The sequence below is a fragment of the Plecotus auritus genome, assembly GCF_963455305.1.
Source record: "Plecotus auritus genome assembly, chromosome: 4".
Taxonomy (NCBI): domain Eukaryota; kingdom Metazoa; phylum Chordata; class Mammalia; order Chiroptera; family Vespertilionidae; genus Plecotus; species Plecotus auritus.
The window spans coordinates 90,270,945-90,341,694 of NC_137775.1; the positions used below are offsets into that span (position 1 = coordinate 90,270,945).

General features: G+C 52.5%; 1 protein-coding gene across 1 annotated transcript; it reads right to left on the reverse strand.

Moving 5' to 3' along the window:
* Window positions 1-17,419: 17,419 nt before the first annotated feature.
* VEGFA (vascular endothelial growth factor A) lies at window positions 17,420-33,286 on the reverse strand. Its single transcript, XM_080666880.1, has 8 exons — window positions 32,189-33,286; window positions 29,164-29,212; window positions 25,881-26,077; window positions 25,087-25,163; window positions 24,713-24,742; window positions 22,748-22,819; window positions 21,488-21,619; window positions 17,420-19,354 (listed from the first exon to the last, which is right to left on the reverse strand). The coding sequence occupies exons 1-8, from the start codon at window positions 32,252-32,254 to the stop codon at window positions 19,333-19,335; spliced, it is 645 nt and encodes a 214-aa protein (XP_080523006.1). The 5' UTR covers window positions 32,255-33,286; the 3' UTR covers window positions 17,420-19,332.
* Window positions 33,287-70,750: the final 37,464 nt, after the last annotated feature.

Genomic DNA, 70,750 nt, shown 5'->3' on the forward strand with positions numbered 1-70,750 from the left:
ACGTATGTGTGTATATGTGGATGTGGATGTGTGTGTATATGTGGATGTGTATATATGTGTATGTGTGTGTATATGTGTGTGTGCGTGTGTGTGTATATATATATATATGGATTGTGGATCTGTGTATGTGGATGTGTGGATATGTGGATTATGGATATGTGTGTGTGTGTGTGTGTGTGGATGTGTGTGTGTGTGTGGATGTGTGGATCTGTGTATGTGGATGTGTGGATCTGTGTATGTGGATGTATGAATGTGTGTAAATGTGGACGTGGATGTGTGTGTATATGTGGATGTATGGATGTGGATGTGTGTATATGTGGATGTGGATGTGGATGTGGATGTGTGTGTGTGTGTATGTGGATGTGTATATGTGGATGTGTGTATATGTGGATGTGTGGACGTGGATGTATGGATGTGTGTATATGTGGATTGTGGATCTGTGGATGTGGATGTGTGGATGTGTATATGTGGATGTGTGTATATGTGGATTGTGGATGTGGATGTATGGATGTGTGTATGTATATATGTATGTGTAACAGCCCTGGAATAGCACATCTCTTGCCCAGATTGGGGAATCACAGGAGCCTTGGAGTGACCAGTGAACACCCTCCCATCCTCTTCCTCATGAACCCCCCTTGATAGGCCTCTTCTTTGTTGCTGTCCTGCCTTCCTACTCTCCCTGGTCTCTGCCTCAGGTCCCTTCCATCCAGCTGACAATACTCACGATTGCCTACTCTGCAGACAGGTGCTGAGAGCACACCAGTGAACAGACAGACAAGGCCCCAGCCCTCACAGAGCTGTTATTCTGGGTAGGGAATCAGATTGTAACCAGGGAGGCGGATGGGTGAGTGGGGAGTAGGTGAGTAATAGAGGCAGAGAGAGAGAGAAAAAAAGAGCTTTCCAACAGGGATAGGTGCTAGTCACTCACTCAACAAATTGAGCACCTACTATGTGTTGGGTGCTGTTCCAGGGACTTCAGATACATTAGTGAACAAGCAGACAAAGAAATCTGCCCTTGTGGAACTTAATTCTAGTGAAGGGAGACAAACAATACACAATGCACATGCTGAATAAATAAATGCCTTTTAGAATGTGAGGATGTTAGAAAGGGATCGGTGTTTAGAAGAAAGAGCAGGGTGAGAGGGGTGAGAGTGGGGGAGAATATTGCCATTTTACGTAGGATGCTCAAGGCAGACCCCAGGAAGAAGTTGATGTCTGAGCAAAACTTGAAGGCGGCGAGGGAGTGAGTCGCAGACTTCTAGATAACATTCCAGGCAGAGGAGAAGGCTGTGAACAGTCCTGGGAGAGAGCAGGCCTGGTCTGTTTGAAAACCAGCAAGGAGGTCAGTGGGTTGCAGGAGGGGGAAGGAGAGGAGCTGCAAAGGATGTAAGAGAGGCAAGCAGACTGGGAAGGGGTGGTGTAGAACCCTGGAGGCCACTGTGAGGACTTGGGCCCTTTCACTCCGAGGAAAATGAGGAGCCAGTGCGGGGACCTGAGCCGAAAAGTGACTTGACCTGACTGGCCCTTTCCCCATGAAAGGGCATAATGGATAGAAAGTGACAGGGGAGGCGGTTGCTACTTTAGGCAGTGAGGTCAGGGGGGTCTTTGTTAGAAGGAGCGTCTTAGCCTTAGCTGGGCAGCGGCAGCTGATGGACGCCCCCCTTCTTCCCTCCTTTTCCTTACTCTGTCAACCAGGGGAAAGCCTGCTGCTGTCTGATGCCACCTCTCTCACCTTCCCCCACCTCTCCTCTCTGCCCCTCATCCTCTGTCCCTCCTTCCCTCTCTTCTCCCACCCCCTACTGACCCTCCTCGCTCCTCATCTCCCTCTTTCCCCGTCTCTTTTTGCCTCTAGCCTTACCCCATGGAGATGACAGCCGCTCCCCTCCAGGGTTCTTAGAAAACAGTTGTAAAAAGCAGAAGGAAACACCGCAGAGACCCGTGCAGGAGGGAGGGGGCGGATTACAGCGTCTGGTCCTGGCTGCTCAGCCTGTAATCAATGGGTGTTTCAGGTGGACAGGAGCCCTGGGCATGCCCTGCCAGGCGGACTTCCTCTCCTCAACCATCCCCACCGCAGGCACGGGGGAAAGAGAGCGGGCATCTTCCAGGCCTTCACGCTGGGAGAGAAGCTAAAAGGAACCCCCAAGCTGTCCAACACAACCCCTCGTAGTACAGAGGGCGGGACTGAGGCCCTGAGAGAAAGCAGTGCAGCTCCGGGTCACATGGGGAGATTCTAACCCAGGACACGGTCCACGCCCCAGGCTGTCTCACCCTCGGGCCCAGGCCTTGGAGCCAAGCAGCAGGTCAGTGCTTGGTCCTCTCGGCCTCGGGCAAAGAAGACCCGGCTGTCCGTGCTCAAACACTGGGCTCTGAGGGCAGGGGCAGGCCACCGTGCTGGTGGACGCTGGCTCCAAAAGGCCAGGTAGAACTCTTGCCCATGGAGAGTGACCCTAACCCACACCTCCCGGGGCGTGGAGAGGGCTCAGCCCAGCCCAGCGTTGCCCACTGAGTACCACTCAGCCAGCCCACGGGTCACGGCATGGGAGGGAAGGAACACTGGGAGGTCGGCGGCCTGGTCAGCCCACCCTGGGGCCCGGCTCCAAGGCTGTGACCAGGAGCCTCCTGTCTGCTGGGAAAGGAGACTCGCCGTGTCAGCCTCCTGGGTCACCTGTCTGTCCAGTAGTAACAGGCTCAGTTCTTGCCTGTCATGTGCCACTCGTGGCTGTGGCCTATAGCACCTGAGTCATCCGTGACTCATCGCCCTCTGCCCTTGGTCCCTGGAGGGCTGGGCCGTGGACTCCCCGTGGAGATGGAACGAGACCTGCTGGTATCCCTGAGACAGGCCTGCCCCTCCCCCTCTGCCCTGCACTGAGACAAAGAAACAGCCAGACCCCTTGCAGAGCACCCTCCTGTGACACACATCTGCTCAGAGGACCAGGGTGGCTTGTCCAGATCCCTCCCCCTTCACACACACACACACACACACACACACACGCCCCTCCTGATGCCTTCCCACTCACACGTGTGCAGGTGGCCCCACATCCCTGAGTCTCCATCTGGCCCAGAGCACGGCTCTGACCTCAGGAAGGATCCTCCCCTTTCTAGGCCTATTTCCTGCTCTGACCTGGGACGGCTGCCAGGCTGAGGGTCCCAGCACCTTCTGTCGGAGTGGCTGGGGAAGCAGATGAGCCCCTGAGGCTCTCCCTTAGGAGGGACCTGGCCTCAGGAATGGGAGGGGGTCAGGCCCACAGAGGCAGGGCAGGAAGCGAGGCCTCGGAGAGCGAAGAAGAGCCCCAGAGAGGGGGCTGCGGGTGGGCCCGGCGTCCATGAGGTGGAGCAGTAGCAGGACCTTTCCAGCCCCTAATCTAAGGACAGACGTGAGTGCGGTGATGGCAGGCCGGTGGTCAGTCCGTGAAGGGGCAGCTGGGACGGTGACGGTGGGCATGGCGGGAGTGGGGGGGGGGCCTCCTTCCTGGGATCTCCCACACTGCACCGAAGGCCACGGGCAACACCGCAGAGAAAAGGAAAGGATGGCACTGCCCGGCAGACTCTTCTCCAAACCCACGGCTCAGTCCTCCAGGGCCTCACGGCAGCTCCACCAATGCAAGGGAGGATCTCCACAGACTCCCCTCAGACCGGGGCTCCCTGAGGACAGGCTGTGTCCCCCTCAGACTGGGGCTCCCTGAGGACAGGGCTGTGTCCCCCTCAGACCGGGGCTCCCTGAGGACAGGCTGTGTCTCCCTCAGACTGAGAGCCTCACAGATCAAGAACTTTGGGTTCCAACATTTTATTTCAAACCAAAACCAAATGTTCCCCTCCCTGAGTGAGCCTGACCCAACTCTGGGCCAGCTTCCCTTTCTGCCTGTTTTTCTAGACGTGAGTTGGACCCCAGGATGCCGGCATCCACGGAGAGAGGCAGAAGGAAGCAGTGATGCAAGTCTAAATATTATCTACAGGTCTTTCCCGCCATCTACCTGCTTTAATCCCCAAATCCTCCTGGGAATACTGGGCACACCTGGATCTTATTTCCCAGAGGAAAGACGGGGCAGTGAGTCTGCGGTGTGTCAGGTGACACAGCAGAGCTTCCCCAGCCCTTGCCCTCTGTCTGTCACACCCACCCCACCCCCAGACCCACAGCCAGGAAGGGGTTAATGAGCAGGAGCCTGCAGGGTGGAGGGCAGTTGGGAAAGCAGGGAGGGAGCAGTGTTTCTCCACTTGGCCAGAGCTTCGGTTTCCCAATACACTGTTACTGCGGGGCAGAGCCGGGCAGCGGGCAGCGGGCAGACTGGGCGCTGCCAGGCTGAGGGTCCCAGCACCTTCTGTCGGAGTGGCCGGGGAAGCAGATGAGCCCCTGAGGCTCTCCCTTAGGAGGGACCTGGCCTCAGGAATGGGAGGGGGTCAGGCCCACAGAGGCAGGGCAGGAAGCGAGGTGTCAGAGAGCGAAGAAGAGCCCCAGAGAGGGGGCTGCGGGTGGGCCCGGCGTCCATGAGGTGGAGCAGTAGCAGATACCCTCTTCAGGGCCTTCAGCTGCCCCTCCACTCTTCTGTCACAGCTTCTAAGATACTGTCCTCCTGACTTTTTGGTTTACCATCACCCACTCGAACCCAAGTATCCTACCCTGTGACCCCTGCACACATATGCACATACACACACACACACACACACACCAAGAGTGTCAGGAAAGAACACTTCCCCTTGCTGCGTGCGGCCTCTCTGAATATTTCCTGCCCTGTTCCTTTTCACATTTAAGGAAAAGCTCAATGTCAGTTGTAAACCTCGAACCGAGGTCATGACCCACTGATAGCCCCTCATTTGCCGTTGGGAAAATACTGCTCCTAGATCAGCAGGCTAGATACTCTGCCATGGTACAGAGGGGCACACCGAGGCGCAGAGCAGTCACCGCCTGCCCACGGTCACCGTGACAGAGCTCAAGTGGCTTCCGAAATAATTGCCTGCAAAAACAAGGCTGGGGGAGATTACCACTGGCTGATGTAGAAAAGATGAGATGTACCCGGCCGGCTGGCTCAATGGTTGAGCATCGACCTATGAACCAGGAGGTCACGGTTTGATTCCCAGTCAGGGCACAAGCCCAGGTTCCAGGCTCGATCCCCAGTAGGGGTGTGCAGGTGGCAGCCGATCCATGATTCTCTCTCATCATTGATGTTTCTCTCTCTCTCCCTTCCTCTCTGAAATATATGTGTGTGTGTGTGTGTGTGTGTGTGTGTGTGTGTGTGTGTGTATAATTTTTTATGAGCTGGATGCCTGCTGCCCAGCAGGACCTTCCAGATCTCCTGGCTCTAAAAACCAAATCGAGCCCTAGCCAGTTTTACTCAGTGGTTAGAGCATCGGCCCTCAGACTGAAGAGTCACAGGTTTGATTCCCAATCAAGAGCATGTACCTCGCCCTGACTGGTTTGGCTCAGTGGATAGAGCATCGGCCTGTGGACTGAAGGGTCCCGGGTTCGATTCCGGTCAAGGGCATGTACCTTGGTTGCAGGCACATCCCCAGTGGGAGGTGTGTAGGAGGCAGCTGATCGGTGTTTCTCTCTCATCGATGTTTCTGACTCTCTATTCCTCCCCCTTCCTCTCTGTAAAAAATCAATAAAATATATATATATATATATATAAAAAGAGCATGTACCTCGGTTGCAGGCTCTGGTGCATGCGGGAGACAACCAATTGATGTGTCTCTCTCACATCCATGTTTCTCTCTGTGTGTGTTCTCCCCTCCCTTCCACTCTCTCTAGAAAAATCAATGGAAAAAAAATATCCTCTGGTGAGAATTAACAAAAATATTTTTCTTTAATATATCGAATCTATGGGAAAGGTCAGGCTTGAGGTCAGCATCCAAGTCCTCCTGAGAATGGTTCCCACAGCAAGGAGCGGAGAAAGGGGGGCTCCTGGTCTGAGGAGAGACCCCGCGGCTGCCCGCAGAGCACGCCTAATTCGCACCTTGGCTGCAGGCAGACACTGAGGACACAGCCAGAACAGGGGCCTATCACGATGGGACGCATGGTCAGAGCAGCGAGAAGCACCCGTGCCCCTGAAGGAATCACCTGAGAGGAAGGTGCAGCCACTCCCCCCGCGGATCGCCAGAGTAAGTACAAGATGCCCAGTTCAATGTGAGTTTCAGACGAGCGATGAAAATTCAACTGGGTGATCCTGTATTGTTATTTGCTATACCTGGCAACCCGGCTCCAGGACATGCCCTCCTCAGACCCAAGAAGGTCAGGCTGGCCGGGGGCCCAGAGGCCCATGCAGTGCTAACAGACAACCCAAGAAGCTCAGACCAGGTGCCAGGTACCCGTCAGGGGGGCGAGGGAGGGGTGGACATGAGAGCCCTGGGAGGCTCCAGAGGGCAGTCCCACAGATACCCTCAGCTTGGGCAGCCACCTCCTCGTCCCCCAGGAAGTCTGGCTGGGAGGGGGCAGGCCAGGAATAAATAGGCTTTGGAGTGGCATGTGGTGGTGATGGGCAGGGAAGGGGATGGCTTCCTGTGCCCCTTCTCGGCAGCCGAACCAGACCAGTCAAGATAAGACAACTTCAGGGACACTTCCTGTTAGGCAAACGCCAACGGCTGGGCCTGGCAAACCACCGGCATCTGGGGGCAGTTTCTCCGAAGTCTGGGGGAGGGTTTACCAGCACTGAGCTGCTCTCTTCCCCCACCCTCGTGTCTCTTCTGCCTCCTTCCTTCCTGAACCCCTCAACACATACCCACAGTTTTGGCTTTTAGTGTGACCGCTAGAGCCGGACAGTGCCAGGGGTGTGGCTGAGGTGGTTGTAACCAGAAGAAAAGTGGTGATCCCACTGGCCTCCCCAGGAGGGCATTCCCTGAGCTCTTACAGCTTTTGTGGGCGAACACGTTCGCTTCCCCAGGCTGAGGAGGGGGCGAAGTGCTGGGCCCTGGCCTTGCCCGCAGCTCCTTGCTAAGTGAAAAGGAAAGCTCTCTCCATCTAGCCTTGTGGGTTTCCAGACTGGCTCCTTCCACATTCCACACCGACCAAGGGAACAAACCATCCCAAATGCTGAGCCTTTTTTGGGTTCTGTAGATCCGTCTCCAGGAAACAAGCCCAGAGTTGCACCCCCATCCTCAGGGAGCACCCAGGCTGAGAGACAATCTGTCCCAGCCCTCGGGGACCCTGACAGAGGGATGTGACTAACGTTCACCCATTCGCTCAACAAGTGCTATATTTATTGAGCCCCTCCTAGATGGCAATCGCTTCATATTCGTGGCCTGGTTTAATCCACATTCATACCTGGGAGGTAGGTGTTATGATGCCCCTATTGCAGATCACGACCGTGAGGCCAAGAGAGGTCAAGCAACGTTCCCGGGGTCACAGAGCCAGAAAACTACTGACGTCGAATGTAGAGCCCAGCTCTGTCTGCTTCCAAGTCCCCTCTTCCTGCCACCCTGCGCCCAGTCACAACAGACACAATAGCTGACCTTCTGGGGGTACTTACTACATGCCAGTCACCACCCTAAGCCCAGCCACATGGGTCTGAGCCTCAGATACCTGTTTAACAGATGACAACTGAGGCTCAAACGGCTAATTTTGTCCTAAGACACAGTTTAGAAGCTGACTGGGTTGGGGCCTTGTTTTGGGTTCGGGTTTTGGACGTCAGGGACTCAGGATGAGCAGCTGAGATTTGAACTCGGGCAGTCAGGCTGGGCTGGGCCAGAAGTGACCCAGTATTAACAGTTCTGTGGCTGCCAGATAGGGGTTATATTAATAGCCATGAGGTGTTTATTGCTGAACAGTCAGCAGTTCCCAGAGGGCAGTTTGGGGTCATGGGACTGCAGCCAGGTCAGCCCCCCACCCCCAGTCCCATGGGGGCTTGTCCTGACAAGCCAGCTCCCTCCGCTGGGCCTCACAGCCCCCGCCCCAGGAACCCTTACCCAACCAGCGGCCGCCCTGTGACTGGGAGCCGTGACCCCTGTCACACTTGTGTGTGTGCGACCCTGTGTGGATGTGCTCGTGCAGATAAGGCCTGTGACCTGCCAGCCTGCTCCGCTGGGAGGATGCTTCCAGGGTGTCTGTCTCCCCCATAGTTCCCACCCCAGGGACCACCCTTTCTGTCTCAAGCCGGGTGGAGAGGAGCAAAGGAGGAGCCGCTGGGAGGGGAGTGCAGGGGGAGGAGCAGAGAGCCCTGGGTGGGAGTGGCGATTCCTCTGGAGCCAAAAGCGAACTGATACGCCAACAGCCTCCCTGCAGATTTATTTCTCCAGAAGCCATCCTCCTGCTGCTTCCCCGGAGATGGAGCTCCCAGGAAGGCCTTCCTCTCCCTGCCTCGTCTAGGGGTCCCGCCCATCCCTGTGCCACAAAGCTTTCCCCGTAAAATCCTGATCCCCAGGAGAGTAGTCCTGGGGGCTTCTGAGACAGACACTTAAATCCATGGCAGGCCCCCCAGATGTAAGCTGGACTAGGCTGGGGGCCGCGGGACAGGCAGCCCTGCCCCAGGCCTCAGGGTTTTCTGCCGGGAGCCCACATGTGTGTACAAGGGTGGACGAAGGCCTCCTCCTTCACACCGAGACTCCCAGTGTGTTTGGGGGCAGAGAGAGGAGACCAGCCTTGTGTTCTGGTCCTGATCATTTACTCATTCATTCCACCAATACTCATGGCAACCCCAGAGCCGCAGGGTGTCACCCCTGACCAGGAGGGGAGGGTCTCTCTACGCCCTTCTTCCCTTCTGTCCGGCCCCTCTGCCCCACTTCTGGCTCAGGGCTGAAGCTGCCCTGCCTTGCCTCACTCCTCAGTGGAAAAGTGAGGCTAGAGAATTGCAAAAGATGGATGTAAAACCCAATCATGGTATTTTAATATAAAAATGAAAAAATGAGGCCTGGCTGGTGTGGCTCAGTGGTTGAGCATCGACCTATGAACCAGGAGGTCACAGTTCCATTTCTGGCCAGAGCACATGCCTGGGTTGCAGGCTCAGTCCCCAATAGGGGGCATGCAGGAGGCAGCCAATTGATAATTCTATCTCTCTTCCTCTCTGAAATCAATTTTTTTTTAAGTTTTTTTAAATGAAAAAAAATGAAGTGGAAAAAACCCAGCCAGATTATACTAAAGTGGGAGCTCAGAGAAGAAAAAGGCTTGATGTGGGGACTAGAAATAACAGGGTAATTGTGAGGACTGTTTGTGAGCACACCCTGCATACCAGCCACTGTTCTAGGTACTTCCACATGTCATCCCTTCGACCCTTCAAGCTCACAATGCAGGGATGATTGTTCCTATTTCACAGATGGGAACACTGAGGCCTAGATAAGTAATTTGGCTAGTGGCAGACCCAGCATTCCAACCTGGATCTGTCAGAAGTCTTGGTGGGGCTTAGGGCGGCCCAGATTGGGCTGGGCAGAGGCACCCGGCAGGACGTTTTCAGAGAGGTCTCTGCAGACTGGGCCTTGCAGGCCATCTCCACACCACCTGGGGGGCTTCCAGTCAGTCCCAGGATGGCTGGATCGGCTGCAAAAAGGGTGGGGAGTCGGAACATGGTCTTCCTGCAGAGAGCCTGAGGAAGTGGCGAATGGGGCTGTGAATGCAGAGGACAGGCGGGGCCTCGGCATGTGCTGGCATCTGCCCCACTTGGGGCCAGACCCAGGGATCCTCAGGGGACATGTGGGGAAACATCAGGGCGCAGATTGGTGAGCCATGCTCGGCTCATAACAAATGGAAAGAGAAGCCTGTGGGGAACATGAATGCGTGCTGGGAGAAGACGGAAGGGTGAGGGTGCAGGTCCCAAAGGAGCTCAGCAGGACCAATATCCGGTGATTCCAAACATTACTATAGCCAAGTGAATGGCTTCCATCTGAATCAGCAAGGGAATGTCTGAGGGCAGGGGGCTGTCTCCTCTCTCAGACTAGAAACTCTGTGAGGGCAAGGGCCATGTCAGCCTCTCAGACTGGTGCTCCCAGAGGCCAGCACTTACAGTTCCTTCATTAATGGCCTAGTCCCCCTGAGAGGCAAATGCAACCTTATAAAATGTGTTTTAAAGCTCAGCCTTGGAGACCAGGCCCAGCCTTCCTCTGATAGGCACCAATGCCTGATGGGTCCTTTCCCTTTGGATCACTTTTCCCCTTTCTGAGTCACTCTGCCCCGCCTCTAACTCAGCCAGGCCCTATCTTTGCCTCGCATTTTCCCTTTCCAGGCAGATTGTAAATATTTGCTGATCCCTTTCCTGCCCTTCCCCATTCCCCAGGTCCTGATGGAGGACGTCCTATGGATGCAGCTGAATTGTCTTCCTCCCAACAACTCTGAATTCAACCTGGTGGGGCTTCGCCCGTCTCTAGGCTGGCATAGGCTAAAGCCAGCCCTAGTAACCAAGAGATTACTCTACACCAGGGCCTAGCATGTATGGCTGATATTCCATAAATACTAGAGAATCGGAGGGAGGGAGGGAGAGAGAGAGGCAAGGAGAGAGGGAAGGAGGGAGGGAGGGAGAGGAGGGATGATGAAAAAGTCTGTGGCTCAGTGATTGAGCATTGACCCAAGAACCAAGAGGTCAAGGGTTCCATTCCCGGTCAGGGCACATGCCCGGGTTGTGAGCTCAATCCCCAGGAGGGGGCATGCAGGAGGCAGCTGATCAATGATCGATGATGTTTCTCTCTCATCGATGTTTCTATCCCTCTGCCTTCTTCTGTCTCTCTAGAAATCAATAAAAATTTCTTTTTTAAAAGGGCCCATAGCCTTTTCCTCCAAATCTTGCATTTGTCTGCCAGTTCTTCTCATCCTCTAGCCTCTTCCCCTCATGCTGTAGGTCAGGCTAGTTTCTCTTGGTGAGACTTCAGTACAACTGAGTCACTCTCCTCTAGAAATTTGGACAATATTTTGTACTGCCTTAGCCCTTGCCCTGAGTCTTCCCACCCAGGCAGACCCCTGGTCTCTGATTCTTTTAGAAATATGTCCTACCATCCTTGAACCTCCCTCTACCCCCTGAGACCATCACACATACCAGTAAAACCTTATGAATGGGAAGGGACAAAGGTGCTAACCCCCAAGAAAAGTGACTCCTTAGTTGGATGGCTCAGGTATGATTGCTGTTACAACCAGCCCAAAACGTCATAGCTTGAAACAGTGATGGCCCACATACAGGGGGTCCCCAAAAAAAGTATATACACTTTGAATAATTAGAAAGGCAGTGTTTATTAAAATACGTTTCATTTTCATTTCATTTTATTTGCTCACAACTCTCTACACTTGGGCAAGGATAGCTTGTCTCTACTTTGTGTGCTCTTGGCTAACATGGCTCACCTGGGTTTGGAGAATCCAAAATGACCTCATTCGTGTGTCTAGTGCCTTTGCTTGGGCTGGTTGGAACAGCTGGGAGTTATTTCTGCCTTAGCTTCTCTTTCTTTTTTTCTTGTGTGTGTTTTTTTTTTCTTCTTTTTTTATTTTTATTTTATTTTTTAATTTAATAAATCTTTATTGTTCAGATTATTGCAATTGTTCCTCTTTTTCCCCCCATAGCTCCCCTCCACCTGGTTCCCACCCCACCCTCTGCCCTTACCTCCCCCTCACTGTCCTCATCCATAAGTGTACAATTTTTGTCCAGTCTCTTCCCGCACTCCCCACACCCCTTTAACCCTGAGAATTGTCAGTCCACTCCCTTTCTATGCCCCTGATTCTATTATATTCACCAGTTTATTCTGTTCATCAGATTTTTTATTCACTTGATTTTTAGATTCACTTGTTGATAGATATGTATTTGTAGTTCATAATTTTTATCTTTACCTTTTTCTTCTTCTTCCTCTTCTTAAAGAATACCTTTCAGCATTTCGTACAATACTGGTTTTGATGAACTCCTTTAGCTTTTTCTTATCTGTGAAGCTCTTTATCTGACCTTCAATTCTGAATGATAGCTTTGCTGGGTAGAGTAATCTTGGTTGTAGGTTCTTGCTATTCATCAGTTTGAATATTTCTTGCCACTCCCTTCCGGCCTCCAGAGTTTCTGTTAAGAAATCCGCTGACAGTCGTATGGATGCTCTCTTGTAGGTAACTATCTGTTTTTCTCTGGCTGCTTTTAATATTCTTTCTTTGTCTTTTGCCCTTGGCATTTTAATTATGATGTGTCTTGGTGTGGTCCTCTTTGGATTCCTTTTGTTTGGGGTTCTGTGCACTTCCTGGACTTGTAAGTCTATTTCTTTCACCAGGTGGGGGAAGTTTTCAGTCATTATTTCTTCAAATAGGTTTTCAATATCTTGCTCTCTCTCTTCTGGCACCCCCATAATTCTGATGTTGGTATGCTTGAAGTTGTCCCAGAGGCTCCTCACACTATCTTCAAATTTTTGGATTCTTTTTTCTTTTTGCTTTTCCGGTTGAGTGTTTTTTGCTTCTTTGTATTTCAAATCTTTGACTTGATTCTTGCATTCCTCTAGTCTGCTGTTAGGTCTCTGTATAATATTTTTTATTTCAGTCAGTGTATGTTTAATTTCTAGTTGGTCCTTTTTCATATCCTCGAGGGTCTCGCTAAATTTATCAGCCTTTTCTAGGAAATTCTTGAAAAACCTTATAAACGTGGTTTTGAACTCTATATCCAGTCATTTGCTTTCCTCCATTTCTTTCGTTTGTGATCTGTTTCTTTGTCTCCACATTTTTGCTGCTTCCCTGAGTTGGTGGAGTAGCTTTATGTGGTAGGTGTCCTATAGGGCACAGTGGCTCAGCCTCCCCAGTTACCTGAAGTGGACACTCTTGTGCACCCCTTTGTGGACTGTGTGCTCAGCCTTGTTGTAGTTAAGTCTTGATTGTTGTTGGTATCACTGGGAGGAATTGACCTCCATGCCAATTGGCTGAGAGGATCAGCTGTGTCTACGCCGGGAGAACTTCTGTGCTGGAGACAGCCTTATGAGACAAGACTTGCAAAATTGCAAAAGCCTCTGTGCTCAGCTTGGATAGGGCGGAATCTCAGGGCTGAGCAGACAGCCTTGGCTTCCTGTCAGCCCTGCCCTATGAGGCCCCTGGGTCTTAGTGTCCCTTGGTAATCGCTGCAAGCACCTCTGAGAGAAAGCCTCCCTCGAGTTTCGCCCGCTGCCAGACAGTCCAGTTTCTCCCCCAATGAATCTGGATTCCCAGATTCTCGCCCGGAACTGGAGTTCAGCGCAGTCGGGAGCTTCCACCTTCCTCCCGCTAGAGAAAGCCAGCGGCACACTCACCAGTCAGTCCTCTCTGCGCACACTTACGCGCACGCCTCCAGACTTCTGCCTTTTGCGGCTCCCCTGAGTTTCCGTGTGCTCCTCTTTTCCCGACAGTCCAGACTCCCCCCGTATGAGTCTGGGACCCCAGGGTCTCGCCCAGAACTGGGGTTCAGTGCAGTAGGGAGCTTCCGTCTCTCTCCCGCTAGAGGAAGCTAGCCAGGCATTCAGCTGCCCGTCCTCTCTGAGTGTCTCCGTACCTCAGCCTTTTGCAGCTCCTCTGAGTCTCCGTGTGCCCCTCTCTTTCCTTCTAGTTGTAGAATTTCCACTCAGCCAGCTTTCCTGTGTTTCTGGATGACATCCGTTCTGTCTTTTAGCTGTAGTTTTGAAATTGTTGTGCGAGGCAGCAGTTTAGGTGTTCACCTATGCCGCCATCTTGGTTTCTCCTCTGAGCCTCTCTCTTTCTCTCTAACCTGGTCTCTCTGCAGCAGGGTAGTTGGGCTTTCTTATAGCATGGCGGCTGCCTTCCAAGAGGGCAAAAATGAAAACGGCAACGTCCCTTAAGGCCTAGGCCTAAAAGCCCCAGAATCTCTTCTGCCACAATTCTTAGACAAAGCAAGTCACAAGGCCAGCCCAGATTCAAAGAAGGAAAAGTAGACTCTATTGGCTAGGAGGATCAGCAGGCAGGCACCGGGGTGAGGAGAACTGTTTGCAGCCATATCTGCACACAGGCCACCACAATGGTCCTAACACCCAAAATGGATCCAGAATCACCAAGGTCTGCATGGATCCCTCCAACCTACCTCCTTGCAGGAGGGAAGAGAGGAGTCTGGCAGGTTCTTTGGAGAAGCAAGTACCCAAAGGCCTTTGGGGCTATGACCAGGGTAGGTCACTCTAGGAAAAAGGGAAAGGGACTCGGGGTGGGCAGAGCAAGAATGAAGAGGAGCACTGTGGGTTGCCAAGGACAATGGTGGTCAGACCAGGGGGCATGATGTGAGTCCCACAGCGGGGGGATGAGCTGGGACAGCTTGGCAGACCCAGTGACAGAGAACAGAGGCACTGGGCCTTGCCTGGGTCTTCTCTGGGCCTTCGCGGTCCTCTGGGAAGGCTGCAGGGGTGTATGAGCAGGTCTTATACAATTGGGGAAAGCGCCATGTCCGTTTTCTCCTTCTTTTCTCCATAATCTATTTAAAGACCATTTCTTCCAAGGCTGCATGTTGCAATCTCTTTGGTACTAAGGTTTCGGATTTTCCACTGACGAGCCCCAACCCCTGGAGACAACTCTTGCCTCCTCTTGCCTTGCCTTACCACACTTGAGGAAGTCTGGATTTCAGCTCTGGGTTTGGCCTCCACCACATCCTCCCCCTGTTCCACTTTTCTTCTGCCTGTTTGTATTGAGTCTAGACTTTCCTTTTTATTTGTTGATGCTCTGCCCTAGCCTGGGGCAACTGTGGTGCGGTGGGAAGAGCACTGGAATTGGAGTCAGGAAAGCTGGGTTGATTCTGGCTTGGCCACTTACTGGCTGTGCCTAAATGTTCAGGCAAGTTATTTACCCTCTCTGAGCCTCCTGCTTCTCCTCTGCCACGCGAAGTAATGAGCCCCCTCATCAGGGTTGCTAAAACAAGGAGACAGTGCCTGGACTGACGAAGAGGCCTTTGTTCCTCAGACCTACCACAAGTCCCCTTCTCCCAAGCCCCGCTCAAATCCCCACCTTTCTGAAAGCCTAGAATCTCTCCTGTCACATCCCCTCCACCAACCATTCTCTCCAGTGCAGCCCTCATCCACCTCCACAGTCTTGGCACAAATCCCGCCGTTACCAGGTCTCAATTTAACAAATGTTTATTGAGCATGTACTATGTTCCAGGCACTGTTCTGGGAGCTGGAAACATAGCGATGAACAAAACAGACAAAAATCTCTGCCCGCCTGTTGCTTGCACCCTAGTGGGGGAGAGCGGTTGGGGGAGAAGCGGTAGACCAAGTGGGGAGTAAATCTTAGAGCTACACTATCCAAAATGGTAACCACTGGCCACCGTGTAGACTGAGCATTAGAAATGGGGCAACTCCCAATGAGATGTGGGTAAAAACAAAATGCACAATGATTCAAAGATTTAACTTTACAAGTATTCAGTCTCTCATTGGTTTTTATATTGATTAGGTGGTGGAATGATATTTTAGATATGGGGTTACATAAAATTTATTATCCCACTCAATTCTACCTGTTTCTTTTTACCTTTTAAAACCTGGCTCCTAGAAAACGTTACATACATGGCTCATGTTATGGTTCTATTGAGCAGCTCTGTTCTAGAATATGTTAGAAGGTTGTATGTGCTACGGGGGAAAGGGGTGCTAAACAGGAGCACCTGGAGTAGAGGGAGAGAGGAGTGTCGATGGTAAACGCAGTGGTCAAGGTGGCCTCACGGAGAAGGTAACCAGACTGAAGGTATGTCATGCCTGGGAAAGATGCTCCGGAAGCGGGAATGCCAGCACCAGGGCCCAAGGAGGGGCATGCCTGCTGTTTGAGGCACAGAGAAGCCAGCGTGGCTGGAGCCGAGTGACCAAGGAGGCAGAGTTGGGGAGGTAGAGGCAGCCTGGATGGTGCAGGCCTTTTAAGGCCATTGCACAGATTTTTGGCTTTTTCTGAGTAAAACAGAGTCTTGCTGGGTCTTAAGCCAACAGGTGACACAACTGGGCTCACATTCTAACAGGTTCACTCTGGCTGTTGTGTAGCAACTCAAGTGAGTCAAAAGGACAGTTCGGGGTTGAGAGGCTCAGGCCAATATGTCCTCGGGATGACCACAGCCCCACAGGGCAGTTGTGTGGATTCAGTGGGTGTGAGAGCAGCAGGTGGAAAGTACCTGGAAAATGAGCTCCAGCGTGGGCAGAGACCCTGCCTCTGGCCTCAGTGTAGCCAGGAGGCAGCGGGCACCCTCCCCAGCAGTCGTGGAAGTCACCACACCACCACCGTCCGGGCATCTCCCCATGCAGGACTGCAACCCCTGCCTCGCTGCTGGGATGCTCCGTGGAAAGCCCTTCAGCCGCTGCTCAGTGGCTCTGGGGGAGGCAGCATTGCAGGTTCCCCAAAAGCTAACCCTGCCTGTCTCTCGGGTCTCCACCCCTCACCCACTCCCTGTCTGAGTGCCCCTGCCAAGCCTTTGCTTACACTTTCCCTTCTGCCTGGAATGTCCGCTTCAACCCTTCCACCCTCCCCGCCCTGTTCGGTCTTCTTCTACCGGTTCCTTAAGGGGCAGCCTGGAGGTAATGCCATGAGAAGACCCCCAGACTCTGCTACCCCCAATGTATCCCCAGCCCCAAACTGGATCAGAGGACCCCATCCTATTTTATGAATTTTTCTCTTCGTGGATTTATAGTTCTGTGAGGGTTGAAATTGTGTCTTGGTCCTAACAGCATCCCTTGCCCTAGCCCAGTGGTCGGCAAACCGCGGCTCGCGAGCCACATGAGGCTCTTTGGCCCCTTGAGTGTGGCTCTTCCACAAAATACCACGGCCTGTGCGAGTCTATTTTGAAGAAGTGGCGTTAGAAGAAGTTTAAGTTTAAAAAATTTGACTCTCAAAAGAAATTTCAATCGTTGTACTGTTGATATTTGGCTCTGTTGACTAATGAGTTTGCCGACCACTGCCCTAGCCTGATGGCTGTCCCAATAAATCCTGTTTGAAGGAATAAAAGAGAGGCTAGAGGAAGTGGGTTTGGAAGGATGTTCATAACTGCCAATGACCCAGACAGCTTCTACTTGCCCCGGACCCCCGGAAAGAAGACCACTCGGGGGCAACCAGAGTGGTCTTCTGAAAAGAGCTGTGGGTCTACTTTTCAGGGGCTCAGGGACCTCCAGGGTTCACTAAGGAAAACTCAAGTACATCTTGGGGTCCAGGTCCCCATGAGCACCCACTTCCCAGTCCCATAGCCAAATCCAGCCCTCCCCTTTCTGCTGAGTAGCAAGCTCAGATCTATGGCCAGTTCCTTCCTTGACCAAGGGACAGGGAGGGCCAGGACTATGTGGTTCCTAAAGGTAGCTCTACTCACTTCGGAGCCCGTGGCTCCCAAGGAGCTGTCTCTCCCTTCCCCGTTCCCAGAGGGCCCCCCGCCCCGCCATATCATGGCAGAGCATGGACAGGTTCCCCAGGACCAGCCCAGCTACACCAGAAGGACTCAGGCCCCAGCACCTGGGACCCCTTTCCCAGGCCTCAAATAAATGCCATGTTCCCCAAGGGAGGAGGGAAAGGGGGCAGGAGGAAATCTGGAACAAAGATTCAATGGAGAAGGAGAAACCAGGAGGAGCTCTGAGATCAGAATTAAATTCTTTAATACAAAATGCTTTTTTTAAGATATATCTGTATTTCTTTGTTGCTGTTTAAAAATAAATATGTACTACGGAATATCTCGAAAAACTGCACTAGGGACAAAGATGTGATGTTAATATCTTTTCCCCCACAATTATTATGGATAAACAGTAGCACCAATAAATAAATGATAACAAATATTAAAATTAAAAAAGGAGAGAGATTTAGTATGTAGAATTCTCTATTTTTTCTTGTTTTGTTTTTACATATAAAAAACAGAATAGCAATGTCTATTTTATCAGAATCACATATATACATAAACATATATATATATATACAAACACGAGTTGCCAAATATATATATAGTATGTAGATGTATATTGAAACCTTATTTCAAAGGAATGTGTGGTGGGGAGCCGGGGGAAAGGGTAGGGCAGAGTTGAGTGTTAGCAAAATTAAATATCTGTTCAGGACAAGCTAGTGACTGTCACCGATCAGGGAAGAGAGACTGGGAACATGAATTTTATACACAAAGACCAGTAAGGACCAGTACAAATAAGAGAGAGAGAGCGAGAGAGCGAGAGAGATACATCTCATAAATAGTTCAAATTAAATATTACCAAGAATACTGAAAAAACCCTACTCTTTAATTAAATTAACTGTTTTAATTTCTAATTAAAAAGAGATATTAAATAAGTACCGTATATAAAACACTTTCTCTTTTCTCTGCCTCCATGGTGGGCACATGGATCCTGCCCTGTCTCTCTGTGCCGCGGGAAGGGTCGGGTGGGGGGACAGTGGAAGGTCAACCACTCACACACACAGAGCCAGGTCTCCTGGGGGACAGAACTAGTGGTTTCAATGGTCTGAGGACCTCGGGCCCCCTGGGCTGCGCCCAGAAAGGGAGCAGGGAAGTGGCCAAGGCAAGAGGCCCTTCCCACAGACGACGAGCTTCATCAGGCTGCTCTTGTTCCACCAGCGTCCTCTCCTCTTCGCCAGGACACCTGGCAGTGGCCTCCTGGGCATCTCAGAGGCAGGTGAGAGTAGGTAAAGGCTGCCCAGGCTCCTGAATCCTTCAGGCAGTGCCCCTGGGGGCAGGATGCCCGTGCAGCACGTGGAGGGGCTCCCCAAAGCACAGCAGTGTCCTGAGGCTCCCCAAACTCCTGATCGGAGCCAGCGTCCTTACCCCTGTACCTGTCGTCTATCCTTCTGTCCATTTGACTCGGGGTAGAGGCTCGGAACCAGGGCTGGGTTTGTCGGTGTTCCCAAAAGCAGGCCAAATTTGCCCCCATGCCCTGGCCTTGCATGCTCCTAGGCAAGGGAGGGGACCCTGGCCTCCCTAAGAGCCACAAGAAGATCATGCCAGAGTCTCTCCTCCCATCTTCCTTGTCGGGATCTGGGTGGGAACAGTCTCCTCCCAACTCAAGTCCACAGCAGTCAAATACATCCAGTGAAGACACCAATAACATTAGCAATGTTAATTTAAAAAAAAAGAATATATATATTTTATATATATATAAAATATATATATTTATTTTTATATATATAATATATATATATATAAACATATGTATGTGGGTAGGTGTGTCTACAGGAATCCCAGAAATAAAACTCTCTACCGGGCTCGGTGATTTAGCAGCAAGAAAAATAAAATGGCGATCCAAATCCAAGAGGGACCGTGCTTGGTCACCGGCCCGGGAATGCTTCTGCCGGAGTCTCGCCCTCCGGACCCAAAGTGCTCTGCGCAGTCTCCTCTTCCTTCATTTCAGGTTTCTGGATTAAGGATTGTTCTGTCGATGATGATGGTGGTGGTGTGGTGGCAGCGGCGTGGTTTCTGTATCAGTCATTCTGTATCCATCTCTCCTGGTGAGAGGTCTGGTTCCCGAAACCCTGAGGGAGGTTCCTTCCTCCAGCCTGGCTCACCGCCTCGGCTTGTCACATCTGCAAAACGGAAAACAGAGGTGGGGTTAGGGCCAGGGGAGGAGCTGGGGGTGTCCCCGGCAGCGGGAGGACGGTGACAGCATGGTCCTGCCTCGGGGAGCCCGGGCAAGGGAGAGGCCAGCCCCTGTCCAAGGGGCCCTGTCCCAGCCACTGTCTGAGCAGTAGCCATGCTCAGGGCTCCCCATCTGCCCTCTAAAGCTTACAATCGAGTTGAGACAAAGCAAGGACATGGGGACACCCCATCACAAGCAACAAATAAACACATACAAAAGAACAATCCCTGCGTGACGCTTAAGAGCTAATGGGTGGCCAGAGCTGGGCCCAGTGAACCAGGAAGGGTCCCTGCAGAAGAAGGTGTTTCAGCTCAGTCTCATGGGGCAGGTCTGGGGAAGAGAGTGAAAAGAGCACCTTGAGCAAGGGAAAGGGGTCCAGTGGGAGACAGCCAGCTGAAGGGGGACGCTGCCCCTGAGAAAGTGGGGCTCCCAAGGCAGGGGGAGCCAGTGGGGTGGGGGCACAACTCCCTTCCCCACTCCTCCCTCCCAGCCTCAGCCACAGGCCTCGTCCTTCTTGCGCTCACTGGCAGCAGCAGGCCCCAGGCCCCAGGCTGCTTTCCTTTCCAATATGCTCTTTAACGTGGGGCGGGGGAGAGGCCATCAGTGGCTGTGCTGTCGCACTGAAGCGGAGGGGACTCCAAGAACTCGCTCCTCATGCCCCCGCCCCTGGGCTGATGGATATCTGCCCACCCCACTGTGAGGAGTTGGAGCAGGCCCTGCCCTTCTGAGAGTCTGAGAATGGGGACCCTAAGCCTTTAGCTGGGTTACTGAATCCCCCATACAGCTAAGTCAGGGGCTGGGGGAGGTCTCCAGAAGCTGGGGTAACTTCAGTTAGCTCCCAGGTCACTGCACACATCCCCACCCCAGACAGTCTCTCTGAAGAATAATCTCTATGGAAGCCCTAAAGTGGCAAGTCCCCAACCCCCCGCCACACCAGGGGGTGTGGAGACCCCTCATCCACTCCTGGAGTTAGGCAGAGCCCCCACCGCCAACACCAATATACACTCTCTGTCTTCACATATCACCAAGACAGACAGAGCCCCACAGCGACACCTCAAGACACGGTCCCCAGCATCCTCTGAACACTCACAAGCCACAGGAACATGGTGGCGGGGCAGTAACCACATTCTGAGGACTTTGTTAATGAAGCATGTGGACTAGCCTGGGGAATCCCACAAAAGCCCCTCCTCCCCGGGTGATGCTTGAGCACAGGCCACACTGGTACAAACAGCCTTGTGCTCCTGACCTCACCCTCTGACCTCGCTCACACCCTTGACACTCCCCTGGTCCCCACTGTGCACAGAGGTATAGATGCCTTGGCAGGGGGGAGGGGCGGGGGTCACACAGGTACACAGGTGAATAAAAACCAGGACCAGGTGTGAGGAGTTAGTTCACAGTCTAATGTTAGGAAACTGGGCGTCAGCCCTCCCTCCACCCATCCTGGGGGCATTTGAAATATGTGGGCTGTTAGGGGTTGTTGCCGAGACTACTGGAGTATTAAAGAACTCTTCTGTCCCCAGATGTTAAATCTCCTATCCACCCTAAACCAACAGCCGGAGCCCATGCCTTCCAGAACCCCAGTATGAGGAGGAACTCACACCCTGCCCCCTGTGGAGAAACAGTGAGGGGTGAAAAGCCTAGTGGTGCAGACTTCAGAGGGCCAGGCCCCCAGGAGAGTGTCTGCGTTTTATAGCGTCCCCACACCGGGAAGGGCCCTCAGTGTTAATAGCAATGGTAGTAACCACAAGGTCAGGACCAACAGCCACCATGAGCAGGACCACAGGACACAACACTCAGCTTGCGTCCACACCACCACATTAAGCCACACCAGTCTACCCACTCAGGCAACCAGGGCAACCTCTGAGGGGCCCTGCCAGGCCAGACCAGCTCCCGCCACCCACCGCAGGGGCCTCGTGAGCCAAGAAGGTAGTAGTCGCCAGGCAGGCAGCTAGAAGCCAAGCAAGCAGCTGGCCCCTCTCAGGTACTGCTCGCTCTCTCGCACTCTCTCTCTCTCTCCCTCTCTCTGTCTCCATCTCTGTGTCAAGCCCCTCTCTGACTCGCTCGCCCTCTGGGAACCAACCTGCAAGTACGTTCGTTTAACTCAAGCTGCCTCGCCTTGCAACGTGAGTCTGTGTTTTTGCAGGAACATTTACACGTCTGCGGATCTTGTACAAACAAATGCTTTCTCCGCTCTGAGCAAGGCCCACAGGGACTGCAAAAAGGCAAAAGGAAAGACATCTAAGCTAGAGCGTCAGCAGAGAGAGAGAAAAAAAACCATGCAACACCCCCTAATGTGTGCAGCAGGGCCCCCACCCAGCTCGTGGGCCCCCACACCCTTCCACGCCCTGGAAGGATCCAAGTGCTACAGTGGAAGACAGAGAGCACGCAGAAAGAGGCAGCGCTGGTAGGAAGCCCGCCCGCAGAGAGAGGCAAACACAGACGGGCAGAGAGTGCAAGGAGAGGGCTGCCGGGAGGGCAGTGCTGTCCACTGGACAAGCGCAAGTCTCAGGCCACAGGGTCCCAACTGCTACTGCCCCCAAAAGAGCACCTGACTCTTCACCTGCTGGGGCGGCATTCGAGAGCCACCCTCGCCCCGTGCGAGGGCGCATGCCCAGGCCCCTCCACCAGAGTTGGGCTGAAACAGGGTATGACACCTGGCTGAGCCCAGAGGCAGTGTCCACAGAGGGGAGCACTGGCAGCTGCCCCAGAGCATGGCCCACCACAGCCTCTAACACAGAGGAAGCAGCCGCCCTACTGAGAGGCTTCTGTGGGTGCCATGGTCGGGCTGGAGGAGGGGGACCTCCTCGAGGAGCTCCAAGTCCATGAGAGGAGGTGCCAGATGGTGCCTGACCCCACCCCACCTCCTCCTTCAGCCAACAACAAGCTGCTTCAAGTCATTCAAGCCCATTCCTCACACCACCCTCCTCACCACCCTCAGCTTCCAGACAAGCACAGAAGCCTAGAGCAGTGGAAACCAGTTGGATGAGCAGGCACCAGTGCCCGGCACCCATGCCAACATGGGCCGGCCACCAGTGCCCAGTGGGTGAGAGAAAGGCAGTGCCCAGCCAAGCACAGGCCAGAGCCCCCTCCCTGATTCCTCCAAGCCCACTTTGCCCACCCACCCCCAACGCTGGACCAGCAACAACATCACGAAATCTACCCATTGGTGCCAATTAGTGGAGTGAGAATGAGAGAGTGAGACACTGGGGCAGAGGGGAGGATAAGAGGCAGGAAGGGAGGGACAGAGGGAGGGGGGAGGGTTAAGGGGTCCTGCAAGCGGGAGTTAGATTGGGGGCCCTGGGGAGGCTCCAGGGAATGAGACAGTAGCGGCACCACGTACAAGTTCCAGGATTTATACCGGGATTTCTTGCGCTTTCTTTTTTGCCCCTTTCCCTTTCCTCGAACTGATTTTCTGGAAAATAAAAAAACAGAGCCAGAGAGGGGGGGGGCAAGGGAGAGGAAGAGAAGCCGTGAGGAAGGCAGGGACAGGACATGCTCAGGGGAGGAGGCAGGCAGCCTCCAAAGAAGAGCTTGCACACATGTGCAGGTTGGGGCAGCAAGCACAGGATGGCTCCTTCTGCTCACTTTAGCCACCCTGGGGTGCCAAACCCAGCCCTGGGCATGGCCTTGGGTGGAGGGCACAAGCCCCAAAGGCTTCCATGCCCATGGTGGCTCCTGGTCCCAGGGAGAGGGCAAAGCACCAAGAGTAGGCCCTTTACTCTGTATAAGCCTGGTCCTGGTGGCAGGGGGCTATAAAAGGTAGGCCAGGCTTTGGGGAGAAAGGTCAGAAACCTGATTTAATTGGGGGTGGGGAGTTGGGGGGGCTGGCTGTGCTTCAGGCACCTTCTACCTTGATTTCCAAGTGCCATAGCAAAAGGGTCCCTCCAGAGGCCCTGCCTCTGAGAATGTGGGGGAGCAGCTCCACTGGGGGCTGGCACAAAGCCAAGGACGGCACATATAAGGCATCAGCCCATCCGAGTCATAACCTGGGCTGCTGAGAGGTGGGGCTGGGTGTCCTCACAGCCCCAGGCAGGCTGGCAGGAGGGTGAGGTGGGAGTTAGGGAGGCGTGGGGAGGAGGGGCCTGCGTGCACTTGGCAGGTTGCACCTCCCCAGCCTGTCAAAGCCTGCTATACCATCTCACCAGACTCCCTGCTGAGCCCAGGCGAGCCCCCACTCTCCCTGTGGGCAAAGCAGGCCTTTGGGGAAAGGGCAAGGGAGGCAGGCTGAAGCCTGTCCAGTCAAGGGAAACAGCGCTCTTCTCACATGCCAGCCCAAGAGAATGCCCCTCAGAATGTCCGCCACAGGGGAAGAAAGAGGGAGAAAGGCACTGAGGAAGGGGCAGGTCTGTTTCCTCTTGTTGGGAGAAATGCTAGCAGGAGGAAGGTCTTTGAGTGTGTGCACTCGCATTCTCCCTCTTCCTCCTTCTCTCTCCCTCTCTTCCTCTCTTCCTCTTTCTCTCTCTCTCTCTCTCTCTCGCTCTCTCTCTCTCTCTCTCTCCCCCACATCAATTCTGGAAGTTGGGGACTTCAGGAAGAGGCAAAGGGTTGAGGCCTAAGGGCCTTCAATGTCCTCCGAAACTGAGCAGATAGGGTGGTGAGGGAGGGGAGGGAAGGGCATAGGTGATCTCTCTCAGTCTTTTTTTCCTGCAGACTCATCCCCCAGGCCAGCTGCTCACCGAGTCCTGAGGGCTCAGTGCCCCCAGACCTTGCCCTGCTCCACCCCTGCTCCATCCTGACTTGACCCTCCACAATGAGCCAGTGGAAGCCTCAGAAAATGACCGACATTCAATCAATTCTTTCTCCCTGATCAGGAGGACTGGGTGTCTCTGGCCTGCTTCACTCCTGCAGGAGGGCATACACCCCAAAGCACGCCAGCTGGCCCCAAAACCAACTGCACCACCACAGCAGCCACCATAGAGGCTGCTTCCTCTGACGCACAAAAGTTGGCCTCTCTGCCACCCGCTCCCACTCCCTGCGGTGGGTGATGGGAAGCTACAGCATGCCAGGGAGCCAGTGTCCACACTACCCCTCGACACACCAAAACCTCAAGTCCCAGCCAGGGATGACCTGGAGACCTGGAACTCGTCGGTTCTCCCAAAGGAAGCTCCAGGTTCCAGGCTGGGTTTTGTCCCTATGTCTACAGCCATAATCCTGGAGTTTGCTCCATCCCATTGCGGCCACCACATGTCCTCATGAGACCACTTCTTGACCCAGTGAAGTCATCAGGCCCCTGACAGAGGAAGCCAAGAGCCCCAAACCAAGAAAACAGGCAAGGAGAAGGAGAACTGAAGTCATGGCCACTTACTTTTCTTGCCTTGCTCTCTCTTTCTTTGGTCTGCAGTGGTAGAGAAAGAGAAAAGAACAAAACAGAGAAGGGTTTAGATGGTAATGATAGTGATGACATAATAATAACAATACTACTACTAATAAAAACTTAACATAGTATTTACGATGTAACAATACAGTTTTAATCTCTTCACATGTAACTCACTTAATCCTTATAACAATGCCATGAGGTACATACTATTATTGTACCCACTTTACAGATGTGGAAACTGAGGCACTGAAGTAAAACTGAAATGCCCAAGGTCACACGGCTGGGAGGTGGAAACGGACTAACAAGCGGAAGGGCTTAACCCTGGCACGGAGCAGGCAGCCGTTTGCTGAGTGCGCCCTCACCTGCATTCACATTTGCTGTGCTGTAGGAAGCTCATCTCTCCTATGTGCTGGACTTTGTGGATTCTGATCCGCATGATCTAGAGGAGAAGGAAGCACATCACAGAGGTTAGTGACCCAGCCAGCCATACCCAGATGGGACACCCCTGTGGCTCCTGCCACTCAGCCCCCAGGGGTTCTACAGAGCAGTGATGGGTGGTGGAGTTATGGGGACCGGGCGCTCTATCAGGAAGAGCCTCAGGCCCACCCTAACTCCCCCAACCCTGCTGACCTCAAGGAGCCCCTGCTCCTCTTGAGGGCAGATACAGCTGCACGGGTTGGCCAGGCTGGGAATTCAGGTCCTAAGTTCTCACCACTCCCCATCCCTCCCCTCCTTTCATCCCTTTAGGCCTCACCCTGAGAGCCCCCACCCTGGGGTCTCACAGCTCCCTCCCTCCCACCCTATCCAGGCTGAAATGGACCCCATCACCAGACAGCATCAAACCACTGGCTTAGAAACTCTCCACAAACCACACTCATCCAACTTCCCAAACAGAGCCCCAAAGCGGGAGGGAGGACGAGACAGGCTCCTGTCACAGGTATCATCCTCCTCCTGAACCCAGGGGCAAAGGTCAGGGAGAAGGAGGAGGCGGTTGGGGCTTGCTGGGAACCTGGACTGGGAAGTACAGGCTTCTTTTTCCCCAAAGAGGCAAGACCTGCCATAGCCCCCTGACTGACTCAGGGGCAGGAGCTGGACAAGGCAGGTCGGTTTCCTCCTCTCAAGTGCCCTCCTGCCCCTCCTCCTCACAGGTAGGCACCTGCATGGTGATGTTGTACTCCTCAGTGGGCACACACTCCAGGCCCTCATCGTTGCAGCAGCCCCCGCACCGCATCAGGGGCACACAGGACGGCTTGAAGATGTACTCGATCTCATCAGGGTACTCCTGGAAGATGTCCACCAGGGTCTCGATTGGACGGCAGTAGCTGCGCTGGTAGACATCCATGAACTTCACCACTGCACGGGAGGGGGTGACACATGAGCCCAGCAGGTCACACAAAAGATGGCCAAGCCCTATCTCCACCCAGCTCCATAAGGCCACTCCTCAGGGTTTCTGTGAGAGGTACCCACTATCGGGCAAGTCCTCCCACACATCTAACTTAAGTTCCTCCAGCTGTGGTTGAAGTCCTTCCCTAAGCTTCCTATCAACACTGCTGAAGACCTGTTTTTATGCCAAAGATCGCAGGATACTGTCGGGTTCTGAGGGAGATGGCCTGCTACATCTCATCCCCCTGCCTCAGCATGACAGCCAAGCCAATTCCTGGGTCAACCTTGATGCCAGAGGACAGTCTGAGTAGGAGTATACCTGTTGGGGTGCTCTAAGCATCCCATAGAAAAAGGAACAGCCAGCTTGGCCATCCTACTCCCCATTTATGTACAACCTCTCCATAGCCACTGCCATACCCTACCAACCTACCAACTATCATTTAATGAGCACTTACTGTATGCTGGGCACTGTGTACAGTCCCCTATAGTTGACATCTCAAACAATTCTCTACTACGAGGTTCTAGCAGGACCTCCATTTTACAAATATGGAACCAGAGGCTTGGCGGCTGAGTAACTTGCCCCAAGGCCACACTGCTAGTAAGTGGTAGCGTTAAAATCAGCCCGGGCATCAGAGCCTTCCTTAGCCTTCCTCTGCCATGAGAAAACAGAGGGGAAGCTTCAGGGGGCACCTTGCCACCTGCCAGACCCCTCTCCAGAGGTAGGCTGAGGAGGCAGTGGGCATAGCACAGGACTGGGGCTGCCTGGAATCAGCAGGTGGCAGTGGGCGGGCACACTGTGCAGGCCCTGCCAGCCACCGATAACCCCACCCAAGAGGGCAAACTGCTTGCATCATGGAAAAACGGTGTTGCCACTGCAGCCACAGAGCACTTCTAGAAGCTGATCCGGAGGGAGAGCATGGCAAAGACAGCTTCCCAGGCTGGAGGTGGGGCCTGGGGTGCATCGGTGCATGAAGGGGTAATTCTGGGCCACAGGGGCGGGCCCTTGAGAATAAATAAACTCAGGACTCTGGAATGACTACTCCAAATTGTGGCCCAGCCTGCCACTCCCTATCACACACCCCTACCTCCACATAGCAGTTCTGTCCCTGAAATGAGTTTCACCTACACAGGAGGGAAGAGCAGCACCCAGGCAGCAAGGAGGCAGGGCTCCGGCCTCAACTTGGTGTGAGCACGGGCCAGTCCCTCCCTCTGCACATCGGGTGCAAGCGGGTTGGGCTGATCTCTAAAGACACTGAAACAAAGGCTGAAATGTGGAGTTTTTGCCTACCATTTCCAGCCCCCAAACAAGCTCCCTTTTCTCAGCCCAGGTAATACAAGGTTTGGAACCTCAGCCAGACTGCTCTCCGCAGAGATTGCAGCTGAGCCTCTTCGCCCTCCTCCCTCCAGGAGAACGAAGGCAGAGGAGCCAGAGGGCTGTGTGTATCATAAGTGGGTTGAGGAGAATTTGGAGAGATGAGGGAAAGTAAGAAAGGGGGAAGCCACAGATGTGAAAACAGAAAGAACAGTGGGGACCCCCAAGCCAGTCCCAGGCCTTGCCTACCACCTCTACTTTCTCTATTCAGGCAATGGCCACAAAATTCTTCTCTACCCCCAAAAGGGTTAAGGTAAAGTGTCTTCAAAACGGAGTATAAAAACAAGACTAGGGATCTGAAGAAGTCCTTTGCTAAGCCAAGTCTATATTGAAGAAGATGACTAATCAAGACCTGACACTTTGTCATGGTTGGGGACAGAGGTGGCCCAGGCCTCAGGGCCACAGGTCCCACCCAGGACAGGAGAGTAGAAAAGTCTGGCCAGGTGGCTGATAGCTGAGGGTAACAAGACTCTGAGTGAGAATTCCTTGGAAAAGCTCCCTGGATTCCCCAGGGTGGCAGGTAGAAGGGGACAACTTCACCAGCACCCTCAATACCCTAGCCACTGCCTCCAAAGAAAGCTGTCCTGCTTTGGCACAGGGCGTGGACACACAGACACTCAAACATCGGGCTTCCGTTGTTTTCCTTATTTCTCGAAGACAACCTTTTCCCCAACAAAGACCATTTGTCTTGCCTCTCTCAGGCCACTGAGACCACTGGGAGGCTGAGGGGGTAGGGACACAGGGAGCGGGTGGCCTGTCAGTGGTACAGGCTTGGAGTGGCCAGGAAGCCAGGCCCTGGGCCAAGGAAAGGGTTCCCAGGCCAGGAAGGAGGCAGAACCGGCTGGGCATCACCACCAGCGGGGAGTGCAAACACAGCCCTTGGCCACTACCCTGGGCCGACTTGATTAAGGTCAGGGAAAAGCGCCTAGAGGAAGACCTCCTCAGAGATGGGGAGCTGGGGGAGTAGCATTGGGCACTCCGCCCCAGGCTTGAGCAGAGGCCACATGCAGTGGTGGGGAGAGCCTGGACATCCCTAGAGACATGGGAGGCTCCCTATACCAAACCTCAGCGAACAAAAGGCAGGCCTACTGGGCTTGGGCAGGGGGTGGGGCGGGCGCCTTGGAGCTACAGCCAGCCCTCTGCTGGCCCAGCAGGGAAGTTCACAGGACCCAAACCTCCTCCACCTGGAGGGAAGAGGGAGGCCTAGGGCTTTCTCTCTCCACCCCCAAAGAAATACAAACTGGGGGATGGGGTCCCATGAGGCTGGTCTCTGCACCCCTAGCTCATGCACAGCCAGCTCTCTGGATGGCAAGGGTCACAGCCCCTGCACACAGGCCCCACAGGTGAGACATGCTGGGTGGGAAGTGACATAGAGTATCCATCCTCCCTTGGAGGAGGAGGGGTGCGACAAACAGACTTCTGGGATCCTTGAACATTGTTTATCCTCCTGGTCCATGCTCATAGCTCCCTCTCCAAAGAAAACTTTACAGGAAAGAGCAGAAGAAAAAGGCCACAAGTCCTTTCCCTAGTAAAGGCCCGCATAGGGAAGAGCCAGTCCTCTGGAAAGAAGGGTTAATCTTACCCTTTCCTGATCTCCACCCCAGACCATCAAAGAAGAAACAGGGCCTCCCTACCCAACCCTTGGGGAGTTAAGAGATCCCATCCAGGAGCCAGGGGGACTCACCTTGGTGGGCTTTCTGCTCTCCTTCTGCCATAGGCGCAGCCTGGGACCACTGAGGACAAAACAAAAGAGTGAGACATGGGCATGGGCAGGGGGACCGCCACTCTGCCCCTCCTTCCTCCTCCTGGCCCTCCCAGCCCACAGCCCCTGGCTTCTCCAAGGCTTCTGAGTAGAACTAGGCACCACCAGGGGCTCCCTACAGGCCAGAACCCACCCACCACCCCCAGACTGCTCCAATTTTGAAGCCAAAGAAGATAAAGACTGACCAGACATTGGGGTTGGGAAGCTCAAAATGCAGTAGGAAAACAGCAGAATGTCCAGATCCCTTCTCCACAGTTCCCTCTCCCCATTCTCACTGTCCCATTGCTGAGCTAAGGGAATCTTCTCACACACACCCCCCCACACACACACTCCCCCACTCCCTGGTCCAAAGCCACAGGTAAGTATTAAAGTAAAATAGGACAAATTTGGACTGGGGCAGGAAGGAAGGACTGGGGGCGAGAAAAACAACATGGTGACCTTCTCCTGCTGACATGACAAATACCAGGGTGAGCTGATGCTAGTAAGGGAGGGGGTGCAGAGGCCTGAAGGGCACCAACCACCTTCCCCCATCCAGACTCTTAAGTCTTCAGGAATATTCAGCAAACCCACAGGTTGCCTGGAGGGTAAAACCTGGGAAGAAGGCCTGAGGGAGGGGAGAGCTCATTTCTCCCCATGCACAAGTCTCACCAGGGCCTGAATATATCTCCAACATCTTTAGCTTCACACTCCTGTCTTGTTCCCTGGTTTCTCCTCCCTCCCAGACTGAGGGGGTCCCCAAGTCCCTCTCACCTGGGCTCTTTCCTCAAATGCAACCAGGGAAGTCTTTTATGCCTTAGCAATGCCCAGCCCCTAGGGGGCCCCCTGCACTACCTAGGCCTGAGGCCTGCCCCCATCCCTCCCCACCCCCACCAGATCATTCCTCCCCTCCCCAGAAGCTGTGAAGGTCAACAAGTCCAACCATGTGAACCTGACAGCACTGGGCAAAGGCTTCTCCCAGCCCTTCCAGAGGGTCTTGGTTCTCACCAACTGCCCTCCCCATCTGCCCCTCTTTCCCGGCAGATCCTGAACAGCAGAGCCACCCCCTAGCCCACAGAACTGCAGACCCACTGAGATGAGAGTCTCAGTCTGTCTGCCTCTCTCTCCTTCCCACCCACCCCCAATGCACCCCAGTTCCCCTAGCCTTGCCCCCAGGACCAAGGTCAGATAACAGTTTCCAGACTCCCAGCTGGATAGCCTCCAACAGCAGCTCCCGCAGGGGCCCCCCAGAGTGTCCACCTCAGCCCCTCACCCATCCCCAGGACACCCCCTGGCTTCCCTCTGCCAACATTCTCTCTATGGCCTCCACTCCTCCTGGGCCCCAACTAGGAAAGGGGACAGAAACTTCATACACCCTCCAAGGCCTGGGGGCACAGGGAGGAGCAGTTCTGTGCGGGGAGGGGCCAGGTGCCCTTCTCTGGGGGCCTCTGAAGGTCACGCTATGGCCAGTCCGCCACTCCTCCCCTCCCCTCCCTACTTGGAGGCCTGGAGCCAAGGCCTTTGTGCCAGGGTCTGAGGAACTCCAGTGGCAGCAGGGACCCCAGCCCATTTCCTTCCTAGGGCCTCTCTGCAAGGGGAAGGTCTAAGGGAGGGGTAGAAAAATGACCTCTTAGGTGGCTTGGAGAATCAAGTTGGGTGGGCAAGTTTGAAGTTCCAAAAAACCACCTGCTCCTGCTCCAAATGTCTCATTTCACTAGGACAAAGTGTGTTTGCAAGGCTGGCAGGAGTTCTTCCCAAGGTTGCCTACATCACAGCAAATTTCAAACCATTTTTCCAAAAAGTGTAAAGTGGGGTAATGACACTCTGTAAACCCTCCCATGGCCCACCCCATAAAAGCTAAAGCGCATCCCACTTGGAAGTGTGGGGGAAGGGAGGGAAGCTGCCTGTCACCAAGTGGTAGCTCTCCACAAAGCCCCCAGTGGGCCCTGACACCCTGACCGCTGACGGAGATCCTCCTCTGCCTGGACTTGGGGGCTGAGAGAGGTTAGATGGGTCTTCTCAGCAGAGGGTAGTGAAAACTAAAGGGATGGGCAGGGGGGTTCTCTCCACGCTAGGGAGGAAATGGGGAAGGGGCGTCAGGAAATCCCTCCTAGCACAGGAAGAGGTTAGGGGCTGGAAGCGGCCGGAAGGGACAGGGTGGTTCTCCGGGTGCTCCCGCTGGGCTACCTCGAGAGGTCACCTTCCCGCGGAGGGCCGGCGGGGGGAGGGGCGCCGCTCGCCGCCCGGGACTCCCAGCTCGGGCCGCGGCGGCTCCGGGAACACGCGGCTGGCCAGGCCCGGGCTGATGTAATCGGCTCCGCGCCGCGCGCGCCCGGCCGGGCGGGGGAGGGCGGGCACGGAGCGGGACGCGAGCGGGGACGGGCGGGGGTGGCGCCGCGCAGGTGGCCCGGCGGAGAGGGGGTCTCCGCAGCAATCCACCCCAAAACTTTTCCTAAACTCGCGGAGAGGGCCGAAGGGATCCAGCGGCAGTGACAGCGAGCCCCTCTTGAGCCAGCGCCCTGCCCCCTCCACGCTCTCAGCCCTCCTTCGGTCCAAGGTCCGAGCACCCCCCTGCCCGCTGGACTCCGGCTCCCGCCCCCGCTGCCCGGACTTTCAGTTCGTTGGGGACCAGCTGCCGGGAGCAAACTTCAGCAGCCGGCGGCAGCGCAAGCCCAGCCCCCTCGGCCTCATCCAGCGGCTCCCGCCCTCCGCTGGTCGGCCCAGATCGTACGTGCGGTGATCTGGTGGGTGGGCAGGGCCCGCGTGGGCGGTGAGACTCTACCCCGGTGCCCTCCCACCTAGCGCGCGCCCCCTCCCCCTACACGTACGAGGACAGAGGGGGAAGCCGCGCGCCCGGTGCCCAAGGACCCGCGTGGGGCACGGAACCCCCACGCGCGCGCTCGCACGCACGTCCCCAGCCGGGAGAGGCGCTCGCAGCAGCCCGCGGCGCCGGGCGGGGACGGCCGCTTACCTTGGCATGGTGGAGGTAGAGCAGCAAGGCAAGGCTCCAATGCACCCAAGAGAGCAGAAAGTTCATGGTTTCGGAGGCCCGGCCGGGGCCGGCGCGGCTCGCGCTCCCTCTCCGGCTCGGGCTGCGGGGCGGCCCGCTCTCTTCGTCGCCCAGGCGGGCTCCTCTTCCTCCCGGAGCCGAGGCCCGGGCCAGGGCCTGGGGCGCGCGCGCGGCTGGAGCACTGTCTGCGCACACAGCCGCCTCACCCGTCCATGAGCCCGGCTTCCGAGCGCCGAGTCGCCACCGCGGCCCCCTCTCCTCTTCCTTCTCTTCTTCCTCCTCCCCCTCCTCCTCGGACTGAGGCTCCTCCCGGCCCGGGCTAGCACTTCTCCCGGTTCCGCTCGGCTCGGCTGCCCCGGCGCGAACCACGGCTCCTCCGGAGCGAGAACAGCCGAGAAGTTGGACGAAAAGTTTCACTACAACGCCGCGAGCCCCGACCCCCTCCACCCCGCCTCCGAGCGCGGGCTGCGGCTCCTGCCCGCGGCTCGCCGCCGCGTCCACCGCCGGCCGCCGGCCGCCGAGGAGGTGGGCGCTGGGGCGGGGGGCGGTGTCTGTCTGTCTGTCGGTCAGCGCGACTGTTCTGATGCGGGGCCGCGCTCTGGCGGTCACCCCCAAAAGCAGGTCACTCACTTCGCCCCTGTCCCTCTCGTGGCTCGCTCGCTCGCGCGCGCTCTCTGACCCGGTCTCTCTCTTCCTCGACTTCTCTTCGGAGCTCTTGCTACCTCTTTCTTCTCGCTACTGGTTTCCAAAATCCGGAGTGATTTGGGAGCGTAAAGGAGCAATCTTCCCAAACGGTCGGCCCGATTTAAGCGGGGAATGGGAAGCAAAAATAAATTAAAACTGAAAAGAATACGGTTTTTTAAAATGTTTAAGAAAAAAAGGAGGAGGGTAAACCCTGGTTAAATGAATATCAAATTCCAGTGCGGAGACCCCTGGCTGGTGACTCCGAGGGTTCGTCTGCCTCGTCGCCGCGTCTTCCGACCGAGCGCCGCTGCCGCCGGCTCCTCTAAGCCCCCCGCGCTGCGGCCTCCCCGCAGCCTGGCTGCCCCAAGCCTCTGCGCTTCTCAACGCTACCAGCCGCCCAAAAAAAAAGGCCTGGCTCCTCCCCCGCCCGCCCGTCCGACCCCGCCTCTGGCACGCCCCCGAGGCGAAGACACTCGCCTCCAGCAGCTCTGAGTTCGGCTCGGCCCCCTGGCGCAGCCTTCGCCTGCGGACACCTAGTGAAGCCTACGCCCCCCACCCACCCCAGTGAAGGGAAAGCTCGACCCCCACCACGGCGCACAGCCTGAAAATTACCCATCCGCCCCCCCTTTGCCCGGAGACCCACACGCGGTATTTGCGGGGAGGGAACAGGAAAGTGAGGTTACGTGCGAACAGAATTAGAAAGCGATTCTCCTTTGCTGGGAATATTGAAGAGGGCGTGAGGATGGGGCATCAAACAGGAACGAGTGGAGATAGGGAAACACAGATCTCCTGAAATCCTGGGGTGACCCCTACCCTTCTTCCCCTCTCCAACACCCTCCTCCAATACTCAGTTCCCCCTCCCCACACTCACACTGACACTCAACGCGTCCTCACTCTCCGCTGACGCGGCTCTACCAAGTTCACCCAGCCTCCCTGTGGTGGCCGAGCGCCCCCTAGTGATACACCCCAGCTCTGGCTCAAGAGGGAATGGGCCTCAGGATGAGAGTGAAAGATTACCCCTGAACCCTGCCTTTCTGACCTCCCAAACAGTGGTATTTTTGGGACTCGTGGTCCCATGTGCAGAGAGCCCAGTGATGGGCACAGAGGGCACCGTGTATCCATCTGGACAATGTGCTCATCAGAGTGAGCTGCAGCCAACAGGCTGGGGTGACTGGGTTCCTTTGGGAAGTATCCAGAGGGGCTTCCCTTGGGAAGAGTATTTGACACAAGTTTGTGGGGCCGAGAATGGGAAGCATGTGGTTCTGGGGTTAGTCAGTGCCCAGAGGAGAGAGGACCTGTTGGAGACCACGTATGCTCAGTGGAGTCTGGCAGAGCCCAAAGGGAGAGGCAGCTGGGCAGACAGAGGCCCTTGTTTCTGCTCCCCCCACCCAGATGTTGCCAGGGAACTGAGGCCAGGGGCTGGTGGAGCGGATGGAGGCCAGGGCCTGAGTGATGATTCAAACCTACTCACCAGCACTAAGGAACGTCTGTAGGCCAGCTGCCCAGAGCTCCCACCAGGCTGGGGGCCAAGGGTTCCATCAGCCCCAACCAGGCTCACAATTCCTCTTCTGAAAAGAATTGGGGAGTTATCCTCTGCACCCTCAGAACCCCAGATCCCTTGCCTGCTTCTCCCAGTTGGTGGCCTCTCTTCCCTCTCCTCTCATCCCCTCCATTCCTTCAAAGCCTCCCTCTTTCCCAACTCCCCTATCTTCTCTAAGTGCTCCCCAAGGCCCCCCACCTCACCCTTGCATATAGGACCAACCTGGAAAAATTCCTGGTTGGGCTTTGACCCAGTAGCTCCTAGGCTCCCCCAGGGAACAAAGGGGGGCTCTGATACCTGTGGGAAGAGAGGGACCAATTGGTCTCATTATTTATCTAGGTCTGGCCAGGGCCTGGCCTAGGGCTGGTGTAGTCTCTGTGAATGCCTCTGCTGAGAGTGGGAGCCAGAATGAGAGAGAATGGGAATGCAGTAACTTCCCCCAAGTTGGTCAAAATGATCCAAAAGGGTTACTCAGCCAGCCCCCCACCTCAGCAGTGGTGCTGTGGTTTGGTGGGAGTGCTAGGTTACCCCTTTAGTACTCCAGTTCCACGGGAGTGGTGTCCTGAGGCCCCTATGAGCAGAGGGGCTGGCTCCCCCCAATTCTATCCTACCATTTCCATCATTCATGCCTCCAGGCCTGTCTCCACCACCTGGCAGGCTTCCCAGCAGCAGGAACAAGGTCTTTTTACAGTTTACTTTTTAGTAAACATTTATTTGCTGGCTCAGGGCCCCCTCCCAGGCAGGCCTCCTCACCTAGGCTCCATGCTCAAGCTGCTGCATGGGATATGGAAGGCAAGCTGCTGAACTTCCTCCTTGTCCAACCTGGTTCTCCTCTCAAACCTCCGGAGCACAAGGTATGGGCACCTTGGCACAGTCCCCCTCCCTCATTCCTACCCTGAAGCCAGCAGAGCCCGGGACAGAGACTCCCAGTGGCATCACTTCCATATCCCTTCTCATCTCAGGCTTCCCCAGTCTCTGGGGAGGCCTGAAGAGGAGGTCTTAATAAAGGACCCTGAAGTTGGAAGGAGGGTGAAGAAGTTCCAAGGAGGTGTGGCCATTCATTGTCACTTACTAGCCCCAGTGCTCTTCCCAGCCTGAGCCAGCCATCCCCCTTGGTGGCATTCAGCAATGTGTGTTCCAATGCCCTATGTGAGGTTCCCTCTGTGAGCTCTACCCAAGGAACCACAGGAAACGGGAGCAGAATTGCAGACTGGCCTGAGGGATTTTGGCACCCTAGACCGGGATGAGGTGGAGGGGGGGCGTGGAGGGTGGTCTCCCATCTCCACCTTTATTTCAGACACACAACCTGGTGGTGACTTAGAGGAGGGGGCTTGACTCTGGATCCCGTCCCCCAACGTGGTATCACAAGCTTTGGTAACAGTACACAATCATGGACCCAGCCAATGCTCACATTATCATGGAATCGAAAGCCTAATGCACAGAGCAAAGAACACAAATCAGCAATCATGAGACCACGTCATGCCTCTATAGCACCTTCTCTTCCCAACAGCTTAATCCACAAACTTAATTTCACTTCTCCTCGCTCTGTAGGTGGCTTCAGGGCAGGAGTGTCAGGGCAGACTGTCCCTCCAGAAAATCCCAAGGGCACAGAGGAACCCAAGATCACCCAACAACATGGTGTGGGATGGAGCATGGAAAGAGAGAGCAGCCCAAACAGAGGTCATGCTGGGTCCCCTCAGGGACAACCTCAGCTGCACTCGGGGCTGAGGAGGCCTCCACAGAAGGCCCTGTGCAGTTCAGAAGGCGCCTAGGAGGAAGGGGAAGGTGTTCCAGGTGAGGGGGGAGGGGAGAGAGGGGCAGGGGTGGGGTGGAAAAGAACGTGAAAGGTGGCCAGGAGCCAGCTGTGGCCCCAAACAAAGGAAGTAGTGATCGGCCCAAGGCACAATAGTTGTACTTTGTCCTGAGGTCCTGTCACCTCTGATGTTCAGGGAAGCTCTCCCGCCTGTGGGTGTGGGCAGTTAACCTCCAAGCCTGTGGATAAAGGCACAGAGCCCCTCTCAAGTGAGGCGAGGGTCGCTGAGTCTTGCTGTTGTCTAAACATTTCTCCAAGTGGTCTCTCTGTGATGGAAGGAAGGTCTTCTCCCTCTACTCAACTCCCGACCCCCAGACACGGAGTAGTCCACAGATCTAACTCGCAGCAAGCGCAGGAATACCAGCTTGTTGAATTGAAGGAGAGAGAATGGGGTTGGTTCCTCTCAATTCTGTCTGGCTGTGGGTCAGTCTCTCTCTGTCTCTCACTATGTTTTTGCAACAAAGCAATAGAGAGACAAAGCAAAAGCCAGGAAGAAGGGCCTCTTTTCCAGTGCCAACATCATAGCCACATCTGGATCTGGAGGCTTGACTCGGTTAATGATAGGTAATCATGCTGATTGGTAACAAAATGGGAGCAGAGGAAGCCAGAGAGGTTAACTCCCTTTAGAATCCAGTCAGAAAAAGGGAGGGAAGTAAGAGGGGAAGCAGGCGGGAGACCGGTCAGAGGGGCTGGGCAGGGTCACTATCTGGGGGAGCGCACCTACCTACACCACCCACTGCCCCATCAGCCAAACCTCTGCCTCTTCTTCCTGGGCCTCAGTTTAACCCCTAACACCAGGCTGTCTCTCTGGATTGCTTCTCCCTGTCAGCGCCAGACATGTCCACTTCCTGACAACCCTGTCCTTGCTAACCCTCAAAGTCAGACCCCCATCCTGCCCATTGTTGCCCCGTCCACACCCCTGCCCAGTCTGCTAGGAAGAAGATGGTGGTACAAGGTGGTAGCTAAAGTCCTAAGGATATATTCCCCCTTCCAACCTCGTTCCTGCCTGGAGCCGAGCTTCATTTCAACTTGTGTATCTTTTCCAAGGCCTACCAGGCACCAGACACTGTGCCGATATTACAGGAGGTACAGGGAGACCTTAAGTAGGTTAGTGGAAAGCTCGGGGGCTTCGGGTCCAAATGGGCTTTGACCCAGTATCTCCTAGGGAGATGTGGCACCCAAGTGGCACTCCTGGTTCTGCCTCTTTTTAACTGTGTGACCTTAGGCAAGTTACTCCACCTCTCTGGTATATAGTTCCCCTTGTCTGTAAAACTGACTGATAATACCAGCATAGGAGAGTTGCTGCACAGATGGTTGTGCACACAGTTACCCCAGAAGGCAGGATGGGAAAGAAGCCCCTGAATGAGGCACACAGTGCCATGAAGGTTCTGAGGCCGAGCAGCCCACCCGGCTGGAGTGGGCGTCAGGAAGAGCTTTCTGAAGGAGGTGATGTAGGACATGCATGCCATAAGCAGGCATTAAACTCAGCCCACGAGCCCTGATTTGGGCTGGGCCCTGGGACTGCACCAGTGTGGAAGGGGCTTCCTATGTGGAGGTGAATCAAAGAAGAAACTGGAAATAGAAACTCTCCAAAGGGGCCCATAGTTGCTGGGAGTAGGGGAAGGCCTCCTGGAGGAGGTGGCATTTGAGCCTTGATAGAAGAACAGATTAGTCAACAAGGTGAAGCAAGAAGAGAGAACAGGCAGGGAAGTGAGGTCTGGAGGATTCTGATGGCCCACACGGGGGATTAGGGCTTTTTCACAAAGCTTCCCAGACAAAGCCCACAGGGACAATGACACTCCCTCAGGGGTGAGCCACACACTGGTGTCCCCACCCTCTGGGACAGCATGTCTCTGCCAGAGAATTTAAACAAACAAGCAGACACTAGAGGTGGGTCCAGCACTGCTGTTGTTTGCCTGGGGGCCAGAGGAGGAGACCTGCCAGTGACCAGCACAGGACAACTCAGCGGGGGCAAGGCAAAGCAGAAAGATCTTCGCTCCAGCTTTGCCCTCTCCCCGTCCCCAGCAGGTGCCCAGAGCTCTCCTGGCTGGCTGCCTGCCACAGATGTATGGAGACCTGGCAATCGCCCTGGGCAAAAAAAGTCAAGCCTCCTACATGTGGTGTGACCTTGGCCAAGTCAGTACCCACTTCTGAACCTCAGGCTCTGCCTAGGTCAAAGTCCCCTGAGTTTCAGGTCTCTGTAACAGCTCCATCAAGCATCCGAGTGTGATTGCTAATACAAAGTGCCACATCTTCCAGGCAATGTGCCTTCTTAAAGGCTCCTAGAGAGGACGATGCTGAACTCAGAGAACCCCAGCATGCATGTGAAATCTGAGGCACGGCACCATGTGGTGCAGGGGAGATGTGGTTCCAAGGAACCCATCACATTTCAGCAGGTAGGGAACTGCTTCCCTGGGAGGCCAGAACCTCGGTCTTTTAAAAAAAAAAAAAAAAACACTGGCTTGGTGAACTTTCACTGTGAAAAGCCCCCACCAGCTCCCCTACCCCACCCTCCACCTACCTGCATAGCATGCAGTGAGAAAAGCCAGGCGGATTGGGCTCAGTCTTGGTTCACCATGTTCAAGGTGTGACTTTGCACAAGTCACTTCATCTGTCTGAGCCTCAGTCTCCTCATCTATAAAATGGGAGTCATGGACCTTCCTCCCAAGGTTGTAGGGAGATACAGTCTGCCCACCATAACCTCGGAGGTTTGGCAGGGAGGATTTTGGTATCTGGCAGTATTATGGATACCGAGTGACAGTGAATACAAGCAAAGCTCCTGGCCTAGCTAGAGTAGGTGCCCCATCATTTCACTTCCCTGCTCTTTCTCCTGTCCCTACCCCCGTGATGGAGCAAACTCCCCGAGAATGCAAGCCCACTATCATTTGGCTAAAGTCAAACAGAAAGAAGTAGGAACATAGGTTTATCCATCCCATCTCCCTGTTAAAAAAAAGGAAAAGAAAAGAAGTCACACAATGCGTGCCAAAGATGACTAGGGGTGGGAGTATGTTGGCTGGATTTCTGCTTTAGCCTTTCTGTGGAGCAACTGTGTCACCAGGTTGTCACTGAGTTGGCTGCAATGTAGGTTCCTTCAGGGAAATTCTAGGGAAAAATAAAAGAGGCAGGGACCCAAAGCACCCCCCACTTCTTAGCAAAAAGGGTCATTTCCCTCCTCCTCTAGTGACCCCCTGGGCCTTGGCCAGAAGCCTGGCCCATGACCCAAGCCCCCCAGGACCGTTCACAAAGATAAAGCCAGTTAATGATTGGCCCCTGGGAGGAGTCACCCCCACCATGCTGCCTGCCTTCCCAGACCCAGAGGAGAGGGCAGGCCATGGGGAGTGGGAAAGACACACCACCCCCCCTCGGCTTCCAGGAGCAGCCTGGCTTAACATCCTTGAGGATATCCGTGAAGCAGACAGTTAGTCAAGGGGTATCCATGTGAGGAGAACTTCGGACCATGATCTTGGGGGCCTTGGGGGTCCTCAGAGGTGGGGCGGGTGGGGGAAGGGTGGGAGTGGGCAGGCAAAGCACACCATTTTATCTTGCCTCACTGATTGGAGAAGACTCCACTGCTGAAGAAGAAGTTTGAAAATTCCTTTGCTGGCCAGATGAACAGAATGAGGCCCAGAGTTGTCCAAAGCCATACAGCTACCCAGAGACAACACCTGAACTCAGATCTCTTGACTCATAGCTTGGTGCCATTTCTACCTCTCCAAGGGCCACTTCATCACTTACTCGGGCTCCAGGACTGAGCCAGGCACCTTTGGGATACTGAGAGCTTCTGCCTCCAAGAGCTAACTCGCTAGTTGGGGAGCCAGGCAATGCCAGGGTGCGCTGGGTGCCATGTGCATCTGGAGCAGGTCAGCTGCTGGGCTCAGGGCTCCAGGGTTTGCTCCTCCCTCCCATGTGGAGGGGCTGATGTGAACCATGGCCTGGGTCCCCTGAAGAGATGGTCCTGCCTCCATCTCCCCACATGCCAGCCTGCTCAGCCAGACTAGCTCCTTCCAGAACAGCAGGAAGCACCAGGAAATGTAAGGTAGGATAGCTCTGCCTGCTGCCAGCTCCCCCGAGTCCCAAGACCTGGCTCCAGCTCTGAGGCACCTGCTCCCCCAGCGGAGGTGACGGCTAAAATAGTATTTAACACCATTATGGCCCCGGCACAGTTCACCTAGAACTGGGGGCATATGCTGAGCTAGGCATAAACCCCTCAGTTTCTGGATTGTGGGGAGGTCCCGGGGACCCAGAAAGGGACAGGGGTAGTCAGAGAGGCAGACAGAGGACTCGGGGGCTGGAACAGCAGCGATTGACCAATCAGGTGCCCGTGCCGGGCTGTACCAGCTGCCTGTCTGCCCTACCCCAGTCCACTCTCAACTCTAGGCTGGAATGTACAGTTCCCAGCCGAGAAGGAGGCCTGTCTGGGGCCCTGATCTACATGCTTCTGTACCTCCTCCATTCCTGGGAAGACCAGGTCAGGATTCCCCCGACTCTGTGGACATAAGCGTAGCCCACACTCACCATAGCAGGGACCTCACAGGTTCCAGCCACAGGTTGGTAGACATGGCCAAGCCCACCCTTGGGCTGGAATTCCAGCCCGAAGTGCCCAGATCACAGTGATAAGTAATCAAAGCACTTTCCTTTCACTTTCACTTTCCTTGGGTGTCTCCAGCCCTCCTCTCCTTCTCTCCGAGCGCCCCCTCTTCTCTGCCAGACCCCCACTGTCCCAGGAGAACAAATGGCCCATCCTAGTGGGTCCTATTGGCTGAGTGCTTCTCTGTGCCCCTCAGAAACTTGAGCTTCTCAGAGTCCCCTGGGAGGTAACTGCTCCCCATTCTCCACTCACTGTTGGGAGCCAGGCTGGGTAGTGGGGGACAGCTAGGGGGAGAGATGGTCTTCACATCTCCCCAACTCCCATCAGCTTTCCGGAGACTAAGGGAGAAACTACTGAAGGGAGATTTCCGAGGAGACGGGACACATTCCTGCCCGTCGGGTGCCAGGGGAGTTGGGATGGCAACTCTAGAGAGTACAGTGAGGGGCATCAACCCCCGCCCCTGACAGGCTTTAAAGAGGACAGAGGCAGGCACAGTGAATCTGCCTTCAGCAGATGCACCATTGCCCTGAGGGAACTGCTCCTCCCCCGGTGTGACCCTCTCTCCACCACTCATCCACCAATCTCCTCTTCCCTCAGGTCTGCAGGCTGAAGGCCACGGGAACTAATACACACACCACCACCACCACCACTGACTATGATGGGGCCCCACAGAGAAGAGAAGCGTGCTCCCAGAAATCCAGCTGTTCCAGGCAAGCCGATCAGGGCTGTGAGAGGCTGCCCCCCAGTACTGCCAGAGGGGTTACCTTGAAAGCCCCTCACACAGCGTGTCTCTAAGCCCTGGCATTGAGCACTGCTGCTTCCTGAGCAGCTCCTCACGTGTCCACATGTGGGGCCATGGCTGGGAGTCAGGACAACTAAGTTCAAAATCAGGGACTGTGGCTGCCTTGTTGTGTGACCCGGAGCAGAGCACTGCCTGTCTCTGGCCTCAATGTCCTTTCCAGAGAGTAAAGCATTGACTGGTTTCTAACGCTCTGGTAGGGCTCCAGTCACTGGCTATAGGGACTGGGGAGAAAGCTGTAAGGCCTAAGCTGTGGACACTCTGGCCTGTGGCCTGGCTGATGGAGATGGCAGGAGGACCAGGGAGCCCCACCCAGGACCACCTCTCAGAGATGCTGTATAGATTCCTGCAGTGCACGTGGGTGGGGAGGCAGAGGGCAGTGTGCTCTTCCGCCCATTGTCTGATAAACAACTTGAGTTTTCCTATGGCCGTCACCCAGAACAGTGGGATTGGAGCAAGGATTTAAGTCAGATAAGCGAGGCCTACCAAACTCATCGGCTCTGGGGGATTTATGGGGCGATAGCAGCAGGATGTTTATTTAGAGACTTCTAAGCTGGTTCCTTACCTGGATGAAATGTCAGGGAGTGGGAGAGAAGGGGAGAGAAAGGCGGAGAGGTGAGAGAGGGTGTCAGCTCCTGCCCCCCTCCCCTTTGGGAGCAGAGGTGGGTGGGGTGCCTGTGTTCTGATCTGGGAGCTGAAGTGGGGGAAGGAATTTGTCAGGGGTGTGGTGGGGCCGAGAGCAGGGCAGCAGGGGAATGGAATGAGAAGGCTGTCAAGTGGCAAAGCAAGTGTTTGTGGGAAATGGAGTGAAAGACCATTCCCTGTTGGGAGGGGATGAGAGGGCACTTGGCCCTGGGCTCCCTGCCTGGTCACCCGAGCCACACTCCAGGCACAGCAGGACCTTGGGGCAGAGCTACGCCTCCACTGTGGCATCAGCTTGGGCAGGGGAGCCCAGAGCCACTGTTTGAGGAGTATAAATGGCACCCCCAGGCACCGGGAAGGGGAGGGCTGGGGATGCTCCCGGGGCAGGCTATGAGGACCAGGGGCTTCCTTCCCCCAGGACTGCCACGACACTCCAGCCAGTCCTGCTTTTTCTGTGGCTGCTCCCCACCCCCCAATCCCTCACCTGGGGGCAGCTGGTAAGGCTCCAGGAGAAAGTCTGCCCTTGCTCTTCTCCTGGCCTGGCACGTGGGCAGATGGGACAATTCTGTAACGCATTCCTAGGCCCTCCTCCTCTGCTGTCCAAACCAGGAATCTCTGATCTCCTAAGGGAACTGAGGCTGAAACCCAGCCAGGAAGGAAGTGCCTTTTGCCCTCTATACACCTTCTTTTTTGCTGCAATGAGGACCAAGTAAGGAGAAGAATGAGCAAGAGTGGAGCAAGCCCCCCAAATGCCACAGCCAAATGATGGGCAGAGGTTAGGCCAGAGTACCGTGATGGGGGCCAGGTCTCACCCTCCCCTTATGACTTAAAGCCCCTCTGGCGACTCCTGGCTGTCAAAAGACAGAATTGCAGTTGCCCCCACACCACCCAGGGCTGGCAGGGGCAGTCTCCAGCCCCCTGGACGCTGCCTGCCCGAGGGGAAGAAGAGAAGTGGAGTTGGGCTGTCTGGTTGGGCTGGCAGGGCACAAGCTAGGGAGCTCCTTCTGGGACCCACAGGCGGGAGAACCCTCCAGACAGAGGTGGGGGGCCTTGAATCCCCTTCTGCCTGAGCCCACAGCACCAACTTGCTGACACTTCCCATCAGCAGGCTTCAGATGAAGCTGTTGTCTGACTGTAGACACCTTCCAGACATTCTTGGAAGCCCAGGGCCCCCTCCTCAATTAGGACCCCTCCTGGGTGGCTTACCCAGTGCCACCCCAAGCCTCTAGAGGGCGAGGGAGAGCAGTGCTGGACTTCAGCCCCTGGGGCATAACCAGCTAGCTCTCTGCACAGGCCCCTGGGACCAACCAGCTGCCCCTACCCTCTGCTCTTAGGGGAGGGGCACCCTGCTGGAGGCTAGGCAGCCAGACTCAGCCATCTAGACACAGAAGAGTCTGGGCCAGACCTGGAAGGGGCTATTTGGAGGGTGCAGGGACAAGAAGGGAGGGTTTGAATAGTAGAATGATTATCTGAGACCCTATCCCCCTGTTCAACTGGGGACAGAAAGGAGAGCAGTGGCCTGGCCCTGGGAATTTCTGCCAGACTTTGGAATAAAACGAGCTGCTTGGCCCACACAGCAAAGCTGCAAACCCCCTCCCACTCCCTTCCACCACCACCCCCCCCCCCCCCACACACACACACACACTCCCATTCAGGGTCATAACTACAGTGAGGCAAATGAGGCAGCCAGAGCACAAAATTTGAGGAGGTGCTTACTCTCAAGTGCAGGCTTGGCCCTGATAGTGAGTGACCCCTTAATACTGCACCTGTCACCTCACTCCCTCATCTTAGTCCCAGTCCTGCCTTCTGGGCAGCCTGTCATGGGGACTAAAGCCACAGGAATATTTGAGGCAGAGGCCAGGTAGATGAGGAGAGGAGTCACTTTCCATACTACCTCTCAAAGGAAAGAAGTAGCCCCTAACTCAGCTAGAGGGGAAGGGAGCAAAGGATGAGAAGGGACACAACTGTCTGTTGCCTGAGCCTGGGCCCTGTGTGTGTGTCTGTCTGTGTCAGTGCTGTGTGTGTGTATTGTGCATCCAAATTGTGGGTCTGCCGATTTCTAGCTCTGTGTCGTTGGGCAAGTTACCTAACCTCTCTGAGTCTTAGTTTCCTTAAAAACTTGTGATAATAATACCTACATCATAAGATTGTCGTGAGGATTAAATGAGATAATATATGGAAAGAGTGTAGTATAAGCCCCTGCTCTGCACACAGTAGAAGCTAAATAAATAGTGATGGCTATTCCCATTGTTAATAATACTATTGTGTGTGGCCCCAGCTTACTTTGAAGCCTTATTGTCCACTGCCTCCCTACACATGCATCCCACTACAGCCAGACAAGCCTTCTGACAGCCCCAAACACACACAGTGCTTAGTTCTTAATCCTGGTCTATGGCCCAACAGTCATGAAGTTGCAAACTCCTAAAATGAGAAGACTTTCTAGACCACTTCTGCTCAGTGGTCTCCCCAGAACTCCTACAGCATTTGTCTCTATCTCTCATGCCAGCCTCGAATTGCTATTCAATGCATTTAACTTTGTGAATGTGTGTGTGTGTGTGTGTGTGTGTGTGTGTGTGTGTGTGTGTAAGAGAGAGAGGGAGGGAGAAAGAGAGAGAAATCTCCAAGCACACATAGTAGGCACTGTATTTTTCAGAGACCTGTATCACCCCCCACCCCAGCCTGAAGAGTAATACCGGCCTGCCTGCTGGTGTCAATACCCACAGTAGTCTCTTTGTGAATAATGATGATAATAACGGTAGATACTGCCTTGGATGGCACCCCTACAGTGTGCCTTATGTTATCACATTAATCCCCACAATAACCCTGTGACGTAGATTATAATTGTGAAACTACAGCTTGGAGTCTTTAAGTAACTTGCCTAAGGCTATTCAGCAAATGAAAAACAGAGCTGGGATTTAAACTCCCCCAAAGCCTGCACTCTGGTTTGAGTAAAAGAATGGACCAAAAACCAAAATTTCCTTTTTGTACTCAAAGAAGGAAAGAACAGTAAAGCAAGATGATACCAAAGCTTTAGTCACACGATTTCAGGGTTTCAAGTCAGAGTTTGCTGGAGGTTGAGTCCCATCACACTCTGTTCCAACTGCAGCCAAGCCCCTCAGTCACTGCAGAAACAGGCACCCGGGGGGTCTTTCCTTACGAGGGTTTCAGAATAATTTTTAGTAAGTGAGACTGAAAAAATACTCATCCCAGAGTGAGTCAGAAAAATTACTTGCCTTGCTCGCTCAATCACCAGAAGGTCCCAATTGATCCTCGCTCTATTTTAACTGTCTATAGGAGAAACTTATTTTCTGTCCCTTGGTTGATCAACAATTTAGCAACTTTTTGATAATGAAATGGACAACTTCGGTCAGTCAGCAAATAGCACATGGAGTGCCCACCAGAAAACCACTTGCTGACTGATTTTCACATATACCACCACCAATCCTTAGCTGTCATGATAAAATTTGGCCATGGGGAATGTATTCCCTTCTGGCCTCCTTTGCTATCTTCCTTTTGTCATTCTGTGGCTAAACTGACTTTGAATGTCTACTACATTCCTCTCCCTGTGACTCAGTTTCCTTACCTAGAAAGTGGGGATAATAACAATACTGACTCCACAGGGCCATGGCAAGGACCTCTGCACTCGCTTGCCCCTGTAGTCACATCTCACGCTCAACAAAGACTTCGAATGGATCAAATTTCGTGGGCAAAAAGGTAGTGGGAGCTTACCCAGTTCAACTTTATTTTTTTCTGATAGGGAAGGCAAAACCTTCTGCAACCCAAATGGTTTGTCCCAAATCACATACCATTTGCTTCCAAAGCACTTGCGAAATCTTATACATCTAAGCACTGGGCCCAACACATTTGGACCAAGGAAATCAAGTTCATTCAAAACACTTTTGGACTTCACTTCTTTTTGTGAATTGACCTCAGACTTCGCTGTGTGCCAAACAAGGAAATCAACCTCATAATTTGATGCCACACCTTGTTTAGGACCGAAAAAAAAAAGGTGTTGTCATTACCTGTTCAATGCACACTCACTCTTCTAGGTCACATGTTTTGGCATTAAACAACTTTTGGATCTTTCCACATACTAGTCAGTTCCCAAGGATGAAGTCTTGACATCGTTGAGGAAATTATTTTCTTCAAAAAAAATTTTTTTTCAATTACAGTTGCCATTCAATATCATTACATTTCAGGTGTACAGTATAATGGTTAGACATTTATATAACTTCTAAAGTCTAGTACCCACTTGGCACCATACACAGTTATTACAATATGATTGACTGTATTGCCTATGCTATACTTTACATCCCCATGACAATTTTGTAACTGCCAATTTGTATTTCTTAATCCCTTCACCTTTTTCACCCATTCCTCCAACCGCATCCCATCTGGCAACCATCAGTTTGTTCTCTGTGTATATGAGTTTATTTCTGTTTGTTTGTTTTATTTTTTAGATTCCACATATAAGTTAAATCATATGGCATTTGTCTTTCTCTGTCTAACTTATTTCACTTAGCATAATACCATCTAGGTCCATCCATGTTGTCGCAAATGGTAAGACTTTACTCCATTGTATATACTGTATGTACGACATCTTCTTTATCCAATCATTTATCAATGGAAACATAGGGATGCATATATCTTTTAAAATTAGTGATTTGGACTTCTTCAAATAAATACTCAGACATGGTATTACTGGATCATAAGATCGTTCTATTTTAAATTTTTCTTTTTTGTTGTTGTTGTTTTTTTGTTTTGTTTTGTTAATCCACACCCAAGGATATTTTTCCATTGATTTTTTTTTTTTTTTTTTTTTTTAGAGAAAGAGTGGAAGGGGGCAGAGAGACAGAGAAAGGGAAACATCGATGTGAGAGAGACACATCGATTGGTTGCCTCCCGCATGCACCCGCACTGGGCCCCTGCAGCAAAAGTACATGCCCTTGACCGGACTCAAACCCGAAACCCTTCAGTTCGCAGGCTGACACTCTAACCACTGAGCAAAACCAGCTAAGGCCTATTTTTAATTTTTTTAGGAACCTCCATACTATTTTCCATAGTGCCTGCACCAGTTTGCGATCCCACCAACAATGCACGAAGGTTCCCTTTTCTTCATATCCTCGACAACATTTGTGTTTGTTGATTTTTTGATGTTAGCCATTCTATGGTGATATCTCATTGTGGTTTTGATTTGAATTTCTCTGGTGATTCGTGACATTGAGCATCTTTTCATGTCTATTGGTATTCTGTAATGAGGAAATTTTTAAAATTTAATAAAAGCTCTAAAGGCAACTCATTTGTTGATTCATAAATTTAGTAAATATTTCTTAAAACTTTCTTATATACCAGTCCCTGTGCTGGGGGATAGAATACCACAGTAAACCAGATGGACACAATTCCTGTCTCATGGAATGTACAGGTTAGCTCCTGGGGAGAGCTTACATGCTACATGGGATTGATAATAATAAAAGCCTCTAAAAGCAGATTAAGTGACTTCCAGGAAATAATGGCAGCCTGAACTTGCATGCACTTTTGAGATAGAGTTAGATTCAACATATGAAAACTTTGTCTAGAATTTTTGCATCAACCCTCATGAGGAATATTGGTCTATAGTTTTCTTTTCTTGTAATATCTTGGTCTGGTTTCGGTATCAGAGTAATGTTGGCCAAAGAATGAGTTGGAAGTCTTCCCTCCGCTATAACTTTCTATAAAATTGGTCTTATTTCTTCCATAAATGTTTGGCAAATATTATCAGTAAAGTTATCTGGGCCTCGAGTTTCCTTTGTGGAATGGCTTTTAACTACAAATCCAACTTTTTAAAAGCAGCTGTAGGTCTATTCAGGTTACCTCTTTCTTCTTGAGTAAACTTCTATAGTTTGTGTCTTTCATGAAATTTGTTTACTCATCTAAATTATGGAAATTGTTGCAGTAAAATTATTCATAATGTTCTCAAATTATTCATTTAACATTTGTATGATCTATAGTGAAGTCACCACTTTCATTCTTTATGTTGGTAATTTGTGTCTTCTCTCTTTTTTCCCTGCTCAATCTGGCTAAGTGTTTATCAATTTTATTGTATTTTATTTTATATTTTTATTGATTTTTAGACAGAGAGGAAGTGAGAGGAAGAGAGAAGAGAAACATCAGTTGGCGGCCTCCTACACACTCCCTGACCATGGATCAAGCCAAAACCCGGACATATGCCTTGACTGGGAATCGAACCAGCAACCTTTTGTTCCACGGGACGATAGCCAACCAACTGAGCCACACCAGCCAGGGCTCAATTTTATTTCTCTTCTTGAATAAAACAGCTTTTGGTTTTATTGCTCTTCTCTAGTGTGTTTTTTTTCTGTTTTCTATTTTATTAACTTTCTCTGATAGTTACTAGTTCCTTTCTTCTGCTTACTTTATGTTTAATTTTCTCTAAAGTTTTTTTAATTTATTAAAATTTAGACTAAAAACAATAATAATATAGGGACAATTTTTTCATTTATTTTATGCTCTCTAATAACCTTTCTATTTCAAAAGCTCTTGGTAACACCCAATGAAAACATACCCAATAATTCATCCATCAAATATTTATTGAGCACTGACTATATGTTAGGTACTATTCTAGGCACTGGAAATAGAAGAGTGAATAAACAAAGTTAATCCCCTCACTTAGCTCACTTCTAGTTGGAGAACACGGGCAATAAATGAATAGTCCAATACATATATAATACGTCAGGTGGTAATAAACACTACGGAAAAACAAAGCCAGGTGAGGAGATAGAGGCTGAGCTGGGGGGACTGTCCTATTCCTATTTTAGGTGGGGTCAGCAAAGGGCTGGAAGGCCATGACTTGTCTGGGGAAGAGTTCTCCAGGCTGTGAGAGAAGCAAGCGCAATGTCCCTGACACTGAAACATGCTTGTCTTTTTGAGGAAAGGCAAGAATGTCTAACTGGCTGGGGAAAGGGGCCGCTAGGGGTCAGAACATGTGAATTCTGATAGGCTGCTGCAGAAACGTCACATTGCGTGGAGAATTCTAAGATGGCCTCCCAGGGGTCCTCCTCCCTCCCTCGTGTACACGCTCTGTACACAGTAGTCCCCCCTTATCCATGGTTTTGCTTTCCATGATCTCAGTTACCCGCAGTCAACTGGAAATTTTCAGATAAAAACAATTCATACGTTTTAAATTGCATGCTGCTCTGAGTAGGGTGATGAATTCCTATGAAGTCCAGCTCCATCCTGCCCGGGGTGTGAATCATCCCTTTGTCCCGTATCTGAGTTGTGTACACTACCCTCCTGTTAGTCATGGGAGAGGGAGAGGGAGAGGGAGGGGGAGGGGGAGGGGGAGGGGGAGGGGGAGGGGGAGGGGGAGGGGGAGGGGGAAGGGGGAGGGGAGGGGGAGGGGGAGGGGAGGGGGAGGGGGAGGGGGAGGGGGAGGGAGAGGCCACATTTGTATAATTCACATAATTTATAGAACTCAGTGCTACCTACAGTTTCAGGCATTTTCTGGGGGTCTTAGAATGTATCCCCTCGGATAAGATGTGGCTCTTGTAGTCCGAGGACTGTGAATGTGGGCGCCTTCACTGTGATAAAGTTATGTTATACGGCACAGTTGACTCTGGAAATAAGAGATTATCTCAATGGGCTTGACCTAACCACATGAGCCCTATAAAAGAAGAGTTTTCTCAGCAACAAAAATCAAACAACCTAATTCAAAGATGGGCAAAGACTTGAAGAGACATTTCTCCAAAGAAGATATACAAATGGCCAATAAGCACATGAAAAGGTGCTCAACATCCCTAATCATTAGGGAAATGCAAATCAAAACTACGATGAGATACCACTTCACATCCATTAGGATGGCTATTATAAAAAAAAAAAAGAGAAAGAGAGAGAGAGAGAAAATAACAAATGTTGCCCTGAACAGTTGCTCAGTGGTTAGAGCATTGGCCCACGGACTGAAGGGTCACAAGTTTGATTCTGATCATGGGCATGTACTTCGGTTGCAGGCTCCATCCCCAGCCCCAGTCGAGGTGTGTGTGGGAGGCAGCCAATAAATGTCTCTCACATAGATGTTTCTCTCTGTCTGTCTCTCCCCCTCCCTTCCACTCTCTAAAAATCAATGGAAAAGTATTCTCGGGTGAGGAATAACAAAACAAAAAAAGAAAGAAAATAGCAAGTGTTAGCAAGGATGTGGAGAAACTGGAACCCTTGTGCAGTATAGGTAGGAATGTAAAATGGTACAGGCATTGTGGAAAACAGTATGTAAGTTCCTCAAAAACTTAGAAAAGGAATTATCATACCATTCAGCAATCTGTTTTCTTAGCAGCATTATTCACAAAAGCAACCCAAGTATCCATTGACCAATGAATGAATAAGCAAGCTGTGGTATATTCATACAATGGCGTATCATTCACTCTTAAAATGGAAGGAAATTCTGCTCTATGCTACAATGTGGGTGAACCTTGAGGACGTTATTCTAAGTGAAATAAGTCAGTACAAAAGGACAAATACGCATGATTCCACTTATATAAAGTACTTAGAGTAATCAAAATTATAGACACAAAGTGTCATGGTGGTTGCCAGGGACTCGAGGGAGGAGGAGAGAATGGGAGTTACTGTTTGATGGGTACTGAGTTTCAGTTTTGCAGGATAAAAAACGTGCCGGAGGCGGATGGTTGTACGATGTTATAAATGTATTGAATGCAGCTGAACTGTACACTTAAAATGGTCATGATGGTAAATTTTATGTTACATGTATTTTATCCCAATAAAAAAATACTGATAAAGAAAAAACAAGCAAAGATTTTTCTTTGGCTGGTCAAAGAAGAGGAAGTAGGAGATTTACAGCATGAGAAGGAGTTGATGTGCCACTGCTGACTTCAACCTGGAGGGGGGCATGTGGCAAGGAACACAGGCGGCGTCGGGAGGTGTGAGCAGCCGTGGCCGCCAGCCAGCAAGGAAACGGGACCTCAGCACTCCAGTCACAAAGGGCTGAATTCTGCCAACAATAAGAATGAACTTGGAAGTGGATTTTTCCTTCAGAGCCTCCAGATAAAAACTCAGTCCAGCCAACACCTTGATTTCAGCCTTTTGATACCCTGACCAGAGAACCCGGCCGCACCATGCCAAGCTTCTGGGCCACACCACTGTGGGCTAATAACGAAATGTTGTTTTGAGGTGCTGAGTGTGTGGTCATTTGCTATACAGCAATAGACAACTGCTATACTCAGTATGATGGGAAGTCATGGATTCGTATCATGTTTTCTATGAGGTTTACTTCAGTGTCACCCCAATTCGATAATAAGCTCCCAGAAGGCATAAACCCACAGTTTCCATGTCCTTACACAAGACTAATGGACACCCGGAAACTATTCCACAAATGAGTTTTGACCCAAGGCAAGTATTTGGGGGAATTGTCTAGTCTCTTGCACTGACCACTTCGAAGGCCGGCTGAGGTTTATGTAAGTTTGTTAAGGAAAAGCTGCACTCAGTATATGCATGGCTTGCCTTCAGTCTTCCCCTCTTCTGGGAAGTGCAAGTTGCTGACAGAGCTCACCTTCCACCCAAAAGCAGCTCCCGGGCTTTCCGTTCCGCTACCAGTAACACCGCCTTGCTCTGAACCTTTGCCTCACACTTAATTTCCCCCCCCCCCCCCCCCATAGCCAGAGTCCTAGAGGTTCATTTTCCAAAATGCCTCCCCATAAGCCCCAGCCTTTGTGTTCGCACCACCATCAGCCTCCCTGAGGCCTCTTTAGCTCTCACCTGCATGATGGCAAGGGCTCACTAAGGGCTTCACCAGCCCCCTTCCCTGCCTCAGATCCTCCTTGGTCACCAGCACCTGGCGAATCCCTATAAGATAACACTTGGCACATGTAAACTCTTCCTCTAACACCTCCATAGGCTCCTCATTAGTCACTCAGGTGAACTGGGTGCCCCAAACCAGGCTGTAAGCATCTTGAGAGCAGGGGCCATGTGTTGAGCATCTTTGTGGCATCACTGGAGCTCCATGTCTGTGTGTGGCTATTCATGATAAGGGTCGTGAGCATGAGAATTTGGAGGCCTCCCTTTCTTCCAGGTCAGAGAAGACCAGCCTGGGTTGTCATTCTCCCACGCTCTAAAGACTCAATCAGAAGAAGGGGAAAGCCGTGGAGCGTATCTACTCTTCTCTCTAAACCTACTGCCCCCAACCACTCCCCATATCAGAATCCCGGCCAGCATGCTCCCACCCCAGTACTTCCTTATCAGTATCAGCTGTCAGATCTTTTGTTCATGATAAAGGGCTCCCTTCGCAGGGGCATTTGCAATTTCATAAGCAGACAGCCTTAAAGAGGCAAAAGTTAATGGTAGGGTTTCAAGTATCAGTTGTTGGTGGAGTGAGATGTTTGGACAGGGATATAAAGCTTTGCTCTTGCATCCAAAAATGGGGCATCCATGTGGCAGGACTGATGCCAATAAAAGAATGGCATTGAGCACGTGTACCTGCCCCCCGCAACTGGGGACAGAACAAGAATCCAAAAAAATGGGCAAGATAAGGAAGCCCTAGTGAGATGATGGAGAGGACATTGGCTAGTTGCGGAATGTGGAGATCTTAACAGAATACAGGGAATGCTCCTCTCTGTCCCCCACTTCTCCTGCATCTTAAAAGTCAAGCTGGGTTGGGGGATCACTCAGTGTAGAAGCACAGTGAAAGCACTTATGGTCTTGCTCATTCTTATGCCCTCATCCTCAATACCACCTCCAAAGAGAGTGTACCCCCCTTTCCCTCAGTCCAGCCCACCTCCAGGAGTGAATGATGAAGAAGGCACCTTCTAAATTCATCATCCTCTCCCTATTCTGTCTGTCCTGTTCCCCCTGCTGAAGCCCAGAGGAGAGGGCCTCTGTGCAACCCTTTCCTCCCATAATTGTAGCCCACAGCTTCCTGGACCCAGAGAGGGGAAGCCTGTGTGTGTGTGTGTGTGTGTGTGTGTGTGTGTGTGTGTGTACACACATGTGTGCTTACGGGTAGGGGGGTGGTAATGGAAGGAGGAAGGGAGGAAGATTGCGCAGCTGGGTGGGGGGACCGGCCTTCTGGCATCCTGGGGGAGTCTTCCTCCTTAATTGCTTGAGTTCTACAGCTGTCATCGCTAACGAGAAATTAAAAAGCACCCTGACCCCTGCCCCCACCCCTGCCCCCATGGCTCACAAGTGCTCCCTCAGCACGTTGCTCTTGGAGAAGCACCCAGAGGAAGATGCTGTGGACACACAGAGTGCCTGAGCTGACTGCTCCCAGCCCCTTAAAGGGGTAGGCAAGGGCCACAGCAGGGAGGGGAGGTGGGAGTGGGCCCCAGCGTCCCTGCTCCTGCTCTGGTTTTCTGGACGGCCCTAATCATTTTATATATCCTGCTTCATAATCCCTACAGCTCTTCTGGGACTTGTCAAACCTCAGGCCAAGATATGGAGTCTGGGAAATAGGTCCCTGGAACTGCAGATTGAAGATCTACACCAGTGGTTCTCAACCTTTCTAATGCCGCGACCCTTTAATACAGTTCCTCATGTTGTGGTGACCCCCAACCATAAAATTATTTTCGTTGCTACTTCATAACTGTAATTTTGCTACTGTTATGAATCATATTGTAAATATCTGTGTTTTCCGATGGTCTTAGGCGACCATGGTCTTAGGCGACCCTGCTAGCAGTTCTCAACCTGTGGGTCTTGGTCTTAGGCGACCATGGTCTTAGGCGACCCTGCTAGCAGTTCTCAACCTGTGGGTCACGACCCACAGGTTGAGAACCGCTGCTGTAGAGCCTAAGACCATGGTCGCCTAAGACCATCGGAAAACACAGATATTTACAATACGATTCATAACAGTAGCAAAATTACAGTTATGAAGTAGCAACGAAAATAATTTTATGGTTGGGGGTCACCACAACATGAGGAACTGTATTAAAGGGTCGCAGCATTAGAAAGGTTGAGAACCACTGATCTATACTCAACCATCCTGCACAGTGAGCAACTATGTAAAGTGCAGGACAAAGAAGCACGGGTCCACCCGCAGCAAGAAGGAGCTCAGTGAACCCAAGGAGAATTGCCCGGCTGTCTCTCATGCTGAACCCAGAGAGGCAATCTCTTCTCTGAGGGTAAGGAGCCTCAGCTTAGCAGCGCCCACAGGAGTCTGTGTGATCTGGCCCTGCCTGCTCTCCTACCCCACCCAGAACTCAAGGCCTGACACTAACTTAATTGCTCTCAGAGTGGGCTTCCCAGCACTTACAGATATGAGACCATCCTCGCAGCTCCTCCCCTTCTCCCTCTCTTCCTCCCCCAAGGACCACTGAATTTTCATAAGCAAAATGCTGTGTTCTAACGCCTTCCCTTCCCCTTCGCCACCTGCACCTCCTCGCACAGTTCTACACAGTACAGCTAAGTGGGGACGTTGTGTACCCAGGCTATGAATGACCTCTCCCAAGAGAGCCCAGTTCTTTCACTTTAAATAACACTGCCATGAACATCTTTGTTCACATAGTTGAGTGAATATTATTCTTGAATATATTTGCTATTGTTCTCTCAAACTTGTTTAGATACTGTGGAGATTCAAATTGCAGCCATCTCTCGGTACCGTAGGAGGATTGGTTCCAGGACCCCCCACAGATACCAAAATCTACAGATGCTCAAACCCCTTATATAAAAAGTGGGGTCCAGCTGGCCTGCCCCAATCGGCCCCCAAAACCCCAATTGGGGTGGGGCCAGCTGGGGGGAGGGGCCGTGGGTGGTTGGCCTGCCGGCCCCACCCCAATCGGGGTTCTGGGGGCCGATCAGGGGTGAGGCTGGCCAGGGGGAGGGGCCGCAGGAGAGATCCAGGGCATGTCCAGCCCATCTCACTCAGTCCCTATCCCGATTGGCCAGACCTCAGCAGCAAACTAACCTACGGGTCGGAGCATCTGCCTACCGGTGGTCAGTGCACATCATAGCGAGCAGTTGAGCGTCCTTAGCATATCATTAGCATATTATGCTTTGATTGGTTGAACGGATGACTGGACATTTAGCATATTAGACTTCTATTATATAGGATGGTCTAGTATTTGCATATGACCCATGCACAGCCTCCCATATACTTTAAACCATCCCTCAATTACTTATAATACCTAATACAATGTAAAATGCTGTGTAAGTAGTCGTTTAGAGGGAATAAAGATAAGGGATAAAGGTCTGTACCTGTCCAGTGCGGATGCGACCATCACAGGCCTAATATGCAGCACATCTCAGCAACACCTAACTTCTTTTTTAATATTTTCCATCTGCAGTTGGGTGAATGAGGATGTGGTACCCACTGATCCAGAGGGCCCACTGTATTCCTCACTTCAGTGTAGCTGTTGCCTTCACAGATTTTCTCAAATGCCAGGCACCTATCAGACAACAACCAGCCTTGGGAGGTCTGTGTTGTTTTGAAGTTTTTAGTGTTACAATAAGGTTTTCCAGCTCAAAATGGTTGAGTATCTCTGTACATGAAGACAACCAACCGTTGCCACACACAAGTGGTTCCCAAATCAGGTTAGTTTTATGTTCTGGCAAATCGTCCATAAACCCATTTTTACCTGAGTCAGAATGCTTTCAAAGCTGGAGATACACAGAGCAGGTATCTGTGTGGCAGCAACGCACACTCAGGGGAGAGGAGGGAGCCCTGCCTGGAGAAGGTGCCACCCGCTGTCCTTGCCCCGAGCACCCGTGTACACCCCGCAGGCAGCGCCCTCTCCCCACGGCTGCTGGGCAAGCCTGACTCACGTGAGTTTGCATAAGCCGGCCTTCCGAAAGTGTGTACCTCGGAAGGTACAAGGAGAAAGTAAATAGTCAGGATTAGTGGGTGTGAGTTTAATTCGGGGTAACTGATAGTGCAAGACCACTTTAAAAATAATGTAAGCATACTCAGAATCAAGCCGCGGCAGGACGCCGGCTGTGCACCCAGCCCTGTGGAGGGGTTGTCAGATAATTAAGAGATGTTATGAGATACGGTCCCTACCTCAGTGACGCTTATAATCAAGTTGTGGACAGGAGCTCTAGACTCCGCTAAAGCAGGCTTCCACTGGGCTGGGCTGGGGCTCAGGCCACTGTTCAGTTAGTGCCCCTCCCTCTCCCCCACACTATTCTCTAGCCAAGCTCTGTCCTCATACAGTCCCCCAGCGTGTCCCCCACAGGAGTAATCCACTTCGTGTTTGGCACATTCCTGTGCATGTCACTGATACTCTTGCTATGACAATGTCAAAAGCACCCCCCACCCTGTCCCCCTCCCTCAGCTTCCTTCCTTGCCTCCCCATTATCTTTTGGGGGCTCCAGTGTTTCTGACTTATATCTATCCCCAGCCTCCTCCCCAAACACAGCGCAGGGGAACTCAGAATGGAGTGGGGAGGAAGGGGTGGACATGCCTCCACCATCTGTATGTTCTCAGCAATCAGTCCTCCCCCAACGCCTCTCAAGCTGGGGGTGGGGGGTGACTGCTGAGTCAGGATATTCCTCACATTCCCTCCCTTCTCCCCTGCCAGCCCAAATGCCACAAGCCCTGCCTCTGAGTGACCAGCCGCAGCCAAGCGTCTGCTCTCCCCACCCTGACCCCAGCCCAAAACCAGCCCTTCTCCCTCACACCCAAAGGAAGGAGGTCATACCGCCCACTCTCCTTTGGGGCCCTGCTTGGAGGAGGGTTGGGGGGCTATACTGCCTCCTGCTGCCCACATTTCCCTCCCTCACCGCTGACTCCATCTCCCCCAACCAGCTGCACTCACAGGATCTGCTGCCACTGGTCAGGAAAGGAGAGCAAAAGTGGTGGGGAGTCAGGAGCAGGCACTCCCCCCCGCCCCCCGCCCAACACACAGCCAGCTGGGTACCACACAGAGGCATAGTCACCCCTTTGGTGCAACGTGGTCAGGAGAGACCCACTGTGCAGAGGCCAGCCTAGAGGGAGGCCCCAGGGAAGATGTTCAATCCCCGGGAGCCCCCAGCCTGAAGGCCTTGCCCTGTCCTCAGGGAGCTCCTAGTCTGATGAGGGAGACCCCCAAAGACCAAGTAGGCGAGGGAAAGAAGCTGCTCCCTCTCACTAACATATACTAGTACTGACGTATAAATAAACAAAGACTCCAAAGTTCAAGGGCAAAGCTGTCTGAGTGAGCCGGGAAGGGGTAAGAAGCACAGGAATAATCAGCCGGTTAGACTGGTCTGAGCAGGAAAGGAAGGCTTCCTGGAAGAGGAGAGCTTGGGGAACAGACAACCTTTCTGGAGGCTCAGAGGTATGCAAGGGGGACAAGCCACTCTGGATGGGAAGGCCCAGGCAGAAAGAGGGTCTTCCCCGGGGAACGGGGCTGGGAATGTGCACTTAAGGGAGCAGGAGTCCCAGGCTGCCTTCCAGGGTTGGCAATGCCACAGACCGCTCCTCTGGACAATGTGGCATTTGGCCACAGGACTCCTAGGATGGCTCCAGCAGGGTGTGTGATGGGCCCCGTGTTCGGCTTCATGGTCTGCTGTCAAACAAAGGACCTGCATTTTCATTTTGCCCTGGGCCCACAGATTCCACAGCAGTCTTGTCCCCCAGCTCGGAAAGTCCATTTTCCTCCGTGTTTTCTCTCTGGACAAGCCCCCATGGGAAGGGAAACAGGCGGGGGGCCTGAAGGGGCTTGGGTCCCAAATCCCCAGGTACTCCCTGCTCCTAGAGGCTGTGTGAGGGAGGAGACGGGCCCTCTTTGAGCCCAGGCTCCTGGCGCGCGTAGGTCCCCAGCCTGACCCTTGGCAGCCAGCGGCAGCCCACTCAGTCCACAAATGGCCTCATCTCTTGGAGGCCCAGCAGGATCGTTTCACAACTGTGTGCACTCGATGGAGCCTGTTCTTGGAAAGCTGGGGACGGGACAGCTCAGTCCTGGGTGTGGGAAGGGCCTGGGCCCCTGAGGTCTGCACTTGAACAATAAACAACCGCGGGCCTGCTTGGGTAGGCGGGGGTGAGGGGACAGGGCGTAGCCAGCGCTCTGTGGCTAAGGGGAGACAGGGTCCATCCCTGCCCGAGGGGCTGGGATTCAAGGACCTGAGGCATGAGGAATGTGGCATGGCAGGGGAGGATGCTATAGCCCAGTGGGCTGAGAGGGGGGCTCTGAGGGCAGGGCACTCCGTGTCTGTGACCGCTTCTGGTTCCCACGAGCACACCACATGAGTTTAGGAAGTAAACACGCAGAATTAAGAGTCAGGGGAGGCAGCATCCTAGAGATACCCCTTCCAGTTGACTTATTCTTGCACAGCTGGCATCTGACCTAAGCTGGGACCCAGCGACAAGAGAGAAGCCCAGACCACAGGAGGGTCCGATTTGCAGGGCACAGACTGCGGTGAGTGCGCTGAGCAACAGGCACAGGAGCTGATGGGAGAGAGGCAGACGTTCTCAGAGAAGGCCTCCTGGAGAAGGGGCTGGAAACCCCTTAGTAACAAAGGGGAAGGATGGAGGCTTTGCACAGAGCAGGGCCAGGGTGTCCTGGCAGAGAAAACAGCTTCTCCAAAGGCCTGGGAGCATCTGGGAAATGAGGACCTCTTCCCCTGTTGGGGGTTAGATGGGGGAGGAGCTGACACCGCTCCAGCTGATCATGGAAATAAGCCCCTGAAGAGGGGTCAGGCCAATCCGCCTTTGATGTGCCAATTCAAGTAGCTGAAGCCTGGATGCTCCTAACAGGTGGGTGGGGCCTCGGGGGAATGCTGGAGGAGGGGACTTGGCTCAGAGACTGTCAAGGCACAGGTGCTGGATACAGGTCTTAATGAATGAGTCGATTGAATAGTGGCCGATGGATCGATCGATGAGGGTTGAGTCAGGGGCAGCGCTTTTGTGAGAGACTGGTAAAAGCAGTCTTTGGGCTCAGCCCCCTCCTGAGGGTCCCTCTGGGGACCACGGGCACACTGCAGACTTCACCTTCCTCAGCTCTCCTGGCCCCTCTGCCTCTAGCCACCGTGTTCTCAGAGACCTTAACCTCTAGAACAATACAAAATTAGCAAAAAAGTATTTGAGGTGCATATTGCATTCATATCCATATAACAGCAGCAGCAATACTAGCTAACCCTTAGTGATTGTTTACTATGGGCCAGTCCCCATGTCGATGACGTGACATGTCTAATCCTGTAAGCCTCAGAACACCCCTTCTAAGTAAACACTATGAGATGCAGAAAATAATGTGCCCAAGAGAAATGTTTTTAACTTTATTTTGGTTCCCTGACACACATTTGAACCGCTCTGGAATCAGAAGGCGCCTTGTCACCGCCGAGAAGCCACTGTGTCATAGTTTAATTAGCAGTGTTCTTCTCGCTGGTACGTAATTGAATTGTGTGTCTTGCTTTTGATGAAACACAGTTGAACATGTCCATGGTCTGTGCAACTGACCGCCTGCCCCTTTCAATCAACAGTGGATGTTATACAGCATCTGTTTCTGTTTCCAAGCCCGTTTTCAGGGGATGGAGGCTGTGTCTCGGCCATCAGCCTGGGAGCTGCGTGACAACAGGCTGTCCTCTGTCCCCAGGGCTCCCAGCAGCCCCTGGCCCAGCACTTTCAGTGAGGAGCCATAGACATACAGGATGGGTGGGCACAGAGAACCTTAGGCCTCCCAACAAGCCCGTTTCAGGCAGCAGAGAAAGAAGGGCCCTGGGAAGCTGCTGTCAGCAGCCCGCGGCGGAATGGAGGTAAAAGGGAAGGAGCGGGGTTGCTCCACAGCCACCGGGAAGCTCTGGGCCAGTGGAAACAACAGGCCGGCACCAGGCCATCCGGACCAGGAGCCAGTTGCAAACGCTGGCGCCAGCCTCCCCCAGCACTCGCTATGCTTACCTGCCAAAGTGTGCTCCCCCTGCCTTTCCCTCTGACCTCCTGCTGGCCAGTGAGGGAGTGCTCCGCCTCATTGGAGAGCTGAGGAAACTGAGGCCAGAGGCCCTGGCCTGGCTCCTGGGCCCTCGCTGCTGTGCTCCAGCAGAGGTGCCGAGCTGGGTGCCCGTGACTGCCCTCTAGGCCCCTTTAGCGGGGGATCTCCGGGGTGGCAAGGGGCAAGGGGAAGGGAGAAGTGTCTCTTGCCAGGGACTCTCCCACTTGGTCAGAACATCCCCACCCCCTCCTCCTCTTTTCCCTCTTTTCCCAGGACTTCTCCCCTCAGAGGCCTGTCTTCTCCCTCTTCCACTTCCCAGAAGCTCCATCCTGGGGTCCTAGTGGCCCCCAGATGCTCAATGACCGCTCGGCCAGGTGCCCAGGCCCAGACTATTGTGTGGGGGAAGGGACAGAGAAACTGTCACTTGTCCCCTTCCACCAGGCGGGGTAGGGGAGGAGGGGCGGGTGGAAGGGGGAAGTAGAGGCCCCTGAATCTGCAGCAGGGGCTGGAGGATTAGGGTCTTTAATGAGGCCCAGGGACTGAGGTTAGGGAAGGAGCTTTCATCCCACCTGGTGGGGGGGAGGGGAGCCCAGGGTCTCATGCTGGGTTTCCCAAGCCCACTCTCTCAGCACCACCCCCTCTCCCTGACTTTGGAGGCCCACTGATCGATCCTGCTGGGGTGCAGGTGGGAGGCCAAAATAATGGCTGCCCCTCCTGTCCATCACCCATCAGGACGCTCAGCCAGGGCCCGCCGGAGCCGCACACGCTCAGAATCCCCACTCACAGCTGTGGGCCTCAAAGACAAAGCCCACCCCTATTGCTCATCCGATACCACGTACGGCACCCCTGCAGACAGGTTTCAGAGGGCCTTCCCTGCTCTCGATGCCTCCTGGTGTGGACACAGTCAATGGCCTCTGGCAAAAAGGGGCGGGAGGGGGAGGTGTGCAGGCACAGGGACCCAAATGCTGCCTGGGGTGACAGTGAGCTTAGCCCCAAGTGTAAATGGAGGTGGTGATAGAGGAGCATCCCCGGGTTTAGGACAGGGACTGAAGACTCAAGTCCCAAGACTGAAGCTGGAACTGGGGGGTTGGGCTGGGGTCCCTGGGACCTGAATGGATAACAACCCTCCATTTCTCGGAGAGAAGCTGGTCCGCAAACGAGAGAGAAGCCAAGGCCCACTTACAGGGGGTGGATTCAAGGACAGAACCTTAAGCGCAAAGGTTCTCAGAGGTGGGAGGAGCCTTGGAGATCGGTACATACCACTCTTTATGTTACAGCCTGGGAGACTTCAGACCCAGAGAGGGGTCCAACTAGCCCAGTGGTCGGCAAACTGCAGCTCGCGAGCCGCTGTTTGCCGCTCCGTTGACTAATGAGTTTGCCAACCACTGAACTAGCCCATAGTAATGCGAAGCACTGTGTGGGTGTTAACACACATAAGAGGCCAAATAACTTGCTAGAAGTCACACCCAGGAGGCTGGCTCTATGGGAATGTCTGGTTCACAGTCTCTCTCCGGTTGTATCTTGGACATAAGGACTGAATGTCTCTGGGGATGCAGGGATGCAGGGGTGCAGGAACTGGGTGCTGGCCCAGGAGTTGTGGGGGTCTCCACCTGGCTTAGGCACAGAGCTGGCCCCTACCCTGCCAGGACCATCCCAATCCCCGCCTGGAGGACCCAAGACAGGCGGGCGACCTGGCCCCACCGCATCCAGCCTGCACACTGCTGCTGGAGTGCCAGTCCAACCCTGCCCTTCCAGCAGAGTGGGCCACAGTGTAGACAGCGCTGCCTTCATTGGTCAGCTGAGCTTGGGCACTGGTGGGCCTTGACTCCTCCACCCCCTCCCAGCCCACTTCCAGTGATGCAAGGGGACATCAAGTTGCAGGAAAAAGGTACTCTGCGAACCCAGACACAGCTTCTCACCAGCATGTCTGCAGCCGCCTGGCACAGTGCCTCACTTTCAAAGACACTTAGTAGCTGCTTCATGAATGACTGAGAAACACAGACTTCAGTGGGGCATGGACCTGCCCTCCAAGAGGAGGAAATCTGATGGGAGAGTCGTGATGTACTACTAAGTATAACACAGGTTAGACCACGTACAGTAGAAACTCAGTGGGGGGAGAGATTAATTTCAGCGGTGGGATTGCAAAAGACTTCATGAAGGAGACAGCATTTGAGCTTTGTAATAACAATAATAGTGATAATGATGATGACGATGGCTTGTATTTTTTGGATGTGTTTGGCACATTTCTCAGTGATTTTTAAGCATTAACACATTTATTCTTCATATGACACCAGATAGAGATACTATTAACATACCCACTTTACAGATGAAGAAACTGAGGCTCACACAAAGCAACTTGCCCTAAGTCACACAGCCATAATAAATGACAGAGCCACGATCTAAGCCCAATCAGAGATGGGTGGGATTTTTACATTCATTCATTTGACATTTATTCAATAATTATTTGCTGAGCTTGGACCAGCAAATAAATGGGTGGGGCTTGGACCCCCAAAGATGGCAGAGGGCATTCCAGGCAGAGGGAACAGCTTAAGCAACGTCATAGAGGCAGAAATGGGAGGGGTCTGTAGTTACAGAAACAGTGAAAGGTACAGTGTGACTAAATAAATGGGAAGGTTGTAGACTGGCACCCTGTGGACCACATCCGGTCCTCAGACGTGTTCTGTCTGGCCCACCCGCACTGGCCTGCACAGAGTCCTTGAAAAAGGTGCAATCCACCTCCAGAGCCAGAAAGTAAACAATGAGGCTGGGGGTGGAGGAGAAAGGGCTTTGGAGTCTAAAATTCCAGAAATGCACCAACCATTGAGAAGCCACGTCCCACACCTCCCCCCTACGTCCAGTCCATTTCCCTTGTCCCCGGTTACCTGTCTGGCCCCTGTAGGCATTTGAGTTTGAGGACCTGGAAGAGAGCCCAGAGCACCCAAAAGGACAGCTGGAGTATAGTCCATGGGAAGGTGCCTTGAGGTCTGATCGCAAAGGGCCTTGAACATCAAGCTAAAGGACATGGGCTTTATGTTGGCAATAGCTCTGTAACTACAGGCCCTTCATCGTGAGCAGTTGGATGGGAAGGCCATGCCTGCATGCACACGCCTGCGTATACACACACACACACACACACACACACACACACACACACATACACACACACACACACATACACATACACATACACATACACATACACACACGGGGGCTGGGCACAGTCCACACTGGGGTCAATTGAGTTGGGGGGGACATGCTCAAGAAAAATTTTTACACACATTATCCTGGCCTCAGCTTCAGATTTCGCACTCCTGTTGCCCCCGTATCCAGCCCCACAATTGTCCCAGCTGTGCCCACACCAGCCCTCCCTCAGCAAGCCTCTTTCTTCTTTATGCAGAAGGGAGTCCCAGAGGTGTCCCCTGGCCCCAGAAGTTCCCCAACCCCCAGGGCAGGGCTGGCTGGCCAGAGAATTCTGGATGGATTTAGAACTGGAATTTCCCTCTAGGTGGGCGGGGCCGATCAGGTGAGCCATGTTACAGGGCTGGAGGATGAGTGGAAAACTTTGGTCTGTCCCATCCCCTTTCCCCAGTGACTCAGGCTCCTGGTGGCAGTGAGTCTGGGGAGGGGACGAGACAGGAACCCACAGAAAAATGTTCCCTTGTCTCTCTGGCTTTGCCACTGCCCAGTTCTCCTCCCCCATTCCACACACACCCTGCCTCGCTTGCTCGCCACAGCCACTCTTTGCCTGTACCTGCACTGACAGCCACGGAGTCAGCATATCCCAGGGTGACCAGCCCCCTCCAGGCAGCCGGGGGACACAGGTGTTCCTGATCAAGGCCATGGTGGATGTGGGCTTAGGGTGGTCAAATAAAATGCAAATAAAAATGCAGGGCACACACAGTCCCATGCAACATTTGAGATATACTAAAAAACTGTTTGTTATTTATTCTCTCCTTCTTTGTGCAGAAGGGAGTCCCAAGACTGAGGACTCTGAAGTTCAAATTTAATGGGAATCCTGAATTTTATTCGGCAACCCAAGGCCCCCACCACCACCACTCAGACTCACCCCTTGTCCAAGACTTTCCCTGTCCCTGCCCCTCACCATGTGGCCCTGCTAGATGTCATTGTGCTCCCTTTGGCCTCAAGGCCTCCCTCAGACCTTCTGAGTCTCCAAGAGGATGGTGGGGCAAAGAGGGCCCAGCTCCAGGGGGCCTCCTAGTTGCCCGCCTTGCACCCTCTTCTGAGTTTCTACCAGAATGTCCCCCTCCACCAGGGTCTTTCTCTTTCTTCTTCTGGACCCCACATCCCTGGTGACCTTATATTATTCCCTCCACTGAAGTGTCCACGGCTATGTCCAGGGCCTATGTCCAGGGAAGGGGGAGCAAGCAGGGACTGGTTCCACCAGCCATGGCAGACACTGCCCCAGGCCCCAGGACAGCAGCCATGAGGTCCCTGTGCTCCACCTGGCCTGAGGGAGGGGCAGAGACAGATGAGGGAAGGACAAAGGACTGGGCTGCCTCCAGGGCTGGTCAGGGAAGGCCTCTGTGTTCTACGAGGCAGACACACCAGCCAGTCACTGTGTCTAGGCTGTGGCATTGGGGATCCTCCTCCTGGGGTTTACGTGGGGCCTCTGTCTGCCCCAACCTGTTCAGGTGGGCGGGCTCTGACAGGAAGCTCCCTGCAGGCAGGACCACAGCCTGTCGGCTGCTGTGTCAGATGCTCTCTGCTGATGGGGGTGTTTGACTCAGGATTGATTGACAATTGCCTTGTTGGCAGCGGTGTCTCAGGCCTTGGGGTGAGGGGTGGGTAATGCTAAAGGACCATACCATCCAAAAGACTCGCCCTCTCCTTCCTGGAGATTCCTACACCCACCTGCAGTGCAGGGAGGATCTGGCGGGGACCCATTGCCCAGATGCAAAGGCCAATTCCAGTGACTCAGCTAAAGTCAGCAGCCCGTGGTGGGAGGGTGGAGCCGCGAGAAGAGATGGGGGGGTCCCAGAGCACAGGGGTCCCAGAACCTGTCTTCCCCTAGCCTCCCACCCTCCACACTTTGTCCAGTGATGCTGGCCAAAAGCGAAGACATGGCCTCTTACTCCTTCAGGAAGAGCAGTCGGAAGCCAGAGGGGAAGAGAAGCATTTCTCTGGCCTTAGGGACCCTTCCTCACTCCAGCCTAGGTCCTGACCCTCAAAGGGGGCTGGACCCCGGAGGCCAGTTCTGCGTTTGACTCAGGTGGCCTTCCCGCACCTACCCCATTTGGGATCCTGACTAAAAGTCACCCCCCGACATCCTGTCCAAGTCATTGGCTTCATATCCATCCATAAGCACCCCCCACACCTTGGCCTTGTCTTGAACCATTGGATGCTGGCCAGAGTCAAATACCTCAGGCACCTGTCACTCCCAGGCTGGACTTCCAGTGGACAAAGCACTGAGCTGTGGGCCAGCAGAACCAATCTGGCCACTGCTCCAATCAGGCACTCCCCAAGCCACAGCTTCTGCTCTCTTTGTTGACAGGGTTATGTTGTTGAAAACAGAGGGGGACCTGCTGGAAGGGCCCCCTTCCCTCACCCCAGCCCCTCCAGCAGCAGTCCTGGCATCTCAGCAGGGAGAAACTGGTGGGAACAAGGAAAGGCTGGGAGCAGGCCCACAATGTCAGAGCTGGGAGGGAGACGGGAGACCGCTGGGCAATCCCTCAACACACAGACAGGGAAACCGAGGCTGCAGGATAAAGGAAAGCGAAACAGGCATCCCAAACTTTGGCTTCTAGTATTGGCTCAGCCACGTGGGAGCCTGGGCAAGTCTCCCTACTCTGTGCTCTTGTAGTACCCAAGTTCCAGTGAAAGCATCTGGCCTGGGGCGCTCAGGCCCACAGCAGCCAGCCTCCTGTGGACTCCTCTCCTGACAACTCCTCCAACCCCTACCCCGGCCAGGTCCTGGGGACTGGGGTAGATTGGGTGAAGAAAGGGGAGGAGGTGGGTGTCACCCCAGGGAGGGGCAGCAGGGAAGGGAAACTGAGTGTGTCCCTGGCGTGCCCCAGCCTGTCCCCTGCATCCGGGGAAGGGTGAGAGTGACTGTCGGCTGGGGAAGGGGGGCAAGAGGGGCAGGCTGGGGAGGGGCAGGGAACCCCCGTCCGGACTTGTTGGGGCAGCCGGGTGCAGCTGTTTCCGGCTGATGAAAGGGCCCTGATTGATATGGCAGCGGTGACTGACGCTAACCCCCAAATGTGAGCCCTCCCCACCCTCCCAAGCTGTGCACGCCCAGGGGCCTGCTTTAAGGACAGGCAGAAGATGAGAGTGCTGCCACTGGAGACAATACCCCAAAGAAAGGGGGGAATCTTCCCCACCCCGGGCCAGTAGGAGGGAAGCCAGGCCTGAGCCAGGACAGAGGCTCATGGAGTTGGGGGAAGTAGACTAAGTCAGGGCCCAGGAGGACAGGGCCAGGGAAGAGGGGCAAGGGGCTTGTACACATGCTTTTGAATATTCATATACATGTGCACAGAGATAGATTCTATCTACCCCCCGTCCCCGAGGATGGCAGGGAGGCGAGCAGGGATTGCTGTGGAACATTCATTTTACAAACTGTCTAGCCATCTGCCTTTTGCCAGGCCCACAAAATAATAGCTAACATCTACTGAGCATGCCCGGTGTTCCAGACACCCTTCTAAGACCTTTATGCTCATGTCCGCATTGACTCCTCACCACAGCCCTATGAGGTAGGGCTGTCATCACCCCCATTTTATTTACTTATTTATTTTTAAATATATTTTTATTGATTTCAGAGAGGAAAGGAGAGGGAGAGAGAGAGATAGAAGCATCAATGATGAGAGAGAATCACTGATTGGCTGCCTCCTGCACGCCCCCTACTGGGGATCAAGCCAGCAACCCATGCATGTGCCCTTGACAGGAATTGAACCCAGGACCTTTCAGTCTGCAGGCAGACTCTCTATCCACTGAGTCAAACCAGCTAGGGCAGTGGACGGCAAACTGCGGCTCGCGAGCCGCAGTTTGCCGCTCCGTTGACTAATGAGTTTGCCGACCACTGACCTAGACTCTCGATTCCAATAATTACAGGCTGTTGCTGTTCCTTGTGATTAAGCCCCTATCTTAGTGGTCAGTAAACTCATTAGTCAACAGAGCGGCAAACCGCGGCTCGCGAGCCGCAGTTTGCTGACCACTGAGCTAGGGCATCACCCCCATTTTATAGGTGAGGATATAGAGACCCAGAGTAAGGAATGTGCCAGTGGTCACAGTGGTCAGAGGCAGAATGAAGATGTAGACTCAGTCTCCAGGGCTTGAGGTCCTAACCATGATGATACACTGCCTGCAGGGAACTCATGGTGGGCAGGGGAGACAGGCCCAACTTGTAAGCAAACAAATCAAGACCTCAGAAGTGAGAGAGGTTTTAAATAGGGGTGTACAAGGTGTGCTGGGTCCTCAGAGGAGGCGCTGTGGGGAGGTCAGGGTAAAGGGAGAACCAGGAGAGACTTCCAGGACAGTAAGCATTTGAATCGGAATTAAAGGTTTTTTCTAGTTTAATTATTTCTCAACTTTTTGTTATTATGGTAAAAATATACATAACATAAAATTTTCCATTTTAGTCCTGGCCGGGTAACTCATTTGGTTATAGCATCGTCCCAATACGCCAAGGTTTCAAGTTTGATCCCCAGTCAGGGCACATAAGCAGGCAATGAATAGTTAAATAAGTATAACAACACATCGATGTTTCTCTCTCTCTTTCTCTCTCTCTCTCTCTTTCCTTTCCTTTCTCTCTAAAAATAAATAAAACAAAATAAAATTTACCATTTAAGTCATTTTAAGTGTACAGTTCAGTGGCAGTTTTTAACTTTTATAAAGTCCAATTAATCTCTTGTTTCTTTTTCTTTTTAATCTTTAAGGTTGAAAGTATTACATATGTTCCCTTTTTCCCCCATTGACCCCATCTAGCCCTCCCGCCCCCTGCCCCAGGCCTTCAACACACTATTGTCTGTGTCCATGTGTTATGCATATACTAGTATATGCATACAAGTTCTTTGGTTGATCTCTTCCCACCCACCCATCCCTGCCTTCCTCCTAGATTCATCAGTCTGTTCCATGCTTCTATGTCTCTGGATCTATTTTTTCTTCAATTTATTTTGTTCATTAAATTCCACATATGAGTGAGATCATGTGATCCTTGTCTTTCTCTGACTGGCTTATTTCACTTAGCATAATACTCTCCAGGTCCCTCCATGCTGTCTCAAAGGGTAAGAGATCCTTCTTTTTTCTGCTGCATCATATTCCACGGTGTAGATGTATCACAGCTTTTTTATCTACTGATGTGCACTTGGGCTGTTTCCAGATCTTAGCTAGTGTATATGTTCTTTCCGATTGCTATTTCAGGCTTCTTAGGATATATTCCTAGAAGTGAGAACACTGGGTCAAATGGCAGTTCCATTTTTTAACTTTAAGAAGACTCCACACTGATTTCCATAGCTATTGCCCGTATTTTTGGTGACATCTATAATAATAAAAGCATAATATGCCAATTAGACCGGACAGTCAAACAACCTTCTGGATGACCTTCCAGACGAAGCCGGAGCTTCGAGGGCTGAGGCAGCCACCATGGCTGCAAGGGCCAAGTCCCTTGCACAAATTTTGTGCATCGGGCCTCTAGTACTAAATAAATCATTGCTTAATCCAAGGTCTTGAAGATTTCCTCCTACGTTTTCTTCTAAGAGTTTTAAAGTTTTACCCTTAAATTTAGGTCTCTAATCCATTTCGAGGTAATTTTTATATGTAGTGTAAGCCAAGCATGTTAAACTCAAAGGCTAACATGAGCCAAATAAACAAGGTTAAGTTTATGTGGGCCACAAAAAAACAAAAGCTTCAATTGTCATAGAAACGTAGGTTTATTTCGATAGAGACATGCTGAATACAAAGGGCTGAAATAAATGAGTAATTGTTAACATAAAATAATAGAACATTATAATAAAATTAATATTTTTGAACATTAATTTACCAAACACTGGATAACTGCATAAATTAATAAGCGTAACACAAATAAACGTATTTTTCTTGTTCTCCGAAAGCAAAATGTTTCCTGTTGTGCACACCTAACAAGTCAGTCCAAGACTAATGACGTGGCAATCGACTGCTAAAATATTCGCTGCTAGTATTAGTGGAGAGATATGGTGCGCCTGCATGTAAGGTGCATAAGGGAAATGAATGCAACACGATTATAGTAATCAGTCATTAGCGAACATTGTAGTTCGCTATTAATAATTATGTATAGCAGGATATTGTAAAAATTAAGTTATGAAATTTTTATTAAAATGTTTCTTACATACCGTTATATTGGCTGGGCCACAAAAATATTTATTGTGGTCCACATGCAGCACGCGGGCCTTGAGTTTGACATGTTTGATGTAAGATGAGATACATCATCTGTAAACAGAGATTATTTTACTTGTTCCATTCCAACTAGATGTCTTTTATTTCTTTTTCTTGCCTAATTGCTCTAGATGGCACTTCAATTATTGTGTTGAATAAATATTAAAAAAAATAAAAAGCGGGCACCCTGTCTTATTTCTGAATGTAGGGGAAAAGCGTTCTGTCTTTCACCATTGAGTATGATGTTAGCTGTGGGTTTCTCATATATGACCTTTGTCATATTGAGAAAGTGTCCTTCTATTCCTAGTTTGTTGAGCATTTTTATCATGAAATTTTTGTATCTTGTCAAATTATTTTTGCACATCATTTGAGATAATCATGTCTTTCTTTCCTCCATTCTATTAATGTCGTATATTACATTAACTGATTTTCATATATTGAACCATCCTTTCATCCCAAGGATAAGTCCCAGTTGTTCGTGGTGTAGAATCCCTTTAATATGCTGCTGAACTCGTTTTGCTGGCATTTTTCTTGAGGATTTTTGCATCTGTATGCATAAGAGATATTGGCCTGTAATTTTCTTGTAGTGGTGTGTGTGTGTGTGTGTGTGTGTGTGTGTGTGTGTGTGTGTGTAGTTTGGTTTGGGTATCAGGTAATGCTGGCCTCATAGAATGAATTGGAAATGTTCTCTCCTCCTCAATGTTTGAAGAAGTTTGAGAAAGATAAGTGTTAATTCTTTTTTAAAATGTTTGGTAGAATTCCCCAGTGAAGCCACCAGATCCTGGCCTTGGATTTTCTTTGTTAGAGAGGGTTTGATTATTAACTCAACCTTTTTATTTTTCATATGTCTATTCAGATTTTCTTTTTCTCTTTAATTCAGTTTTGAAAGTTTGCCCGTTTCTAGGAATTTGTCCATTTCAACTAGGTTGTCCGATTTGTGGTATATAATTGTTCATAACATTGTTACAATCCTTTGTATTTCTGTAAGGTCCCACTTTCATTTCTGATTTTAGTCATTTGAATCTCCTCTCTTTTTTTCTTAGTCAATCTAGTTAAAGTTTTGTCAGTTTTGTTGATCTTTACAAAGAATTGTTTGTCTTATTTTCTTATTGCTTTTCTATGCCTCTCCTTTATCTCTACCCTAATACTTATTAGTTCCTTTTTCTGTTAGTTTTTAAGTTCTTTGCTTTGCTTTTTCTAGTTTCTTAAGGTGTGTGCGCTTAGGTTATAGATTTGAAATATTTCTTTGTTTTAATGTAAATT

Coding starts and splice junctions, on each gene's coding strand:
- VEGFA (XM_080666880.1), bottom strand. CDS start 32,254: ATGAACTTTCTGCTCTCTTGGGTGCATTGGAGCCTTGCCTTGCTGCTC. Junction 21,620..22,747: donor CGGTATAAATCCTGGAACTT/GTACGTGGTGCC, acceptor GCCTTTTTGCAG/TCCCTGTGGGCCTTGCTCAG. Junction 19,355..21,487: donor TTAAACGAACGTACTTGCAG/GTTGGTTCCCAG, acceptor TCCGTTTTGCAG/ATGTGACAAGCCGAGGCGGT.